Source organism: Corythoichthys intestinalis, chromosome 9, assembly GCF_030265065.1.
Source record: "Corythoichthys intestinalis isolate RoL2023-P3 chromosome 9, ASM3026506v1, whole genome shotgun sequence".
NCBI classification, from domain to species: Eukaryota; Metazoa; Chordata; class Actinopteri; order Syngnathiformes; family Syngnathidae; genus Corythoichthys; species Corythoichthys intestinalis.
In genome coordinates this window covers 7,035,494-7,107,582 of record NC_080403.1, presented here as the reverse complement: position 1 = coordinate 7,107,582, position 72,089 = coordinate 7,035,494, and the positions used below count along the sequence as shown (strand labels likewise).

Genomic DNA, 72,089 nt, shown 5'->3' with positions numbered 1-72,089 from the left:
AGATTTATTACGAGATCTTTATACCGTATTGGCCGGAATATAAGATGGCCCTGATTATAAGACGACCCCCTCTTTTTCAAGACTCAAGTTTGAAAAAAGACTTTTTGAACACCAAATTAATTTTTATGCAGAAAATAATTACAGTACATCTGAAAAAAAAAATGTATTATAACAATATGGTAAAACATGGTATTCTGCCTCATTCAAATCTTAATATCTGAACATTTAAATATGTAAACTAAAGTGCAATCACATTCGTAAATGAATGGCTTCTGATTTTTGAAATGTAAATAAACCAATCTATTGTGATAAAACAACAAAATTGCAATAACTGCATTAACCATCAAAGTGAAGTCTAAATGTAACTGTAGTCTTGAAACAAATCTGAATACGGAAAAACATTGCAATAAAATAATGCAAACTGGTTAAACTTGTTAAACTTGAGAGTAGCTGAGATCTGTCATGAAAGAACATCGCTTCAATGATATCTGGCGCCATCTAGCGTCGTGAATGGGTATAATGTCTAGACCGCGAATATAAGATGACCCCCACTTTTTCAGTCTTATTTCAATGCAAAAAAAACCCACTGTCTTATATTTGAGCCAATACGATACTCATCTGTTTTTGCAATTACTGATAATTATATCACAGTATGACTGGGGAAAATACGGCTCAGGGAGAAATCACGATGCTAGACATAGGCCTACCACTCTTTCTTTTTGTGAAGTGTCGAGCTGCCAAGCAGTGTCATCACCAACGTCTGTTTTGCCGAGTAAATCATCGTCATCTGACGCCTCAGGTTGAAACATGTAGGGATTAATTGTAGATAATCTTACCTGAGAGCCTTTGCTATCGTTAGCGTCACAAAGGAGCGATCCTGAATGGTTACTTCCTTTGGAAATATCACTGATATCGTTGCTGGCGCTATGCTCGCTGCGGATAGTCTTCTGTTGCGTTCGGGAAATTACGTCACACTTCCGGATTTGGGAATGTAGTATTGACAGAGTGCTACAAAACCTAAAAAATGCAAATTATCCTCGCAGTTACGAGTTAGAAATGACATGGTAGTTTCGTCGAACTTGTCCAAGGTTTATATTCAGAAAATTGCAGCAAAAGCCGGAAAGCTCTTCACCTGCCCTTTAAGCTTATACAAAAAGTTGTGAGTGGTAAGAAATGTGAAAGTGTTTTAAGAATATTTATCATCAATTTGCAAGTTGTTTTGACACCAGCATTATACCCTAGTGTACACCTTTGCAAAACTAACCAAGTGTTGGTTAAAGTGTTACAAAACAAAAACTTACTTACTTACTGATGCATTCTACCCTTGTTGTAGAAAATGAATTAAAAGGTCTAAAACAGTTTTGCCCACACAACAAACCAAAGTGAAGTCCGTGAGTGGTATGTTTTTTTTTGTTTGTTTGTTTGTTTGTTTGTTTGTTTGTTTGTTTGTTTGTTTGTTTTGCTACGACAACAAAAGCACATGAGCAGAACGTACTCACAATTAGCATTTAACAAGTAAGCATCGTCTTTCCTAGAGCATGTGAAAAGCAGCATAATGCATTGCATTCCTTCTGGTGTGTGCGCCTTGGGCACCAGGGGGCAGCATTAGACACACATACAGGCAGGAGCTGATCACAATATCTCTGTTAGCTACAGTAATAATTATTTTTCTTAGTAGATAAAGAATAAATGCCAGTGGGTTTTGCTATATTGTAGATTTAAGTTTATTTATGCCTTTTGTTCAAAAAGTTGTTGCTTGAGTGGTTATCAATGATGCTACAACATTCAAATAGAGCATCATTGTGTAGAACAGTGGTTCTTAACCATAAGACCCCGTTTTTAGCCGTGTCATATAGGAGTAATAGTAATTTCTGTTTTGCATATGTGGGCATCAAGGGCCAGTAAGGCCGCATATGCTATCAACTCAAGCTGAAAGTGCACGGTAGTACTCAGGGTGTCAAAATCACCATTGGTAGACGTTTTGCCGGTGTATGATATTGTGCTACAACAACGGTATTAACAAGCAACATTCGTAGTGAACAAAATTCTAAACGACAAGATTTTTTTGTGTAAAAACAATGTGAGCATTGAACTGCTCAAAAGAAAGGAACCCTTTATAGGGGGAACAACTTTACAAAGTTCAGCTGCAGTTACAGTATTTTGTTATCCAGAGGCGATGAGGGTTCTCAAAAAATGTTTTCAAAATCGACGTACCAGCTGCTCACCTCATTCTTTTATGTTTTGCTCTGTCCACGTGACATTCTACGGCTGCTTTTCCCGTGCTGATCACATCCTCGTCACACTGGCAAAGCGTGCAGAAACTGTGGAACGAGTCTAGGCTGCTTTTGGCATGGAAAACGTGCTCTTTCGTCCATTCAATGTAAACAGATGTCCGCCGTATTGGCATGTTTGCTAGCACCGTTGTAAAATCTCGGCAAGGAAATGATGTCATCATATAGCAACATGTGAAGCTTTGTTTACATTTTATTGAACCAATGATTTAGGATGTTATTAAAGGTGATATTCAGAATTTTTGACATTAGGCTTAACATTCGAGTTCAATTACTTGTTGGAGTTAATTTCAACAAATTCCGCGTAGTTTGTTAATTATTTGTTAGTTACAGGGTTCCGGAGTGGCTAAACGAGTGCGAGTCAATGGTCCAGTCTTAGCATGCCAATAAAAAAAAACATATGTACGCATGAAAATCACTGAAGACCCATGCAGTCAATAGTGTTTGCTATGTTTTCAGGATAAAGTTATTAAAACTAGGGCTGTCAAACGATTAAAAATTTTAATCGAGTTAATTACAGCTTAAAAATTAATTAATCGTAATTAATCGCAATTAATCGCAATTCAAACCATCTATAAAATATGCCATATTTTTCTGTAAATTATATATATATTCTGTAAAATAAATTGTTGGAATGGAAAGATAAGACACAAGATGGATATATACATTCAACATACGGTACATAAAGACTGTAGTGGGCATTTCACTCTACTGTCATTTAAATCTTCTTCCTTTTTCATCTGATTTATTAATAAAATGGCCTCAAACCATTGTCCTCTTTGGACCGTCGTAAAACTACAAAAAGTACACAAGCATTGCATTAGCACCAACGTTAGCTTAGCACGCTATACAGGTTCACTAAACATAAAAAAAAAAGCGTCTCATACAAAAAATATAACATTTCGCTTACTAACATAATATGTACATTCTTTACAACAACCATACTTATGGACAAATCTTGTCCAAGGATCATATAAGCACAACATTATCAGCCCGAGACGTCGTGCAGCCATAATGAACTGGCAAGAAAACAATAAACCATGTCGCAAAGCGACCACAAGAGTTCGCAGTTGGACAGCATAAAAACCCTTGCTGTAAAACTTACCAAAAGGCAGAATACTTTCTGAGCGGGACGTGCGTTAATTGCGTCAAATATTTTAACGTGATTAATTAAAAAAATGAATTACCGCGCGTTAATGCGATAATTTTGACAGCCCTAATTAAAACATATCATTGCACGTCAATAACTGCAGTTTGAACAGCAACATTTGTAATCCAGCAGCTCTGCAGGGAACAGGCAGCAGAGCGGAGTGAAATTTTTCTTCCACCGTTGTGTTTATGTCAATGCCAGCAGCAAGTAACCAGTTTATATTGTTCCTCATTTTTCATGGGGAATTTGTGGAAACCTTCATTTGCCGATTTCTTCTGTCCATTTCCACAGCCTCTAAATGCACATTTCACCATGTTGCCGTTCTTCAGTCAAGGCTCAGTCGATTGATGCTGCATTCTTGGAAGGTGGGAAGTCGGAGTTACAGACCAGGAAAAAAGAAAAAGAAAAAAAAAGTACCCCGACTTCACTAGTTGCTTCAATCTGACGCCACTCGACAAAATGACGCTGCCCGTCAAAAAGCAGACTGTCAATAGTAAAACTAAAGAAGGCCGTTTACAGTGTGTGTCATTTACCTTAGCCGTCGTTTTTCCTCCACTATTTGATCGCTTACGAGAAGGCAGGTTTGCTGATCAAAATAATTTTTGATGGCCAAAATAAAAAAATAAAAAACAATTTGTCGCGATCAGCCATTTTGCTGTTTATATTCGCTTGGAATGCTTTGAGGGTTCAAATGGTACCATCTGAGTAGCATAAGTCCGACTTCCCACCTTCCTCGAATGTAGCATGAGCACAAGAGGCTGAAGCCCTCCTCTCTATTGTGGTCTCATTACACACCTAAAAAAAAATAGTCCCATAGAATTAAATGAATTATGTCAGCTTGATGTGAGATTGTTTTGGCCGCATAGGAATTTTGAACAATGATCTGCATTCTGAATTTATTTGACTATGTTAGATCTGTTACTATCGTTTGTTTATCGGGATGCTAAAACAGGACCATTGACTCTCTGTAGCTTTACCACTCCGGAGCCTTGAAACTAATAAATAACTCACAAACTAAACGGAATTTGTTGAAACCAACTCCACCGAATAATTGAACCCCCGCTAACTCGAAGATTAAGCCTCATGTCAAAACATCTGCTTTAACTGAAGCCATTATTGGCCTATCAGAGACCAGTTGTGACAGCCGTGGGGCTGTGTTGCGTCACATAAACTGAACCGTGGCTCATTTTCTTAAAAAGCCCGACAAATAGCGACAGGCTAATGGGTTGTGCCGGACTGCGGACACATATCTGAAAAGGCTCAGTGTCCGTCCTGAAACCGGACAGGTGGTCACCCTTGCTCAGCCTAAGTTAAATGTCATAACGGTTTGTGTGAAACTTTTGCTTACGATCGAGATTAAACAGTTCAGGTTCCCAGCGAAACGAGAAGAGGTCTTTTAAAGGTCCCCATCCTCCTTAGGAAGAGCAAAGACATGGTTTTCTTTCGCAACCAATACTTTGTGTCTATGAATATTTAGCCCTAGAATATAAAGCCTGGCGCTTTTACCCTTACTCTGAAATGCTGGTGTTGGCAATTCCAAATTTGTTCGCACTGGTAAGCGGGGCCCCATCTTTCCATCTTGCCGCAGGACCCTTTCACACTAGGCAACCGCCAGTTTGCAAAGGCCTTCAGACTAGTGGCAACTGAAGCAGGAATGGCTGCGAGGAACATTGGCAGTGATGCAAAGTGACGCTTGAATTCTTTTTTTATTATTAGATGATGTCCAATAATTACATTGCAGTTAACAGTTTTTAAAAGAATAGATACATTCAATGGGAAAAATTTTGTCTGTGGATTAATAAAGTATATTTTAGAACTTACAGTATTTTAAAATTGAAGTCTCCGTTTTTTGCTATTTTGATAGCATACAGTAAGAGTGCACGCACGCACACAAACACATACACACAATGCATAGACAAGGAAGATTTATTTGATTTCTTGCTCTCTGTGGGTACAAATCATTGTATTGTCATACATCTTGTTCAATAACCATGATGCATTGCATCCATATGTTTGTAGATCAAAACAGCTTTACAAAAAAAAGATATACAATATATACTTATATTTATATGTATTTATATGTAATATACAAGTGCTTCTTTTTATGGATTTTGGACGTGGTTGGATGGATAAAACAAGCATCAACAACATATTTAATAGTATATTTATCAAAGTGGTGATATGATGGCTATTTGACATTGAATGAAGCCCTTCACAGACAGTTTGCATATTTTCCACAAGTTGTAGAAATACAGAGTGATTGTTTTCTTTCCTTTTTTACTGCACTCTATGTTTAGACTGTTTTAAACATGGGTCAACACAAAACAAAACACGAGACTCTATCCGGCCAAATGTGATGACTGTGTGAGTCAGACTCATTTCACCATCCACGAGATGTCTTCCTCCTCTTTTTCTGACTGAAGACAACATATTTTTCTCAAATGATAATAGAAAGTGCACTCAATCTTTCCTACTTCATGAGTATGGCTTTGGGACCGCAGTCCAAGTGATTTTTCCCTTATACCCCTATTTCTTTCAAAACATTTGTTTTAATAGTCGGCACTTATGTCCAATCAGGATATGTACGATATTAAAATACATGTTAAGAGACTCTGAGATGAATAAGACAAGGACAAAAGTATGGAGACACATCTTAATTAGGAGTACACATATAGTTCAAATGAACCTGAACCTCAACCCAATAGAAAATGTGAGTCATGACACACAAACTTTACATTACCCAGAAATCCTTTAAAAAAGCCAAAGATTTGTAAGCCGTTCCAGAAGGATGGTCCCTGTATCCTCTATCAAACTGCTTGTAAATAGACATAACCCTCACGTTTTTCTGGATTTTGGAGTGACATCAGATTCATAAAAGGTTTGATAAATGTCAAGGATTGCCAGCATGTGGGATGGAGGTGTGAAATTTCACACAAGCTGGTAACTTGTCCCAACCTGTTGTGTGGAATTGATGCTGTCTGAAAACATTTATCCATGGCATTGTCAACACAATGGCAATACAGTGGTGCCTTGAGATACAGTTGTGTGTATATACAATATTCACAATAAAGTGATATCACAATATTAAATCGCCATTATTGCCGTGGCCGTGTCTTGATAATGTCTTGGCTCAATTTTAAATGATAAATAAGGCTAGGGTCATACCACAGGTCTCAAAGCACAAATCAGATTTTTTCGTGTTTTTCCGACTCGAGTGAGGCATTAACTTGACGGTATGAACATGACAAGTAACATAGAATAAGACAATTTCAAATACGATCCGATCATTCTAAGCAGGCACCATTGACTCGTGTTAACGTAACTACTCCGGAGGCCTGAAACTAACAAATAACTGACAAACTGCACTGAATTTGTTGAAATCAACTCCACCAACTAATTAAACCCCACTAACTCGAACATTAAGCCTAATGTCAAAAATTCTGAACTTCCCCTTTAAAATAAAGTCCTAGCCTTTAAAATGTTGTATATAAAAGCTTTAAAGCAATAAAACAAACAACAAAAATGAATGAAATAAACATGAATCCTACAATGTATTTCATAATGGGTCAAATTTATTTTTCGAACAGAAAATGTGATTAGAGAGCCAAAAAATATCAAACTCTGCCTATGACAAAAATGTTTTGTGGAGGGATGTGAATGTAAACATAATTTATCCTCCTGACTACCAGTAGTTCAAATTTGTCCTCTGTACAGGACATTTATAAACCTAAATATCTCCTACCCACTGCATCCAATTTAATTAATATTTTATAAATATTAACCCTTTTGTGCTCTATAGAGGACATTCAGAGCTTTCCAAAGATACCAAATGTGTAGGGGTGGGGGTTTGTAAACCTTTACTTTACCATGGAAGAAAATGGCTTCCGTCAATGCAAGCACATTTTATGGGAAGAGGAAAAGTAAGTGTTTAATAGTTTTTATCATGCACATTTTGTCTTGAAATGCTGTTGCCATTTTGTCTATAAGACTCTTAAGAACACATTTAAGTGTTGTTTGAGTTATTTAAAGTGTATTTTAGCTCAGTATTCAAGTGTTTAAAAAATGTCCTCTGTATCGGACATTTGAAGTTATTTTGTCCATTTTGCTCTTTCGCAAATGACAAGAAAGGTCCCTCTCAGAAGCAGAGAGAATTTTACTGCGGATTGTTGATGGAAACTCAGACATTGAGTTATCTGATGAAGATGATCAAGATTCACTATTTGAGGCAGAAATAGAGATGATGATTCAGGGAGCTCTGAGGAGGAAATTCAAGCAGGGCAGACCAGAAATCGGTTTTACAAATTGAGAAACTCCATCAAGCTTGTCAACAACCTTGATGTTTCAGATGAAGAAAAAATACAGTGATCTCTTGTGGAGAATCAGGGCCCTCTTGACCAAAGTAAGGCAAGGATGTCTGAGTCTGCCAAGAACAAGAAAATTGTGACAAGCAAATTGTTCCTTTCACTGATTAATGCCCAGTGTGCCAGTATGTACCGGGCAAACCAAACCCAAGTAGACTTAAGGTAAATATTTGTCTTGGGTGCACCAACTGGTCTAGTTTTGGATTTTGTGGTCTACCAAGGAAACCCAACCTTCACAGTTACAGGAGGAAAGAGCATTGGGGAACAAGCTGTTCTTCAATTGACATAGTCTGTTCCCCAAGGCACCCACCTGTTCTTTGACAGGTACTTCATAACAATCCGCCTCCTTGACACACTGATGACAAAAGGACTGACAGTGACTCATGAATAACAGGGTTCCAAAAGACAAAGATCAGAGGGGATGAGCTCTTCAAAATAAAGAAAGAGGGTGACCAGAGATGGTTGTGAGACAAAGCACACCTGAACTTGCTGTCATCAAATGGTTGGACAAGCCAGCTTTCATGGCATCATCTGCTTATGGGATTGAACCTCCAGGACACATACAGAAGATGGTCCAAGAAATAGAAAAGGTTTGTCCAAGCGTCAAGGCCACTGGCAATTGCCGAGTACAACACCAACATGGATGGTGTGGACTTGGTCAATCGAATGTTCGAATGTTGAGTTTTTACAAGATTGCCTCTCGCACTAGTAATTGGACAGAGCGTGCCATTTTCCACTTTTTTGACCTGGCAATCAGTAACTCATGGCTTCAGTATAAGAGTGACTGCCAGTGTCTGGGGAAGAAACCACAGAAGTTCCTTGACTTCAAACTGCTCTTTGGTGAAGAATTAATTGCTCGAGCCCAAGCAGGACGTGCAGCAAGTGACAGTGAAGATGACTACACTCCCCCATGTCAAAAATGAAAACCACAGACAAATGCAGCTCTGAGACACTATGGTGCTGTTCATCTTCCAGAGATGGTGGATGAAATACATGCATCAAGGTGTCGCCAATCCGGCTGCAACAGTAAAACATAGAGTATGTTATGTGCTCCAAGTGCAAGATTTTCCTTTGTGTTACCAAGAAAGGGAATTGCTTTTGAAGTATCCTACCAAATAAACACAATAGAAGCAAAATTGAAACAAAAGAAAATACATGATGGACACTTATGATTATGTTGAACCCTGTCAAATTATTTTGATATTTTCTTTTCTGTTGGACTGTTTGACAAGGAAGTTCTGTTTCCCCTGTATTGTGTTCCGATGTCCACTGTAGAGGACACATAATGCTTAAAAGCAAACTAAAAAAATTCAAAAAAAATTTTTTTTGCAGTATTCCAATTACTTCCCATAGATGGGGGAATTTCAAAATTAATGTGATTGGACAACATTTTTTCCCTGGTAGTCAGGAGGATGAATGGTGATAATTCCCCATTACGTATGTTGATTCATCGTTTATATTCAAATATCAGTTGCTGAAAGCTTTGCAAACCAGTGACAGACTACTCTTGTTCGCATTTACGAAGAGACTTTTAAGATAAAGTTATGTATTGTTTTCAATAAACAGGAGTTAATAATATTTGCAATCCTCTTTTGGTATTTATTTTGATGGTAAATTTCAACTGGACATGTAAATACACTCTTTTTTTCAGGAATTTCTTTTTTAAGGAGTTTACTATCTGTCAAACTGCTCATTTCAGTGGAGTGAGTTGAGCTCACTCTAGCTCAAATGCTTGCAAGTGACAGCAAAAGAATATTCGGCAACTATCTCTGGAAACACCACTGTATTCCATTTCATTTAGTTCTGTGTACAATGCTTAGGCAGCTAAATCTTCTCAGAGCTGAGATGCAGGATTTTTGAAGGATCTCTGAGTTAGGAGGACGGTTAAAGCGCAAATGGGAGCCAATTCCACATTTTCTTCCGTTTTCGCTTCTTGAAGGTGTAATGTCTAGCTTTTTCTACGTTTGTCCATTCAGCAGTTCACATATAAAAACACACACAAACAATGAGAATTTGCAAGAAATGTCTAACAATACGTCCATTGCGCTGTTTTTGTACTTTGTCGACATTAATTTTGGTGTTCATCACTTCACATTATATAGTTAATAAATTACAGCAGTACATCATTGTCAATACAACAGAGTAGTAATAATATTAATAATGATAATAATAATAATCATAGTCGTCTTCATGAAGTGTGTGTATAATTAATCATCATTTATGTAAACATATTTTACCAGGTCATGCAAACAGTAGACCGACTTCCACTAGAGGATGCACAGCACAGAGCAGGCAGAGGAGTGCTCACACCGAGATCCCGGATAGTACTGGTTAACTATCTTCCTGTATTGGGGCCATTTATGGTTTTGGAACGTTGATGTAATGACTTTATAAAAAGGATATGAATCATTTTTTTGTGATATATGATGAGTATTTGTGGGTTAAATGTTTTTGGTGAGAATAACTCATGATGTAAACTGTCACTCGCCTGACTTCTGTGGGTTCAGTTCTTACCAGAGGTGGGGAGAGTAGCCAAAAATTTTACTCAAGTAAGAGTAGCATTAGTTCAAAATAATATTACTCGAGTAAAAGTAAAATTAGTCATCCAAGAAATTTATTCAATGATATATGATGAGTATTTGTGGGTTAAATGTTTTTGGTGAGAATAACTCATGATGTAAACTGTCACTCGCCTGACTTCTGTGGGTTCAGTTCTTAGCAGAGGTGGGTAGAGTAGCCAAAAATTTTACTCAAGTAAGAGCAGCATTACTTTTAAATAATATTACTCGAGTAAAAGTAAAATTAGTCATCCAAGAAATTTATTCAAGCATTACTTCAAAATAATATTACTCGAGTAAAAGTAAAATTAGTCATCCAAGAAATTTATTCAAGTACAAGTAAAAAAAGTATTTGGTGAAACAAATACCCTGTACTCAAGTAGTGAGTAACATCGTGAGTAAGTGCTTGAGATGTTTTTTTTTTAAACTGGTATTTTTTTTCTCAACACAAAGTTATCTATATGAACTGTTATTATTAGACTGTAATATCACATATTATGTAACCACATTAAATCAAAGAAATAGAAAAAAATAATAATTATACAGTTGAATCAGGTGGAAGAGAGAGAAATCTACAGAAATAAAGCATAATTCGTCCAAACCAGTCGTCCATGAGTGCCCTCTAGTGGAGAAAACATATTTCCTATTATGAAACTAAAAGGATCATATATCCGGTTTTCCGTGGTCAATTGGTGCCAGAAAAAACTGGGAGCAAGAAAAAAATATGTACTTTGATGTTGACGGCAGCGCTCTACTTCAAATACAACATTCTTTACGGTGCTTCAAAGACGCCATGTGATTGAACAAGCTTGAGTCTGATTGTTATAGTGGAGTCATGTGATTATTGTTGCAACGTCTCATTGGTGAAACTGGTAGAGCCACTGTTGGCGTCTCTGGCGAAAAAAAATTAATAAAATCTAATATGGAGATTAAAGAGGAAAAATGCAACGACTAGTGTAGCCCAAGGTAACAGAGTAAAAGTAGTGCTCCATGTTCAATACTTCATTTTTTACGGTGCTTTAAAACTGTCACGTGATTGAATCATAGAACGGCAAGCTTGCATCTGATTGGTATAATGGAGTCATGTGATTATTGTTGCGAGGTCTCATTGGTGAAATTGGTAGCGCTACTCTTAGCATTGCTGGCAAAAAAAGTAAATTAATCCAATATGAAGAATAAAGAGGAAAAATGTAACGACTCTTGTGTAGCCCAAAGTAGTAGAGTAAGAGTAGCGTTTTTTTTTTTTTTTTCTTCTTCTTCACAAATCTACTCAAGTAAAAAGTATGGCTTACTAAAACTACTCCTAGAAGTACATTTTTCTCAAAAAGATACTCAAGTAAATGTATCGGATTAAATGTTAAGTGTTACTACCCACCACTGGTTCTTATTTATGTTGTCGATGAACGAGTGCCTATTGTCTAAAATCTGATGAGATGGCTGAATCTGACCCTGAGCACAATGAGCATGAATGTGGAGGGATGAATTATTTGGGTCTTTTCCACCTGTGCTACTTGGGGATCTTAGTGTGAGCCTCTAATAATAGAACAGCCATAAAACAAACCCTCGAAAAATAGAATCTCCATAGCTTTTCAGGTAGTCCCTCCCCCGACATGCAGACACTTCATGTTAGAACCACTTATCACATGGCCAGTCTGAGCCAGAACACAGTTTTGAACAATCCTGATCACACTCAGGCCAGTTATTCTAACCCTATTGTGTCTTGTGGGATCATTAGGTATGCTGCAGGAAATTATCCAATTTAACTTAATTGATTGGAAAACAGTCATTATTTCCTGCATATGCGTGTACATTTGTTATTTCTCTATACTGTAAAGTATAAAATTTTAGTCACATTTTTACTTGGTGACGCTCAATGGTTTTTCTGTAATGTGGACAATTTCCTTTTTATGTAATTTCTATGAAACAGCTGCTCCTATACAAGGAGCTAAACGGTTAATTTCATAATGGGTGAAAAATCCCTGAAACAAAAAGTCAAACTTTAAAGTGCGATTTAGAATCCTACAATTGACTTGACTCAATAAAGCTTGGGAGAACTTGGGCTTGAAAGAGGAGCAATCCACACAAATCCATCTACTCTACTTATTTTATAAGTAGATGGCCTTTAATGTAACTTTTAAAGCTTAACCTGGTGTTTTAAACCAGCTAATTGAACTATCGCAAAACCACGCCCCCGAATCACAAAAGTCTGACTCCTAGCCATAGAGTTGCATTGGTATACTGTCTGGTTGTGACTTATCTTTTTTCTAGCTTTAAAATGGCAAAAACCAGATGGTTTAAAGCGGTGTGTGGGGTACCTAAAATTCTGACACCAGGTACCCGAAAAGATTGGGGGGAGGAATTTTTGTGCCTTTTTCAAGGCCTAATAGAAAACTTACCGGATGCAAGCTATAGTCATCTACCACATAAACAACTAATTGTCAAGACATTCACCCAAGGACACTTATGCTTGCTCAAAGGAAAGTTAATAACCGATTTATAAAAAAATAAATAAAAATAAATAAATAAATAATAATAATAATAATAATATTTGATAGCATGTAGTAAAAACATAGATTTAACTATTGCTAACTTTTGACTGCCTACTTGTTTACTAGCCTGTCACGACACAAACTGAATGAAATATAACTAATCTAAGCTGTCAAGACCCCAGCACTGAAAGTCCAAAGTAAACACCACAAACTTTCTATAAAAAAAAAAAAAAAAGAAAAATGTACTTGTCATGAATGCACAAGAATGAAAGTTCTCCTCACGCTCACACCTACTGTAGCATTTGGCTACAGTCAACTAGAATGCACGCGACTCTCAGAATGTTGAGCATTTATTTACGTCGTATTCATGTTGCACATGTACTGTATGCTTATGATGTACAGTATCACAAAAGTGAGTACCCCCTTCGCATTTCTGCAGATATTTAAGTATATCTTTTTATGGGACAACACTGACAAAATTACTCCTTGACACAATGAAAAGTAGTCTGTGTGCAGCTTACAGTATATAATAGAGTTTATTTATTTTCGCCTCAAAGTAACTCAAAATATAGCCATTAATATCTAAACCTCTTGCAACAAAAGTGAGTACACCCCTTAGAAACTACATACATCTCTAAATGTCCAAATTGAGTACTGCTTGTCATTTTCTCTCCAAAATGTCATGTGACTCGTTACAGGAGTGCTGTCAGCATTGCTGCAAAGATTGAAGAGGTGGGGGGTCAGCCTGTTAGTGCTCAGACCATACGCCGCACTCTACATCAAATTTGTGTGCATGGCCGTCACCCCAGGAGGAAGCCTCTTCTGAAGAAGGTACAAAAGAAAGCCCGCAAACAGTTTGCTGAAGACATGTCAACAAAGCACATGGATTACTGGAACCATGTCCTATGGTCTGATGAGACAAAGATTAATTCGTTTGGTTCCGATGGTCTCAAGCATTTGTGGCGGCGACCAGATGAGGAGTACAAAGATAAGTGTGTCATGCCTACAGTCAAGCATGGTGGTGGGAATGACCCCCCCCACCCCCCCCCCCCCCACACACACACACCTCTTTAATCTCTGCAGCAATGCTGACAGCACTCCTGTAACGAGTCACGTGACATTTTGGAGGGAAAATGACAAGCAGTACTCAATTTGGACATTTAGAGGTGTACGTAGTTTCTAAGGGGTGTACTCACTTTTGTTGCCAGGGGTTTAGATATTAATGGCTATATTTTGAGGGGAAAATAAATGAACTCAATTATAAGCTGCACACTACTACTGACTATTTTTAATTGTGTCAAAAAGTCATTTTGTCAGTGTTGTCCCATAAAAACATATACTTAAATATCTGCAGAAATGCGATGGGTGTATTCACTTTTGTGATACACTGTAAGTTGTTTATTTAGCACCTCTGGATAATATTGACAATCCAACTGAATGTAAAAAACTGCTTATTCATCGCCACAAAAGCTTCAGGAGAAAAATCTGACAGGACACGTGACATATCATTACTAAGTAGCTAACGTTATACTGTAGATATTAGGCCTGTGGGCTTTCTCATTTTAAGTTGTAGCATTTAATCTCGATTACAATAATGGTGTCCTTGCTGTAAAGTTTAATACCAAGTACATACGTACCGCTCCACTGCCTACTGCAACCCTCTGTGTCTGCTTCTAGATGAAATTCATTATTTAAGAAAAAAAAAGAACATTATATTTTAAAATAAAACAGGTGGGTGGTAGTGCAAATTCAGAAATTTTGAACTCCCCCTATCATCCATACATCGTTTCTTCACTCAATCACTGTCACAGAGAATTTGACGGAGCCTTGGTTTGACCGAGTTTTACAAGGGGGCGGGGCTTTGCGATAGGTCCATTGCAACGTGAGGTAAATGTGACAACTAATTTAAGGACACACATGACATTGTCATTTGTGGACTATTTCAGGACAATTCTTAAAATGGTAGTAGACACTGTCAGCTGATCCCTACTCTGCATTTCTGGCCAGACTGGGTGGACAGTTGCTCTTTGTGTGCTTCAGAGGCTCATGAAGTAATCATTTAGAGGAAACAAATGAATTAAAAAAATAATAATAATCTGTGAGGTTGTGCTCAGATGCGACTGGCTGGCCTGCAGCAGTAAGTACAGCTCCTCAGGCTGTCCCGGTCCGTGCTGCCCTCAGCGCTTCCGCGGCGGTCATCACTGAAGTGGGACACTGTATGTGACAGAAAATATTTAGTTTTCAAAGTGATAAACCACCGTATATTGGTTTTAGCAAATAATCATAAAGTTAGAATTTTGTGGCTGCAACATATTCCAAAAGAGCTAGGAGAATCCCGGAGGTAAACAAGACTAATTGGGAACTAAAGGAGCTTTCCTAAATGGCTGAATAAGTCAAAAGCAAAGATGGGTGGAGATTCACCTCTTTGTGAACAAGTGCATGAGAAATTAGCCAAACTGTTAAAGGACAATGTTCCTGAACATACTGTACAATTGCAAGGAGTTTAAGGATTTCATCATCTACAGTTCACAATACGATGGAAAGGTTCAGAAAATCCAGATAAATTACTGCATGTAAGCGGCAAGGTTGAAAACCAACGTCGAATGCCCATGACCTTTGATTCCACAGCTGGCTCTGCTTCGAAACCTGACATCACTGTGTAAAGGATAACACCACAGGGGCTCTAGAACAGTTCAGAAAACCAATGTCACCAAATAAAATTTGGTGTTACATCCTTAAAGGGCAGATAAAGAGTTCAATTCTCCACCATTTTACTCGGTTAAATTGTATTGAATGCATAACTCGCTGTGTCAAAACTCATATTAGAATTTTTTTTTTTTTTGACTTGATCGTGTAGTTTTTTTAGTTACTGCCATAGCAACACCTTAGCAACGAGGGACGCACTTCGCTGCCGGCCGCTACCTGATGACGTACTTTAAAAAGACCTCGCCACCTCTCTATTATGGAAGTGTAGCACTATGCTATCCTCGCCATATATCGCAAAGATTTTTAAGGTTTTACTCACGAGATTTATCACGCCATCTTAATGTGGAGCGATGAATTGCTCCCATGAAGGCTCCAGACTACCAGTGGACCGAAATACCTTCTTCTGCAAGGATTTGGACGTTTTGTGAGCGTCAAGCTCAAGAACTTCTCCCTGGCTTCCCGAGTGCTTCTTTGTTTTCAACATTTCAGCGACGACAGCTTTGAAAGCCTAGGAGAATACAACCTTGATTTTTCAAAGACATAAGTAGATCTTTACTGGCTTTTCTCATTCTAAAATTTAATGCAATTTCTGTTGATACAGGAGGGCAAATCCTATTGCCTGTTCGTTGAAGTGTGACTTTTTTTTCTTTTTTTTTTTTATGTTCTTGCTGGCCTGTCATCAGTAGATAGGACAGCTGACAGGTCGTCTTTTCATGCGAATTTGATACATTTATTACTAGATCTATATAACTACTTGTCTGTTTTTGCAATTACTGATAATTATAAAACAGAATGACTTGGGGAAGAGTGGCTCAGAGAGAAAGACAAAGAAAAACGATGCTAGACATGGGTTTACCACTCGTCATTTCGTGAAGTGTCCAGCCGCCAATCGGCGTCATCATCACCGTCGGCTGTGTCGAGTAAATCCTCATCAATCTGACGCTTCAGGTTCAAACTTGTAAGGATTAATTGTAGATAATCTTTCCTGGGAACCCTCATCATCGCTGACGTCACGAAAAAGTGATCCTGAACGGGTACTTTCGCTGGAAATATCACTATCACTGGTGCTGCTATGGATAAAGTTAGTAAATGACGTCACATTTCCGGGTTTGGGAAGGCAGTATTGACGGTGCGCTAAAAAAAAAAAAAAAAAAAAAAAAAAAACGCAAATTCTTTTCACAGTTACGCATTAGAAATTACCTAGTCCTTTCAACGAACTCGTCCAAAGTTAAAATCCGTTTAATTACACTGAAATCTGACAAACTCTTTATCTGCCATGTTAGGGCCTCCGCTTCTCCTTCCTGAGCCCTGCCTCAGGTGAGAGGAGTTTGCCTGATTACAGGTCGAACGTCCGACGGGTGGAGCGGCCAGCTGTGAGCAATCATCATCTGCCAGCTTAAAAGCCCAGCGGACGCACCACCACATCGCCCGATCAACCTGTCTGGTTTCCTCGTCAGTTGTTCTCACACTCCTACTATATACCTTGATTTTGACACCTGGCTTCTGACATTTTTTCTCGCCTCCAGGACTTGATCAGCGCACCCCTCCTCGGATACCTCCGCTTACCAGTGAATCGCCAACCCACCTCTTGCTATCCACGTTGGCGTCTACGGTGCCTCCCCCGTAATCAATCCTGCTCAATAAACTTGGCAACTCTCATCTCTGTTTCCCTGTTGTCTGCGTGAGATCCCCCCCACCGGTTCCGCGATCCTAACATGGCCTTTAAAAGTGCAAATTAAAACTCTTTAATGCAAAGCAAAAGCCATTTATCAACAACACCCAGAATTGCCGACGACTTCTCGGGGGGCTGACTCATCTAAGATGGACTGATACAAATCGAGGACATCGTGTCCTCTGAACCAAAGAAGAAAAGAACTATTCGGACTTTTATGGATGCAAAGTTCAAAAAAAGTTCAAAGTTCTGTCATGGCATGGGGGACAGGCATGTTAGTGACTAGGGCACGGCTAAGGCCAGATTTATGCTTGTGCGTTCCATTGACAGCGGAGGCGTAGACTACTTTGTCATCAAGCATTCAAAGTTCTGCGTCAGGAGAACGCGTTGCTTTGTAATTCACTGCCAAGACACTGGAGGGGTGTGGCTTTGTCTTTTTACGGTTTTGGGTGACTCTCGTCAAATTCCATTAGTTTTCCTGCAGTCATAGACAGCAATGGCAACGAAGATGGAACTTGTGTATTTGCAGCTGCAGCTAATCAATAATGAATAACAAATGCTGTCAATACCAATGTTGAAGAAAAGATGTTTGCAAATGTTTGAAAACAGCGGTGTTGTTGTGCTGAACCGGAAACAATGTTCTGAGCAGACCAATCACAGTCCTTTGACGTTCACGTTACGACGTGTTGATGTGACACATAGCCAGGATTTTTGGGAAGCGCACGTCAGGCTATGGTGTTGGGTTGGAAATCGGGTCTGCATTCACAGCGTAGGTCCGCCGTCACTGCAACTCAGAAGCATAATTAACCTATATCGGTGCATACCGTTGAAGGCACAATAAATGGGGAACGTTACACACAGGTTTCCGAGATAACATGCCACCATCCAATCAACGTCTTTGTCATGCTTACTTCTGCACGACAAAGCCAAACAGTTTACAACAGCGGGGCTTCGTAGTAGAAGAGTGCAAGTAGTAGACTGCAGTCCATACCTGTCTCCCCCTGTAAATGTATCGCAAATTATGAAGTGTAAAATACGACAACAGAGACCCCAGACTTTTGGACAACAGATGTTGTACATCAAGCAAGAATGGGAAAGAATTCCACCTAAAAACAATTAGCGTCTTCAGTTCCCAAACATTTATTGAATACTTTTAAAGGATCCTCTATTTTTAAGACAAGTAATTCTTAAAAGATAATTGTTAGTATGAGTTATAATAATTTGATATTGAAACCCCTCTTAATGTTTTTGTTTTAATAAAGTTTGTAAAATTATTTTAAGTGATAGGTTGCCATTCTTGTTATGTCGCAGTGCGTGACGTCACTGGTCCCGTTGCCTAAATTCCAGCGCATCACTCGTTAGCTTTCCCAACAGGTCGTCAGTTCTACCCTTCCTATTTGAACCAGATCTGAAAAGTGAAGAGCAGGACAGCACTGTCGGTCGTTCACAAGACGAGCTTCAGGGGAAAATGCGTGCAGCAAATACCTGATAAGACAAAAGTTGGGCAAAACTGGTGATGCGAGAGAGTCCTGTTGGGAACTCCGGTTGGGAGCGAGAGTGCATGCTGTTGGGATTCGGGAACTCCGGTTTTATTAGCAGATATTCAAGGTAAGCACATTGCGTTTTCAAACTTATCCCAATATAATTATGTAGATTATTAGCATCCAGAGCTCTCGTGTGCTTTACATACAGTACAGGCCAAAGAGCACACCTTGTGTAATCCAGGTCTTGTACATTGTAACGCGTGGTAGCTAGGATACGTGTATAAAAGTACCAGAAACAGGAGAGGTTTCCACTTATGCACATTTATTCACAAAAAATAATATTTCCACCTTGACCACTCTTCACTCGGGAGCTCAGCAGTACGCAAATACGCATTCCCTGATGAACTCCAACATTGTTGTAAGGTCCACGTCAGAGTCACTGTCGTCACTGTAGCGTGCCATAGTGCTTTAATTATTTAGTATGATTTGGGGAAAACTCCCACAAAGAATAGTCAACAAAAAAGACAGCAATACTAATCCAAATCTGCGTTTTTTTACTCACTCGAAGATCCAGGAATTAAACCGATCCCATGGCAATATCGCAGCCGCGATCAGGCCGTCGATTCCACAAAATAGACTGATCCGAAAAGCAAGGGGACCAACGAATTAAAAAAATGGACAGATCCAAAACCATTATTGCAGATGCGATGGAACCATCGGATCCAAAAAATAGACCGATCCCTTACTTGACTGATGATCCAGGAAAAATGTTCGGGCGCCAGTTGTAACACGTGGTGGGTAGGATATGTGCATACAGGGACCAAAAAGGGGGAGAAGCTTCCACTTATGCACATTTATTTACTAAAAATAATAATTCCACCTTGACCACTCACTTCACTCCCCTCGTTTCCATTTGACTGGAAATTGCATCCAAAAGCAGCACATCGTGGCATTTTACTTCGCGAGTTTAGGCAGCAATAAGCAATTGTTGAACACGCTACACATTTTGAAAGATACCAATTACGTCATCACTGCGAGCCCGCAAACCATGGCGCCAACTAACGGTCAAAATATGGACTGAATATTATAAAATATTGCCATTGATTTATCATTTTATGTGTTTCTAACAACATATTTTAGTACAAGAGATCAATTGTGGTTTATTAGAGCCTACAAGTATTTAAGTTAGAGGATCACTTTAAAAGAAATGTGATTTAACACAGTAGTAAGCATGGCCCTGTGCCAGATCTTTTGGAAGATGTCGCAGCAGAGTTAATGATTATTTGCTTAAAACAATTGAGTTGATCAGTTTAAACATTAAATATATCTTTGTAGTGTATTTGTTTTTAAATAGGTTTAACATGATTTGCAATTATTGTAGTCGTTTTTTTTGTTTTTGTTTTGTTTTGTTTTGTTTTTTTAATATTTAACACAAAGTCCCAACTTGGAATTCAGGGTAAATGTCCACTTACAACATAAAAAGTGATATTTAGGCATTAAATTTAACATAAACCTCCTAATAGTCTGTTCTCTTTATTTCAAATAGTGTTTCCGTTGGTTTCATTGCCTTGAGTATGCATACTCAATATTCATATCCAAATATACAGTATATATTTGGATATTTTATTATAGTTTTTGAGTCCAGTCAGATTTCAGCCTCCCTCGGCCCTTCAGAATCAGTGTTGCTGGCTGATTACCTTAATTAATTAATCAGATGTCAAAAAAAGCAATACAGCAATTTTCTGTTCTTGATTCTGTTGTTGATTAGTTGGTCAAAGAAAGCCTAGTTTGACCAGCAAAACTATAGAAATCTGAACACATGAATACATTATATAATCAGCCCCTAAGTAAATGTAAATGCTTCAGTCATGTAACATAGACTTCATAATGATATTAACGGGTAAGGTTCGACCTTCACTGCGCCACGCCATCAAGTAGGGGGCCATCCCAAAATCCGCTTCAGTTATTCGCAATTGGTTGCAGCGACATGCAGCGATCCAACACCGGATTTATGTTGAAAAAGTATGAAAGCTGTATCGCATACAAACAGGAAGGATTGTCTCAGGAGTTGTTTGTTCGAGGATTCAAGGTAATTATTATATTTTTTTTGTTTTTTCACAAGAATTTTCAACGTAAAAAGCTCTTTGTTGTAAAGCTGCCACCACAGTGACTGACAGACTAGCATCATTCTTCGACATATTTAAGTAAAATAAATGCTAACTGCACAGGTTTTTTTTTTTTTTTTTTTGCTTTTAACCAAGAATTGAGACTGTTTAAGTTAATATCTATAAAGAATTCAGGGATTTAAGCATTTATTCACAATAATTTTCAACGAAAAAAGCTCTTTATCTGTTATTCCACTCGCTCTGCTTTGACGGCCAGGCCAACAATGCAGGCATTGTTCATTATGAAGTATGCATGTAATTAGAAAAACATTGATTTTCAACAGTTTCAGTGGATGTCTGTGGTACAATTGTGAACTGTTAGGTCATTATTATTATTTGTTTTTTGTTTGTTTTTTGCACTTGTATGGCACATGGAAGTGTTAAACTATAGTTAAAATATTGCTAATAAAGTATTTGAAGGTGTGGAATGAATTCATTTACTTAACATTATTTCCGATGAGGAGGAAAAAATGCTTTTTCAGAACAGATTGCGTTTGACTGTAGAGGTGCTGCTGTATTTATTAATCCATTGAGGACAATTGAGCATGGTAAACAGAATAAAGTACATAATTATAAAATAGATTACACGTTAATAACCCTTGATCCGTTACATCCCATCAGCTTTGAATTATTGACTTGTTTCGGATTTAGAATGAGAATATTGTGAACTGACAGCTTGTAGCCCCGCGTTCATACGTTTTATTTTTATTGCAGTAAGTAATGGCTTTTCTCCCACATTTAATGGAGCGTTCTACAACTACAAAGAGTCAAGTCAGGTTTTCAAATTTAGTGTCATTCAAGATGACTTGATCATCTTATTTTCACATTAGATCACATAAAAATTTATAGTGGGAGGAAAAAGTTCTTACACCATTATAATGCAGCTTTAATGGGTCAAATTAGGGTCATATTGATCCTTATCCAAATCATAAGAATAAACAAAAGGGTACACTCAGATTAATACAAAAGAAAGTGGTTTTTTTTGTTTTTGTTTTTTTGTATTTTCTTTGAAAAGAACACTTTAGCATTCACATGACACGCAAGAAAAAAGTAGGGGAACCCTTGGATTGAATAATTAGTCTTTTGGCAGCAATGACTTTACACATAGTTGCAGATCAGAGGCAGATTTATATGCTGAACTGGTCGCCAGCCAATCGCAGGACACAAATAGACCTATGAACATTCCCACTCACATTCACACCCGTGGACAACATAAAGTATTCAATCAACCAACTACAGTTGTGTTCAAAACCTTTCAACCCCCACAGTGGATAAGTGTTTTTGCAAGTTTGGCATTCATTTTTCATCTTGTCTATAATCACATCAAATAATGACATGTCAAATAGACGAATACAACTGAAATAACAAAAATATTTTTGGGACAATTCCAATTAATGTGATTACCTCTTTGACAAAATAATTCAACCCTCCAAGTCCACCACTCTTAAGACCAAAGGTTTCCATCAGGTGTTGTCGAACAGCTGATGAAAACATCTGTAGATGTGAACGGAACCCTAATGAGCAGCAACTAAGCAGATTTAAAAGGACTGTGATACATGGCTTTTCTTGACAGTTAATGACATCTTCACATACAACATAGTGAAGTCCAAGCAATGGTCAAAAAAGTTCAGAGAAGAGATCATTTCACTTCATAAGCAAGAATTTGGATACAAACCGATAGCAAAAGGACTAAAAATATCAAGAGACACAATTGGGAGCATAGTCCGCAAGCTTAAAGCGAAAGGCACAGTGGAAATGCTACCTGGGCGTGGTAGAAAGAGTTTACTGTCTGCAACTACTGTGCGACACCTGAAGTGAAATGTGGAGAAAAATCCCCGGATGACAGCTGAGGAACTACGACAGAACATGTCATAGGAAGGTATTTAAGTTTTATCCTAAACAATATGACGCAGAGTGTGAAATGATGGCTTTCATGCAAGAACTCCCAGGTGAATCCCCCTGATGACTCCAAAGCACAAGAAATATGCCAAAAACCATGTGGACAAAGCACAAAGGTTCTGGAATACTGTTCTCTGGAGTGATGAGACCAAACTGGAAGTTTTTGGGCCATTGTATCAATGGTACGTTTGGAGGAGAAATAATGATGCCTATAAAGAAAAGAACACCCTATGTACTGTGAAGCACGGTTGGGAGGTCAGTCATGCTTTGGGGTAGTTTTGCTTCTTCAGGTACAGGGAATCTTCAACATGTGCAAGGAAATATTAATTTAGTTCAATACCAGGAGTCTTGGATGCAAATGTCATGCAGTCATTGACAAAGCTGAGGCTTGGGTGAGGTTGGACCTTTCAACAGGACAATGTTTCTAATCATACCTCAACATCTCCCAAATCTTGGTTGCGAAAGAAGTGCTGGAAGATTCTGGAGTGGCCATCGCTATCGCCAGACTTAAATCCCATTGAAAATCTCTGGTGGTACTTGAAGAAGGCAGTTGGGGCACGCAAGCCCAAAAATGTTAATGAACTGGAGGCCTTTGCCCATGAGTACTGGGCAAAGATACCTGTGGATCACTGGAAGAAACTCGTGTCATGCTATGCTTCAAGTCTAAAGGATGTTATTGCTGCAAAGGATGTTGTACTAAGTACTAAAGTTATCCATACCTAAGGGGTTGAATAATTTTGTCAATGAAGTAATCACAGAAAGGTCATAAATTGGAATACTCAAAAGAATATTTTTGTTATTTCAGTTGTATTTGTCAATTTGACATGTCATTAATGTGATTATAAACAAGATGAACATTTTTTGCAAAAAAAATAATGCAAATTTTGATTGTCCATCCATCCATCCATTATCTTCCGCTTGTTCCGGGGTCGGGTCGCGGGGGCAGCAGCTTTAACAGGGAAGCCCAGACTTCCCTCTCCCCAGCCACTTCAACCAGCTCCTCCGGCGGGATCCCAAGGCGTTCCCAGGCCAGCCGAGAGACATAGTCTCTCCAGCGTGTCCTGGGTCGTCCCAGGGGCCTCCCGCCGGTGGGACATGCCCAGAACACCTCTCCAGGGAGGCGTCCGGGAGGCATCCGAACCAGATGCTTGTGTTGAGTAAAATTAGGATGATTCCGCATGCTTTCCTCAAGTATTAGGTTTCTGATGTGAAAATTGAGTGATTTATTAGCTGCTGAAAACACTAAATTAAAAAAAATAAGTTGCAATTTTGGGAAAAAACTTGTATATGTTAAATATTGCTATTGATCCTGAAAATATAGGTGATTATCTCTGCATTTGGTGATGTTTGTGCATCTAGCGTAAAAATTGAGATTTTTAGACCCATTTTAATTTTTGTTATACAGTGGTACCTCTACATACAAAGTTAATTCGTTCCAGGACCTTGTTTTTAAGTCGAAATGGTCATATGTCGAGCAGGAATTTCCCATAAGAATACATTATAATTCCATTCATTCATTCCACAGCCCGAAAAACTACACTAAATTCTTAATAAATACTGATGGTACTATTGCAAATATCAATTACAAATAGCAATACAAGTAAATTATGAATATAGTTCAGAATAAAAATATAATAATAGCAATAATAATAATAATACTTGTAATAATGTAACAAACCGGGCTCTAATTTGGCTAATGTGTTTGCGTGGTGTACCTGAAAGCATCACGCGGCTGGTTTCACTGCTTTTCACTTTCACTTTTGTTTACTTGCTGCGGGGCACACTAGGCATGTTGTGTTGCACAAGTTGATGGAATAAATGATTAGACCTGACGAAGCTGGCGATTTCTTTGGCGATGTTACCACAATAATAATTTCCACCTTAACTTATAAAGACTGGCAAATGGAGGAGGACCGTCATAGACAGCAACGGCTGTATTGTTGAGCGAGCCATATAACTGATGCGCACCCCATGTTCATATTTTCCTATCATATCTATCTTCAACTCAATGGTATTGGTAACGGTATGCACCTTTGTCGTTTTTTTTTTTCACCACCTGCACTAACATTGTTGGAACCCATGTTGATTTCTCTCACAAGAAAATCTGCCATGCGTCCACCTTGCAGGAAAAGAAAGAACCTGCGGTGCTGTCATAGATCGTCCTATTTAGAGCATGTCGTCGGATGTAGAAACAAATGGTGAGTGAAATTTTACGTCGGATGTCAAACAGATCGTGTGTCAAAGCGATGGTATGTCGAGAGACCGGTGCACTTCTATTGAAAAAAAGTAATCGGGAACAACGTTGAATTGTTTTATGTTGCTGCTTATAGAGACTTTTATATGCCTAAGGGAGGTGCCTTTTTTGGTTTCAGGTCGCTAGGGGCTTTCGGTTTTGAAAATATTTGAAGTTTTTGAAAATACATACCTGTCAAGTTGTACGGTTTTGGCGTAATTTGTACAAGTGAGCACTGATTTTTTTAATCTGTATGCCGTACGGTCAAAATCTGTACGTTTTTCGTGCATTACGTTTTTTTTTTCTCCGTTTGGATTTTGTCACCGTTTCGGCAACGAGACAATGTGCGTTACTATTCATTACTACGTTGGTTGAATGACGTGAGAAAAGTCAGAGACATGGAGAGAGAAGAGTGTTTGTTGTGACGCTGTAGCAAACGCGACGCTAGGCAAGATGGCTCCAATATTTCCTGCCTGTAGCCGACAGCCTACAATCTGTGCCTAGATATCACATGCATATAGAACTACATGCGAAATGACAGGCTCGGCAGCATTTGTAAACAGCCGCCATCTTAAAGCAGTAGACTTCTCAGAAAGGCTCTGTTGTAGTGAACCTTCCTAGCGAACCTAATAATTTTCTATTTAAAATACTCTTAAATCGGCAAAATTTTGACTTGAATCTATCTTTAAATGATGAAACAGTTTTAAAACTTTCACATGTTGAAAGTAGACAGAAAGGAAGTAATGCAAAAACGGAAGCAATTTTAACAACTAACAGTTGATTCACAACATTAAATGATTTCCAAACATAGCAAAGGTTACTATGTTTTTGTTTGTTTTTTGTTTTATGTTTTTTTAATGGGGGGAAAAAACATGAAAGGTAACACCAGTTATTTTACCAAGTAACTAATTACTCTTACATTCAGGTAACTGAGTTACTAACTCGATTACTTTTTGAGGGAGATAATTTGTAACTGTAATTAATTACTTTTTAAAAGTACGATTAACAACACTGGTCATGGAGTAAAGTCTGCAGAATGAAAAGTGACAAAAGCGGAGATTTTATTCCAGTGGTTCCCAAAGTGGGGCCATGGACCCCCAGGGGGTGAAAAACGTCTTTCCAGGGGTCCGCGCTATGATGTCTGAGACAAAGTAAGAATAAAATATTTTTCTGAAGATGCTCAACCTTTCGCTGCAAGGCCCAAGTCTCAACATTATCTGGGGGAAGGAGAAACGTTCAGCTTTTCTGGAGAAGTTGGCTTTATGGGAGAAACAAGTGGGAAATGATAACTTTGAAAATTTCCCAGCGCTTGACAGCCTCGATCTGAGAGAAGCTGATATCAAAGAAGAAATCCAGCAGCATTTGAGAATACTGCGGGGAAGTTTTCACCACTATTTTACACCTGAGGATTTGTCTGGAAAAGAAGAATCATGGGTTCAAGATCCTTTTGGCTTCAATCTTGACACGATGCACGATGACGACAACAGAAAGGAAGAACTCATCGAACTCCGTCATTCAGAAGCCATCCGTCAGCAATATGAGAACAAGTCAAACGGCACCTTTTGGTGCGAGGGGTTGGAACTGTTCCCAAAACTCGCCAAATCAGCCGTGGAATACTTTGTTCCCTTCGTTACTACGTACAAGTGTGAAGCGGGGTTTTCAACTCTATTAGATGTGAAGACGAAAAAACGAAATCGTCTGGAAGCTAATCATGATGTGAGAATTTCCCTTTCCAGTGTTGAACCACGTTTTGATTTATTGTGCAAAAATAAAAAGCAAGAGCACGTGAGCCACCAAAATTGAGTATTTCTATGTACCAGAATGGCATAGCTGTGTTCAGCACTACATTATTGGTGAAAGTTGAGGTTGGGGGTCCGGGAGCTTTTTGAACGACTCACTGGGGGTCCGGGCCCAGGTTGACTTTGGGAACCACTGTTTTATTCTGCCAATTTGTTGCCGAACACAATTTGCCCGCAACTATTGCTGAGAATTAGCAAAAGAAATGTTCCCTGACTCAAAGATTGCATCGGTAAGTTAATATCTATTGACCTTTTTAATTTATAATTGGACACACTAACGAACTACCTTCAAGTCAAACTAAATTGCAAGCTGAAGTGCCATGAAGTGCAGCCATCAAGACATGATAGAAATTGCCAAAAGTGCTACATACAATTCAAACAAAAGTCACTGTTAAATTTTAGTATGCATGATGTAGCTGAAGATATTGATTGTTCTTTGATTGCACCAGGTTATATGTTACAATATTACCAATAAATTCATACTATTTTAAAAAGTGAGTTTTATTTTTGTTTCATATTGCACACTATATACAACGTTGTAAGATTAGTCACCAATTTGTAAGGGCATACGTCACTATTTGTAAGATTGCCAACGACCTCGGGTTGACAGGTATGAAAATAGGCCTCCTACGGATCGGCCCCAAGCCCCGTGCCTCGTCAACTGATAGTGAAGTCTATGACTCTCTATTCCAAAGATAGCAGATCAGGGGATGTCAATGTGTTTTAATCCACCATTGAAAGCGAGCAGGACAAGGAACGCACAGTGTCGTTATCAATGAAAATCTGACCAATGTCCTGACCATAATTCCATTTTTATACTGCCACATGACCTTAAGAGAGCTATTTACACAAGATATAATCACCAGAGATATTGCTGACGTGCAGTCATTTTGTAAAGAAAAACAGAAAAAAAATCACCCTAATGGTTGCGTGTGATCAGCAGCTACAAGAAACCTTTGCACGAGGCTTACACAGGAACAGATTCACCCTACCCTGTGATAGCTTGCCTGGTATTTTCAAAAGGATATAAAAATTTAAAACATTTTTTAAAATTATTATTTTAAGTGGACCCTGCTTATGATTTTGATGTTCACATAGCATTTTTATACAGGTGTATTTTTTCTCTTTTATGCAGAAAATTAAAGGATTCATAATTTTTCCTCCCTTTCCAAACGAAGATATCTGAAATGTTTCGCAAACTCACAGCTCTCATTCTCGCCATTTCCTAACTCATCTTCCTCCTCCTCCTCAGGCAGCAGGAGTCCATGGCAGGGGCTGGTAGGGGTGATTTGGCTGGGTCCCTCCACGCTGGTCCCCAGTTGCAACCTACGCATGTGGCGCACCACCGCCGTGGCATTAAACGCTTGCTGCATTTGACAAACAGTACAAATTAAAGGAAACAAATAAACTCTTATCTTGCCACTTTTTCCTTTTACCAAATCACCAACCTTCCACTTGCTTTTGGCAAAGTTCTTCTTGATTTGAGCACTGACAGATTCATGGATGTTCTTGTCAAGAGCGGTGTCTCCACAAATCCTGGAAAAGCAACATGTCAATTTTAAGGATTCAATATTTTTCTGCAGGATTTTACAAAGATACCTAGCCTATTTACTTATGTTGCAGAGTAAAGGTGTGTGAAATTTCCGATTCTTAGATTATTCGCGATTCGGCCATGGAAGATTCGAGAACCATTCACAAACAACCATATTCCCATTATTTAAATATGCCAAGTAAAGCGGAACTAAAACACAGTCAGCGCTGTCTTTGGGACGCAATGAGGAATGGACCACCGAGAGTACACACCCACAACTCATGCCGCTAGACACAAAATAGCAACAAGCATGGCTGACCTAACCAACCAACGTCTCTGTGAGATCAGACCTGCTCACATAAATTTAAAAGCAGACCTGTGGAATTATTTTGGATACTACTAGCAAATCGGCTTCAAGAAAATAGGGGATTTCGAAGAATGTTAAAAGCAATAGAGCCAAGGTACGTCATCCCATCCTGACGCCATTTCACTGACACGGCAGTCCCGGTGTTCTGCCAAATTTTGCACCCTTAATAATATTTCGCTCCCAAAGCTGTTGTAGCGGTGAGTAAACCCTCTTGTTCATTCAGTTGGACTCTCAATGTTATCCAAATGTGCTAAATAAACAATTTACATTGGAAACATAGATGTTCAACACGAATATGGCGTATATTAATGCTTAATGACACGGCAAAGACGTAAACAGTGAGAGAGCGGTGTGCAGTTGTGTGCCACTAACAAGGCAGGATGTGTCTGAGGAGAACTTTTCTACATGTCCGTCCATGATCAAACGTAAGTAAATATTCCTTTATTTAAAGAAAGTATGTAGTGTTTACTTTGTAACCGCTGTATTCACAGCCATTTTTAATATGCACGTGCGCAGAATCGCAAAGTTGCATTTCTGATGGAGTGCAAAATTTGACAGGACACCGGCTCTCTACAAGCAGACGAAAGTAGAAATCCTGTCATCGCTGTTACATGTGATGCATGGACATCTGTAGCCCCCGAATTATTAATTAATTAATTATTACTAATTAATTTTTAATTATTATTTGTTACAGTAACTGCTCATTTCATAACCGATGAGTGGGAGCTGAAAGCACACGTACTTCAAAAAAGAGCGATGAACAAGGTTGCTAATATGGTTGAGCTGCTAAGCTGTGCTGTAATATTGTTGAGGTTCCGATGCAAAAGAGATTGATTTTTTTTTTTTTTAATTATTTGTACCTCGGGGAAATCCGTTAATGTTTACATGTTCATATTTACACAACTTAAAGCAGAAAAGCACTTTTTTGAGCCATTTTTGTTGAAGTAGTAGTACACAATGTCATTTATACCTGTGCTCACTTTTAGTTGGATACATTTCTGCAAAATTTATTCTGTTCAAGGTTGAATGTAGTCTAAAACTGCTGATACAGAATGGGGATTTAAGTATTTTATTTACTGTTTTGAACTGTTAAATTGGTACTGAAATAGTAGTTTATTCAAGCCTGAAAGGAGTTTTGTACTATTTTTTTTTAATTAATGTACGAAACATTTAAAGTAGCTAATAGCTGGGGAGGGGGCATCAAAAATCGATTTATAATCCAATCGTAGCCTCTTAATCGTAATTGAATTGTAAGGTGCCCCAAGATTCCCACCTCTACTGCAGAGTAGGCGTGGGAACCTCTAGGTAGCTAACAATACAATTTGCTATACAAGGGTCACGATAACAATTATCTCACGATTTGGCGACACAACAATCATCAATACTAGGGTCAGGGAATACAGGAAAAACAACTAACAAACAGGAAAACCCAGCTATTTTCATCCTTCTGCTGTGAATTGGAATGAATTTATGATGAGTAGATGTCCAATCCATTAGAGGGCGGCAGTGAACTTTATGTTCATTTGCTGCCATCCCTCCCACTTTAACTGGATTGGACGTCTATGGCTGTTAGTGGCAGCCAATGCCAGGCAATGAGTTAATTTTGGGGCATTTTGCACCATTTCCTTTTGATTTTCACTTACTGTTGATTTTGAGGCATTTACAGGTCACTTCCTGTTGATTTTGGGCTATTGAAATGAAAGTGACTCAGTAATGTCCCCATATTAATAGGAAGTGACTCAAAATCAGCAGGAAGTAACCTGTAAATGCCCTAAAATAAAGAGGAAGTGGCCTGTAAAGGCCCACAGAAAACTGGCTGTGAATGCTCTGGTATTAGTGCCATTGACGGCGCTCGACGTCCAATCCAGTCAAAATGAATTGGATGTCTTGCGCCGTGAAGAAAAATAGTCGTGTAAAAACTGTCAAAGACGATTTCTCTTTTCTCAGGTTCTTTTATTCTCGTGGAAAAAACAGGAAGTGAACGGCACACAATTCTAGAGTTAACAGAAAATGTTCAAATACATTTATTGAGGAAATACTGACCGGCCAGGACATTTCACGGATACGGGCTCCGTGAAAAGTGTCTCACCCCCCTTCTTGTCCCGTATATATTTGTGTTAACAGATGTGGTCAGAGCCAATAGGCAGCCTAGTCCTGCCTTATGGCCAAGTCAGAATACAAACTTAACCTTATTTGGAAATAGGTAATGTGAAGCTGGCTGTTGGGGGCTGTTGAATTCTGTGACCAGCACACAGAGATAATTAAGTCCAGATGGTATGTGATAGAACAAAGAACACTGTGTTTTAGGATATAAGAGAAAGAATATATTCTAGTTATTAACTATATGAGTAAATATGCATACAAGAGTATAATAATAGGTAAATATATATGTGTATCCTTTCAGCCGTCATTGGCAGCCAGTGAGCTACCGTACATACTATTCTAATGGTAGATTTTGGTAGCAACTTATTGCTTTTTTTTTTAAACAGTGACACCTTTTTAGAATGATCTTTTGATTTATAGTGGGAGCGTATAGATAACATTGTAGGCTAAAAAGTGGCAATATATAATACAGATAGTCCCCGGGTTATGAACAAGTTCCGTTCCTACGCTGGCGACGTAACCTGAATTTCCGCATAAATCGGAATGAACCCTTTAGGTACCCCTAATAACCTCCTAAATCTCAAAATAACTATTCAAAAACATGGATTATATGTCATATTAATAAAATAAAGTAAGAAATAAAATACTGTGAGGTACGTTGTGTTAAATGCTGTTTCATTCAATGAATATTTGTACTTTACTCGCGAATGAGTCTTTTTGCTGCGAGAAAAGGGCGGTGTAGATAGAGTAAGGAGGCCAGAGAGGGGGAATATCATGGCCGCTCAGGTTGCCACTCTCAACATGAGCCTGCCGTCCAAACTAAAAAAAAAACAGATTTGGACTCGCAAGAGGAGTTGGCGTCAGGGAACAAGCAGCAGCCTGAGAACAAGGAAGCTGGGCCCGTCAGCAGATCTCCTGCCCGAAAGGCATTGCCAGACAGCGGCGACGCTACTGGGGGAGGAAGAGATCCTGACTGAAAGAACGGCAACGGGAACTAGGTACCGTTTACGTGACATGACAGTAGACAAGATGGCGGACAAGACTCCGGCGTCATAAAGTAGAAGTCACGTAAGTCAGGTATCACACACCTTCTCCAGAGTTTAATTTAAGGTGTTGGATGGAGGATGTGACAGTGTGTGAAGCCATTAAAAGGTCAATGTAATTGATTAATTGATGTCGAATCAAGTGTTGTCACCTTAACGTACCGTTTATTACTTTGTAACAATTAAATAAACGAGATTTGTGTAAGATGAAAGTACGATATAGAGCTAAATTCTTAATCTATGAATTACCTGACTCTTAAATATTCTTGTTGCCAGGATAATTTATGTTTTACAAAGAGCATTTTGGAGCCAGAGCCTTAAATAACAAAAGTGGAAAAGTTTGTCTAAAGAATGATCTTCCCCGAGGGGTAATGTCCATATAGCGTACAGTCTGTGAGGTGGATCTTTTTCAAATATTCTATTTATCTACCTTTCCAGTGAGCAACTGAATATGTGTATTATGATCAAATGTTCCTACCATGGGTGCTGTAGGGCCTGTTCACACGTGTATCTTTTGGAAGGATCTTTCTCCATCATGTGGCAGATGAAGTCTTTGGCTACAAATGAAAGTTACATTCACGATAATGATGTGTCGAAGGATTTTGTGTGCAGCAGACATTAACTCAAGAGGTACCTGAATCAGAGATATCGTCCCAGTATGGAGAGTCAAATTCATACTCCGCTTTCAGGATCTGTTCAAACAACTTGGCGTCATTCTCGTCATAGAATGGAGGATACCCGCAAAGTCTGAAAGTATATTCGGAAAAAAATAAAGACTACAACAACAAATTAGGTAAACCTGGACTAGAAAGCAACTGACTCAGAGAAAATTATGCATGCCCAAATTTGATTAAGGCAGTCCAAAATAATGTATTTCAAACATTTTGCTCTTCTGTATGCATTTTCTTCATAATTATATCTTTTTTAGACACATTTTGTCCAACGAAAACACACACTTTTTAAACAAGTCAATTAGTTTCATAATGAAAATTGGGACTGAAATATTCATAAATTACACATCGAAATCATGAATTGAGAAATCACAATTTTGAAATGGAAAAGGACACAACTTTTATCATGTGTGCTTGACTGATCTATAATCTCTTGTGCTAACTAATAAATGTGCTAATTTTCACGCATTTTAACAAGAAATATTTATATTTCACATTTTAATAACACACTCAGAAATAGATATATCGTTATTGTGAAGGGATTCAATCTATCTCATGATATAAATATTATGCCATATCGCTCTGCAGTCAGTCTCTGTTTGATGCAGTTAGACAACAACCCAATTTATAATATATATATTAGTGCAGATCATGATTAAGTACACCTCAATTGATATTTCAGAAAACCTGTTTTCTTTTCAAAAACAACATTTTGGATGGCAAACTATACTGCAAAATAATCCTGCAAATGTAGGACATTCATTTACAGAAATATTATCAAAATAGATGTGTGTCTTTATTATTCAATATAAAAAAAAGCTTCAATCAAAATATATATTATCAATCCCCAAAAAACTTTTAAATTGAAGAAAAAAATTTGAACTCAAACATATTTGAGACTCAAAAAACATTTTTTTTTAAATTGAAAATGATTTGTTTAATCTTTTGTGGCTTGGAAATATTATAGGTAGGACATTTATGTCTAAATTATTAAATATCAAACAAAATATTTTAAAGGAGGAAAAAACTCAGGAAAGGAAAAAGGAAAAAACTGAAATGCAAAATTCACCCCCCCCCCCCCCCCCCCCCATAAGAAAAAAAAAACATTCTAAGTGCATAACTGAAAATTCGGCGCAGTAAACTTTTGGCCAAAAAATATAAAAAATGCATTTTCGGTTTGTTAAAATGCCGAATGTTTACCACCGAATTGTGTGAAGAACATAGTCCACTTGTGATGACGCAATCAAAACACTGCAAGAAGCAACACTACTGGCTTGTAGCCAACATGTTTGCGGTTTCATCGCTGCTACATGCTCATTCTGAAGTTGCTTTCCATTGATGTCCCGTGTCACATCGAGCACAGTACATTTGAGTCTGTGTGTGAGTAGTTTGGAGTTTAATTAAGGACGTAATATAGAAATATAGTTGTATTTAAATGCATACATATGCAATTTAGTACAATCAGAGACCACTTCCTCTTTTTGTCACATTTTTTCCGCGACCTCCACACATCCCCTGCCACAAATCGTTCAATCCGGCTGGGAGCAAATTGCTCGGCTTCGTCGCAGCTAAAACTCTGCCCACTCGCCTGGCTCTTGATTGATTCAACTTGCTGCACATTAAAACAGCGAACCTTATTTTAAGGTGTGCGAGAGATTGTAATTGACTTGTAAAGAGTTTTACTGGTTTCTGCGAGAACGGAATAGTTTTTTGTTGTTGGAACTATAAAAACTACACAAACATACATCGAGATCTCATTTAGCTTAGCAACTGGAGGCGTGAGATCCATTTTTCGAGTGTCCTAAACTTCCAAGAAAGTGCATTTATCAAGGTTTCATCGGTCGTGACGTCCAACGAACTGAATGCTACGACGACGCCGGCCGCACCTCTGCTGTAGGACGTGTTCAGAGTTTGCCACAAAATGCTCGCTGCTGCTGCCGAGAACACACCCTCCCAAGGGGTTTCAGAATTTACACCTTTCAAACAAAATTTCTCAAGCCTCAGGGATCGTAGAACATTTTGGAAGAATGAAATAAAATGGAAAAAATTAATGAATAAATGAAATAAAAAAAAAACAAGAATTGTATACATGTGTATTATTCGGCCTTTCGGCTTTCGGGTTTCCAATGTTCGGTTTTCAGTTTCGGCCAAGAATTTTGCTTTCAGTATATCCCTTTTATATATATATATATATATATATATATATATATATACAGTGCCTTGCAAAAGTATTCGGCCCCTTTGAACCTTGCAACCTTTCGCCACATTTCAGGCTTCAAACATAAAGATATAAAATTTTTATTTTTTGTCAAGAATCAACAACAAGTGGGACACAATCGTGAAGTGGAACAAAATTTATTGGATAATTTAAACTTTTTTAACAAATAAAAAACTGAAAAGTGGGGCGTGCAATATTATTCGGCCCCCTTGCGTTAATACTTTGTAGCGCCACCTTTTGCTCCAATTACAGCTGCAAGTCGCTTGGGGTATGTTTCTATCAGTTTTGCACATCGAGAGACTGACATTCTTGCCCATTCTTCCTTGCAAAACAGCTCGAGCTCAGTGAGGTTGGATGGAGAGTGTTTGTGAACAGCAGTCTTCAGCTCTTTCCACAGATTCTCGATTGGATTCAGGTCTGAACTTTGACTTGGCCATTCTAACACCTGGATACGTTTATTTCTGAACCATTCCATTGTCGATTTGGCTTTATGTTTTGGATCATTGTCCTGTTGGAAGATAAATCTCCGTCCCAGTCTCAGGTCTTGTGCAGATACCAACAGGTTTTCTTCCAGAATGTTCCTGTATTTGGCTGCATCCATCTTCCCGTCAATTTTAACCATCTTCCCTGTCCATGCTGAAGAAAAGCAGGCCCAAACCATGATGCTGCCACCACCATGTTTGACAGTGGGGATGGTGTGTTCAGGGTGATGAGCTGTGTTGCTTTTACGCCAAACATATCGTTTTGCATTGTGGCCAAAAAGTTCAATTTTGGTTTCATCTGACCAGAGCACCTTCTTCCACATGTTTGGTGTGTCTCCCAGGTGGCTTGTGGCAAACTTTAAACGAGACTTTTTATGGATATCTTTGAGAAATGGCTTTCTTTTTGCCACTCTTCCATAAAGGCCAGATTTGTGCAGTGTACGACTGATTGTTGTCCTATGGACAGACTCTCCCACCTCTGCAGTACATCCAGAGTGATCATGGGCCTCTTGGCTGCATCTCTGATCAGTTTTCTCCTTGTTTGAGAAGATAGTTTGGAAGGACGGCCGGGTCTTGGTAGATTTGCAGTGGTCTGATGCTCCTTCCATTTCAATATGATGGCTTGCACAGTGCTCTTTGAGATGTTTAAAGCTTGGGAAATCTTTTTGTATCCAAATCCGGCTTTAAACTTCTCCACAACAGTATCTCGGACCTGCCTGGTGTGTTCCTTGGTTTTCATAATGCTCTCTGCACTTTAAACAGAACCCTGAGACTATCACAGAGCAGGTGCATTTATACGGAGACTTGATTACACACAGGTGTGTATTTATCATCATCGGTCATTTAGGACAACATTGGATCATTCAGAGATCCTCACTGAACTTCTGGAGTGAGTTTGCTGCACTGAAAGTAAAGGGGCAGAATAATATTGCACGCCCCACTTTTCAGTTTTTTATTTGTTAAAAAAGTTTAAATTATCCAATAAATGTTGTTCCACTTCACGATTGTGTCCCACTTGTTGTTGATTCTTGACAAAAAAATTACATTTCATATCTTTATGTTTGAAGCCTGAAATGTGGCGAAAGGTTGCAAGATTCAAGGGGGCCGAATACTTTTGCAAGGCACTGTATATACATATATATACCCTATATATATATATATATATATATATATATATATATATATATATATATATATATATATATATATATACACACATATATATATATATACACACATATATATATATATATATAGAGAGAGAGAGAGAGAGAGAGAGAGCTGTCAAACGATTACAATTTTTAATCGAGTTAATTAAAATTCAAAATTAATTAATCGTAATTAATCGCAATTAATCGCAATACAAACCATCTCTAAAATATGCCATATTTTTATGTAAATTATTGTTGGAATGGAAAGATAAGACACACGATGGATATATACATACAACATATTGTATATCAGTACTGTATTTGTTTATTGTAACAATAAATCCACAAATGGCATTATTAACATTCTTTCTGTTAAAGTGATCCATGGATAGAAAGACTTGTAGTTCTTAAACGATAAATGTTATAGTTACAAGTTATAGTAATTTTATATTAAAACCCCTCTTCATGTTTTCGTTTTAATAAAATTTGTTAAATTTTCAATCAAAAGTTGAGTTAATATAATAATAAGAATAAAAATAACAATTATAAAAATAGAGTGAAAAGTTTTATGTGTATTTTGCATAGCTATTTTGATATAGAATGCCAGTTCATTTTGCATTGTTGTTTAACTGTGTGTCAGAATAGGGCATTATTACTATAGACCAGTGCTTCTCAATTATTTTCTGTTATGCCCCCCCAAGGAAGACGTAAATGTTTCGCGCCCTCCCCCCAAACTCTCTGCCGCCACTATAAATAGTACTGTCTATAAAAGTACTATTATAAGTATGCCTCTGCCTAACGTTGTGTCCTTTTTTTCTATTAAAGAAAAAAAGTGACATAGATCAACTTATAATAATGTATAACTTTATTAACATTGTTTTGTTTGTACCAGAAAAGACTTAACGTGCATCAATTTGCCTGAATTGAAAAAAAAAAGTCGCATCCAAACTGTAATAATACACTAAAGGTACATTTTTAACCATTTGATACTGAAAAATAAAATGTAATAGAATCAGTAAATAATAACATTCAAATCGATTAGAAACAATAACTCATGAGGACAATATGCAAAAAAATTTGACCGAAAAAAAAAATGAATAAAAGAAAAAAAAAGAGTGTCTTTAGACCAGGGGTGGGCAAACCGGTCCTCGAGGGCCGCAGTGGGTCCTGGTCTTTGTTCCAACTGATTCAGCACAGACGGTTAAAACCAATGAGGTTTGAGCAGAAACAAGAAGCACCTGATTGCAATCAATTGATTGCATTTGTAAGACACCAGATTGGTGAAAGGCTAGTCTCATGATGGGTTGGAACAAAATCCCGCACCCACTGCGGCCCTTTGTGGAATAGTTTGCCCACCCCTGCTTTAGACGGAAGGACAGTTTTTATCTTTGCTGCTCACAGAATCAGCCTTTGCAATGATGTGGGGTTATTTTTCACTGAGCATGCTAACAGTGCTCACTGGTTTACTGATATAACACTGACAAAGCGGGACAATTGTTGTCAATATTCGGCACATTTTCACTGAAAAACAAATCACACGGCTTATCAATGAGATTGGGGTCTAATGTCTTTAAGTGACGTCTCAACTGATTTAGCTTCTGGCTGTCCGCTGTAATCATTTTTAGACACAGTAAACAGTGGTCTTTCCTCATCTCCCACTGCATTAAAATTCAAAGGCAAACGGCCCGGAAAAAGGGCATTGTCAGCGGCCGAGGGAGAACCGTAGGTGAGGGCGGTCGTCGTGACGATCCCAAGCCGAAAATGACATTTCTCGGGCGGACACGTGAGAACCGGAGAAGACAGTGGGTTGCTGCCGTGAGTCCGGCCGGAAAAAGGCTTTCGAAAATGGTGCACAGCTCTTCATCTCTTTTCTGTGTGCTCTTGCTTAGTTGAAAAATACTGCGCGCACTCTGAAAATGACAGCGCCACTGCCAACCCCCTGAGTGGATGTGCAAGTACACTTTATTCTAGGACGGCAAAAAAAAAAAATAAAAAATAAAAAAAAAAAAAAAAAAGCATGTTCCCCGAGGTCACATGCGCCACCCCTGGCATCGCTCTGTGGCCCCCTGGGGGGGCGCGCCCCACTATTTGAGAAGTACTGCTATAGACTGAAGTGCTTTTCTTTTTGTGAACATTTTTTTTTTTTTTTGAGAGAGAGATAGGAATATTGTTTTTGTTGTGCTTTCACTAAACGATAATTATGTTTGTTGCAGAGGTTGTGCTAGACTTTTTCGTTGTCTGTCATTTTGACTGACAGGGTCATAAAAATCCTGTCATAATCTATTTTTACCCGTCACTTAAATTTTTAAAATGATGATAATGACATTGTGATGACCCTTTGTTTGGCATAATTGACCTTCCGTACTTGTGTGTCCATTTGGCCGAGCGCGTTAGCGGCTACGACACAGTCACGTCACAGAGACACTTAAGAGCCGCGCGCGTTCCGGCTTGAACAGAGAGTTCACAGAGAGCAGCAGAGCTACAGCGGCTGGACACAGAAATTCAAGCTAACAAGACTCTTAACATTGCATACCGCTTCAACATATTCAATAGTATTTAGTTTTCATTCATTTTAAATTAATATTCTGTCCGAACAAGCTTTACAGAGAATCCACACCGTGCCATCACATATCAAGCAGATGAATATGTAACTTTTTCTCCGCAGTGACAAAAACAGCTGACTGTGGCCCCAGTAGGTAGGCTACATTATGGAACAATGAAATTAACAGTTCACCTGCTGTGGCCTGAACGGAGTCTTACACCTTCCTCCTGGTGCGCATGGACTTGCGTGCCCGCTTGTGCAGTCCCTGTTTTTTCACCTCTTTTATCAACATCATCGTTTTGGGGCTTTTTGAAGAAACTTTGGACACTCAGTTGCCTTGACATTTTTCAGAGTAAGGCCAACGACGTCACGCATCAAGAGAGACAATAGCTAATTAATATGCTCACTCGCCACCCTGTGGTCTGGGGTGTGAATTGCAACCTGTCAAAATGACAGGTGGACTTCAGTTTTTTCCGTCACCGTTTTAAAAAATCGGTCAACGACGGAAAATATTCGGTTAACGCGACCCCTGTTTTGTTGTGAAGGAGAAGCTTATGCCAATAAACGGCGCGGTCCAAAGAAAGCCTGTGTCCACTCGCCTTTACTGAATAACATATACTGTATCTGTACATATCTTACCCAAAATAAAACAAGAGACACATAATTGCCACTAAAAGAAAGAAAACTTACCGAAATATGTGTGGAGCACAAATAGCAATTTGCTGCATTGTGAATACAGCATAAACGTCTCACAACTACTAATTCTCCCACGTTTAGAAGACATAACATGAGTAAGGAACGGCGCTGCCCCCAAGCGGCCGGTGGCATTCTCTTCACTCTTAATGTCCATAAACGGCCTCATTGTAATGTTTGAGGCAATATGCCGGCGGGTCATTCATTGCATGCGTTAACTGCGTCAAATATTTTAACGTGATTAATTTAAAAAATTAACGCTCGTTAACGCGATAATTTTGACACCCCTAACATATATATATATACACACATACATATACATACATATATATATATATACATACATATACATATACACATACATATACATGTATACACATACATATACATACATATATATACACGTACATATACATATACACACGTACATATACATATATATACATACATATACATATACACACATATATATATACATATACACATATATACATATATATATATACATATATACACACATATATACATATATATATACACATACATATATATATCCATATACATATATATATACATATACATACTAGGGCTGTCAAAATTATCGCGTTAACGGGCGGTAATTAATTTTTTAAATTCATCACGTTAAAATATTTGACGCAATTAACGCACATGTCCCGCTCAGACAGTATTCTGCCTTTTGGTAAGTTTTACAGCAAGGCTTTTTGTGCTGTGTAACAGCGAACTCTTGTGGTCGCTTTGCGACATTGTTTATTGTTTTCTTGCCAGTTCAATATGGCTGCATGACGTCTCGGGCTGACGCCTACGTTGTAATGTTGTGCTTATATGATCCTTGGACAAGATTTGTTCATAAGTATGGTTGTTGTAAAGAATGTACATATTATGTTAGTAAGCGAAATGTTATATTTTTTGTATGAGACGCTTTTTGTTTATGTTTAGTGAACCTGTATAGCGTGCTAAGCTAACGTTGTTGCTAATGCAATGCTTGTGTACTTTTTTTTTGTAGTTTTACGACGGTCTAAAGAGGACAATGGTTTGAGGCCATTTTATTAATAAATCAGATGAAAAAGGAAGAAGTCTGATTATTAAGGCGTCGTTCACTAGCTGTCTAGCTTTGGAAAAAGTAGACGCTTCGGAGTGAGGACAGCATAGACAGATTTAAATGACAGTAGAGTGAAATGCCCACTACAGTCCTTATGTACCGTATGTTGAATGTATATTTCCATCTTGTGTCTTATCTTTCCATTCCAACAATTTTTGCCAATGGGCAAACCCATTGACAGTGTATCAAATACTTGTTCTCCCCACTGTATAATTTACAGAAAAATAAGGCATATTTTATAGATGGTTTGAATTGCGATTAATCGCGATTAATTAATTTTTAAGCTGTAATTAACTCAATTAAAAATTTTAATCGTTTGACAGCCCTAATACATACATACATATACATATACATACATACATATACATATACATATACATATATATATATATATATATATATATATAGTCCATGTTGCCCAACGACAGCCCCATTACTGCTCTAGAGGAGACCTGCATGGAGGAATGGGCCAAAATACCAGCAACAGTGTGTGAACAGCTTGTGAAGAGTTACAGAAAACGTTTGGCCTCCGTTACTGCCAACAAAGGGTACATAACAAAGTATTGAGATGGAGTTTTGGTATAGACCAAATACTTATTTTCCACCAAGATTTGCAAATAAATTCTTTAAAAATCAAACAATGTGATTTTCTGTTTTTTTTTTTTTTTTCCACATTCTGTCTCTCATGGTTGAGGTTTACCCATTTTGACAATTACAGGGCTCTCTAATATTTTCAAGTGGGAGAACTTGCACAATTAATGGTTGACTAAATACTTATTTGCCCTTCTGTATGTCTACACCAACTGTGTCTTTCTGAAAAACAAGTCATGGTCGCGATTCACCAGCCAAGCAAGCTTGGGAGCAGTGGTGAACTAATTTAGCATGCCTCATGTTTAATCAAAATATTAAACAGAGTAGGCTAATAACATGGCACCAATCGTTTCAATTCTATTTTATCTACTTAGCAATAAATCAACTAACTAAAGTTGTTTGTAATATTGTGGCCTTTTTTTCTTTTTTAATAAACACTTTACCCATATGAAAGCAGATTTTATTATTATGAAGTGAACAAATTCAAACTCACAAAATATAAGAAATGACTCCTATGGACCAGCAATCGACTGCTTTGCTGTATGGCTTCTGGGCGAGCACCTCGGGAGCTGTGCAACACACGCAAATGCAGAGCATTGGTGAGGGTTGTATCCAAAGTCATCTTGACCTTCATGAGCTTCCGGGTCACGTTAAACAGAGTGGAGAGTACTTATGGATCGCTTGCACTTCACGCAGTAGTAGATGAGAGAGGCACTCACAAGGGTATGTGTACAAGTGGATGTCAGCTGAGCCAGCGACTGCTGAGCTTACAAAAGAGAAGGGTGGCTCACCCGGTAAATATATGCCTCACCCACATATCCGGGAGTCCCACAGGCAGTGGACATAACGCTGCCTGCTCCCTCGATCTTGGACAGGCCGAAATCACTGATCATGATCTTCGAGTCTTCATCCATGCTATAATACAGCAAATTCTCTGGCTGCAAATACAGGTATTATCAGAGCAGATACAAAGAATGCAGACAGTTTCGCTTCAGTTTTCTCCCTTTCTACCTTCAGGTCTCTGTGCACAATCCCCATATCATGGAGATATTTGACGGCATCTAAGATCTGGTGGATGAGCTGGCTGGCATCTCTTTCCGTGTAGAATCCTTTCTCCACAATCCTGTCAAACAGCTCACCCCCTGATACACTGCACAATAAAAGTAACGCTGATTTTAATCCTAAGTGAGTGACAGGCTGTTGTTGGTATTGATGCTGAAGGCAAAAATGACAAGCTGACATGTTGAACGCAAATGGCTCTTGAATAGCCTTGAGGAAATTCATCTCACTGTAAAGTATAATTGGTTAAGCAGCTACAAACGGCATCAACAAAAGGATGTGTTGATATAAAAAATGTCTCGAGCAGTGTTGTTTTCGTCAACGATGACGACAACAAAAATATTTTGTCAACGAACACTTTTTTCATGACGATGACGAGATGACAAGAAGCTAAAAACGCCTTTTGGGAGCCTAAAACATAACAAGACGAACGCTAGTTTTCGTCTGACGGAATGAGAACGGGACGAAAATGCGCAATAGTTTCTGTCACATGTTCACAATGTGTGATATTTTATGTGTAGTTAGCCTACACCGTAGCAGTGTCTAGTTGTCTCACTCAAGACGGGCTGCCCCCCGCCTTTCCGACTTAGCAGTGTGTCGTCTCCAGGCTCCATGTAGGCTTGCACACACGGTAAGATTTGTTTTCTTGGCCAAAATATAACAATAAGGAAGTACTGCAAACAGTACAGTACTGTAATATGTTTGGAACTTTTTTATGACTAAAAAAAAAAAAAAAAAATTCAGTATCGGGTCGAGATTCGGTATTGGCAGATTCTCAAAATAAGGTGACTCGGACTCTGGTGCAAAAATATGTGATTGGGACATCCCTTGTTATAATAATAGGCAGAGTTTTATCAAAAAGCAAAAACATGACAGATAAATGAAATGACATATAGTTCTCTTAAACACCACCCCCTCCCCAGTTCCAAATCCACATCAGCAGCTTTTGAAATTTAAAGGAAAACTCACAGCTGCATGACGAGGTACAGATGAGACGTGCTTTCGAAGATGTCCTCCAGCGAAACGATGTTGGCGTGCTTGATTCTGAAAATGTTGTAAAAGGAATATTAACATACTTTATATAACATCCCTCCAGTGTTAGCAGTAAAGTGGTCACCAGATGGCATTATGGTTTGGCTATGTCAAACCTCAAGTGTAAGACAAGGCAAGGACATAATGGTGTTGGTCTGACGAATATGCTACTGGGAGTAGATTTTTAAACGACAGGAAGCGTGAAATATGCAGTGTGAAGCATTCAGCGTAGCATCTCTTGTCAGCATGTGAAAATATGTCACTTAACACTGTGGCAGATGATGGAGGATATTGCAGGGTGAGCAACTGCGCTCTTTTCCAGATTGTTGGTTTCCCACGTAATGCCCTTTTATTGGCTGAACGGTGACTTCAAATTTCAGTCCATAACCCCCCAACCCCCCTTGCTTCTTCTCCACCCGTTATGTCTCCTTCTTTTCAATACATTGCTGCAGGGAACTCCACACCATCACCGCCTCTGTGTGCTGTTGCCCTGGCAACAGGGACACTAAAAATAGGTCTATCTTCTTTACTCCTGACATTTCCGGTGCACAATCCTACTGTTTCTACAGACCCCGTGCATTTGCTTGCCAGTTCACGTGACCTCTCGCATATAATCTGCCTCAGTTTAAGCCATGTGCTTGACACGTCGCTTCAACTGGACAATGGGAGGGACCTACTGGGGGTGGGGTCCGCTCACCTGTGCAGTACTGCAATCTCATTCTCTACATTGTTCTCTTTGCCTTCCAGAGCTTTCTTGGGTATGCATTTGATGGCCACCAGCCTCTGGGTCCTCCTTTCCTCAGCGAGAAGCACCTCAGAGAAAGCTCCCCTGGGACGAAAAAAAATCAAGCAGTGGGCACAAAAAAGGCGGGAAACATGTAAGAATAGGGAAGAGAAGATGGGGAAGCTGAAGAGAGATCAAAGATAATACTGCATGACATCGCAAACACTTGCCTCATACCATAAATGTTGGCTATGAAATTGCGTACCCTTTTGTAAGTTGTAACTAGGGTGTAGTTGTGTTCAAAATTAACAGATTTGGAATAATTTCTTCTACTTTGTTTGGCTGAATGACCCATGTACAGCAGCATGTCACTAGACTAGGTTGCAAGTACTCTCTCCTATTTTGGGATACTCCTCATCTGCTCATGTTAGCAGACCTCAATGTACCATAAAACTTGACCCTCAGTCAAAGCCTTTCTCCTAGGGTTCTGGACTCCAACTACTCCCCCAGATGAACAAATCCAGGATCCTCCCCGCTCTGATCAAAGGGAAAAAAACGGTAACTTATTGACTTTTAAGATGGCAATTGAGCGGCATCATATAACATCAGAAAAACTGAAAAATCAATGTGGACAGTACTTCTACCATGTAAGTGAGAAAGTGAGTACACGCCTCGCATTTCTGCAGATATTAAGGTATATTTTTTCATGGGCCAACACTGACAAAATGATACTTTGACACAATGAAAAGTAGTCTGTGTGCAGCTTATATAATAGAGTCACAATTCCGCGTGAAAATGATGTAGCATTCATGCCAAGCCCGAGGGGGCAGTGCAGTTTTACAAGATGACAGCCAATAATGCACTTCCTTGGCTGGCAACAACCTCCTCAGCCCGGAAGCCAATAGACCCTACTCACCTACGTCACAAAATGACGTGTCGCTGTATCCGGCCGCCATATTGTCCGTATTTTTTAGACTTATTCTCATTGTTTTCAATTAGTCGTGCAAGTTATAGAGCAATTCGTGGAAGCCCTGGTGTTATCTGACGCTGTAAACTCATTGGATGCGTTGCATAAAAGGCGTTATGTGGAAACGCTTCAGTTTATCCATTCGCCAGATCCATATTTGATGCCTAAATCGATGTTTTTCGACCCACTGTCTTCGCCGTCTTTGCCTGACATCTGCTAGCTACCCTGATATTTACAACTATCTTGTCCACACAAAATCAGCCTATTCTCACGAAAGTTTGAAAAACTTTAAGAGCTTGGAAGCTTATAAATACTTCGTTGCTGGTTGGGTGAAACAGGTCCTCGTCCACGAAAATTCGGCAGGAATCTATCGTGTGCTCGGGAAGGTGAGTTACGAAATTTTCGATTCAAAATCTTTTGTTCTTGCTAACATCCACTGTCAAGTCTAATGTATTTCATGTCATTTGTCAATGGAGCTAAGGCTTTTAATGTTTATATGGTTTAGCGATAGCACTCTCACTACATACATATATAATATGTAATAAATATGAAGTGCGATAGCACTACTCCAGATTGTCCCTAGTTGAATTTATTTTTTGTCTTTTGACCTCAATAGTGAAATTGTAAATTAATTGTATGACAACTGTCTGATTATCCCCTTATAATTATATATTTTCAGGTAGTTCATTCACAACGTCTGAGTGTATGTTGTCGGCGATTAGCCTAGCAATGATCTTAATTGTGGTTGTCAGCCCAAAACCCTCTAAATATATATCAAATGCATCTTACCAGATATAAAATGACTACTACATAATCTGTGGTAGTCGTTTGGAGCCCAGTTTTCTCGTCGAATTGCAGCAGTCAATCTCGGTCTCCTCTCCGGGTCTCTCGGAATACGGTAAAACTTCAAGTCTCTCCGTCTATCTTCTCTGTTTTTGCAACCGACCGCCACACACGACTTCACCATTTTGATTATTAATGTTAACGAGCAGAAAAACACGCCATAATAGGAGGAATTTACGAAGCGCTAATGCATTAACATGACGAGTACACGGACAACATGGCGCGGGGGCGTGGCTGTGACGTCACGTGAGTAGGGTCTATATACCCGTCCACTCGAAGCAATGGCATCCTTGGGGATTTTTCTTTTGCTCCAAAAAGCACAAAAATGCGAACACTAAATATATTTAAATTACAAATATCATAAAAACAGTCAATAAAAGCCGACGTTCCGCCATGTTTGCTGTTTTGAATGTTTAGCAGCAGCAATTGTGCATGCCCAAAGTGACGTGTTCGAGTGCTGAGGTCATCGGGTCGAGAGGGTTCCATTTATATGCTTGCGAAGCAATCCCCGCAATCGAATCCTTCCACTTTGCAGGCAGGAATCAAACGTTTGCGTCTTCGTCTTCCGTTCCGTGAGGCCATTCCACATCACAATTGTTGCGTCTTAAATAGGCTACGTCTACACTAGGACAGATAATGGCCTTAAACGTGTAATTAGTTGGACTATACGGCATGTCGGCCACACTAGTATGCCTATTATCCAGATTAGTTGCCAGACGGATAACGTAGGCGGGTAATGTTACCCGCCGCCTAATATGGACTGCTGTCTCCGTACAACGTTGGGATATTCAGGAAGGGACGTCATGCCGTCGCTGTTTTTAGTACGGCATTACAGCATGTAAAAAATGGAGGTGGACGATCACGACGTGGCATTCCTTCTCTTTTTCTTGAACCTTCAAACTACGTCTCAATAATATGCTACAATTCAGTCCCCATTTGGGGTCCTCCTATCGCGGATGAGGTGGAGATGAGCATTTTTTACAGAGCTTTTGTCCCGAGTTGTCTCACATCAGCCAGCTGCGGGGCTGGCCCCTCCCATCTCCATGCCGACCGAACATAAGTACTGTACATAAAAATGCATAGAGGAAAATTAAACCCCGAAAAGTGACCTGCGTGGTACCCCCAGTCAAAGAAGCGCGCGATCAGTTTTTTTTTTTTTTCCAAGACAGCCTGTCAAAACTGTTGCCACTTACAGGATCTCCACTTATATGCACAAGCAGCCTGGTTGCAGCTTCCAGGAAATATACCCAGCGCCCCAAAATATGCTTCAATTTGTTATTTTCCAAGTGGTGAGAGCGTAACTGAGCATCGATTGTAACATCCCAAGTAATGATGTCAGGCTTTCGTTGTTTTAAAAAGATTTATTTCAATCACAACTCTGTTCCTGCTCATAAAAGCCGAGCGTGCTCTCCCTTCCACTTTCGCTCCTGCATGACGCGTTCGATTGCGATCACGGAAAAAACAGTGATCACAAAATAATGACAGTCTAGAAGGTGTAGTAATTTCGAAATTTGCCACGGGCCAGGAATGAGTTTCCGGTTCAAAGGTCATCCGCGCGGGCGATGACGTAACACATGAGGCTTCTCCTTTTTACGCATGCGTAGTTTGCGCAAATGCAGGCGTACCTTGCAGAAGCGGGGAGGTCCTTAAACGCACCTTAAACAAAGTGTGGACAGGTATAAAAATAATCGGCAAAATACCCTGGAGAAAATTATCCGTCCTAGTGTAGTCATTGGTGTGGCGGCGTTACCATGTAAACGGCACAATTGAGAGGCCTTTTATTTTGGTCATTCTAAGGTACACCTGTGCAATAATTAAGCTGTCTAATCAGCTAGTTGATATGACATACCTGTGAGGTACAATGGATGATCCCAACAAAGGAAAAGTGCTCACTATGACAGATTTACACAGATTTGTGCACAATATTTGAGAGAAATTTTAATTTTGTGTAAGTAGAAAATGTTTGAGATATGAGTTCATTTCATAAATGGGAGCAATAACAAAAGTATCGCATTCATTTTTTTGTTTGGTGTATGTGACAATGTATCGCTTAACACAGACATGTCATATCAAGTGATATGACGAATCATTTTGGCAATATGCCGTGAGCTGAAATTAATTAAATTTCAGGCGAGTGATGTGATGATTCAACAAATAAACAGCACTCTTTACTCATAATCTAGATGTACTTTTTTTGTATGTGGCTTGCGTGGTAGTTATTGGATGAATAATTCGAAGTGGCTACATTACTGAGAAAGGGATGGGATGGAAGGGTCTAAGAAAAGCTCAAAAGATTGAGCCCACAGTCGTGCAGTCATTTTACCGGAAGAGTGGCTAACTGTGTTCAGAAAAACGAAAGAAAGAAAAAAAAATAAAAGAAGAAACTATCTTTAACCTGTTCAATAATAGATACAGCAAATGTAGCATGGCTGTTTACCGAAAGAGACTAGTCTGCATTATGCATTATGTCGAGGGGGAGAATGGCATGTATTTACACAGGAGCGTGTGGGGAGCACAGGAGGAGGCCATGAACATTGTCAGCAACCGCAGGGAGGCCGTGAGACGGGAAAGGGGCCGAGTGGCCATCGGGTGTATCTGAACGTCTCACAGGTGCACACTCAGATTACAGGAACATCCCAGAATGAATGCTCTCTCACACAAAACCCAATATTTGTCAGTGACTCTCACAAATGGGAGCCTTGAGAGCATGTGCACAGTCACATGTTGCTACTGTTGCTGTGAGACACGTGTAATTAAACATCAACTTGCTCATTCCTCCTTAGAGACTTCGCTCTCTGCGGGTTTGCCTCTGAGCACTACATACTGTTATTTGGCTTGCCTGAGATTTATTTAAGAGCCTAGCACAGATCTTATGAAAGCATGGCTAAAAAGCATTTCAAATAATGTTATCTGTCTGTCTACACTCAAGTAGTATGATCCTGAACAACAACAACTACACTGTAAAAAGCATTTGTACTCTTTTTGCTTATTTTATGGTATACTAGCGTGGCCATTTCCAAAACACCAAAAAGGAGGACACTCTCTGGCATTTAGTATGGCAAAAACAATCTTAAAGTGCCCATGACAGCAAAAAGCATGTTTATTTCATATTTCACGCGGTATTTTATGCTCCTGAATGAAATGGACTGCTTGGATGTGTGTTGAAGCGATTGATTTATATATTAAATTTTTTGAATCCCGCTCTATAAAAATGAGAGACTTCCTGGATTGAGGAGGAATGCGAATGTGATGTCACCTGGGTCAGCATCTCACTATACAGCATTGCTTTATAGCATGCAGATGGACTGCAGATTCGGCTGATTTTGCGGATTAATTCGTTTATTTTTCGCATCACGCCAGCCAAATGTGCTGCAGGTTTCTGTTGTTGCACCAGGGAGAGGCGTGTGAGCCGGTTTGGGTTTCAAAATGTCCCCGTTCACCATGGAGATTGGCCAAAACAAGTCAGACAACTGTGGAACCATTGGACTCACGAGGAAGTGAGTAAACATCGTATTTTGTATGATTTCAAATACTGGGATCATGGCACACGTTATAATAAGGAGGTAGCTCACATTTTCTGGCTGACAATGCTCCTTGTCCACCGAGAATAACACTCGGCCGATGACCGCTAGCTTGTCGCACAACCCCCTCTGTCCGCTTTGCATGCCCGCTGGGAGAGCATTATACTCGGCTTATGCTCGTGCAGTTCTCCATATCGTCCAGACTTCCAGCCCCCTCTGCCCTCTTCGTGTGCCTTGCAATAGACCACTATCCTCAGGATTGGGGGACCGGGCAGCTACACGCTCCTCCGACGTCGGCCGGTTTGTCCGGCGGTCATTCTACAGCTGCGTCACTGGCAACGTGCATTCCTGCCCGCAGCAGGGGAACGACGAGTTGCAACTTGCTCGCCCGTTGGGGGTGCGGTTGCCGATCGGTGAAGACAATCGACAACCCCGCCGCCGTGTGATATCATCCAAGATAGTTTTGTATGATTTTTTTTTTGCTTCGAAAGGCGAGAATAAGACTTGAAAACGCCACTCGGCTCGGGCTAGCATGTCGGCTAATTGTCACGCCTCCTGGTTTGTTTACGCTCTCTGAAGCCAGGGCAGGGGAATGATAAAAGCCGGACTAACTCTGGAGGCATAAAATATAATTCGGGAGGCGCAAGATGTCGACAGGTTTGACCATTATGGAGTAATTTTGCCATTTCGTACTGAATAAATGAATTTTTCATTTTTCATTTAGCACAAGACTGTTATTTGTCATGACCATACCATTTATTTAGCAATTGGGGAAAAATACTTAGATAAAAAGAATATCCTGTAAAAATATTGGAGTAGAGAGATTTAAACAATGACATTTTGCGGCTCTCTTTGTCGCATTTTCCTCGTTCTGAATAATTCCCCCTCAATGGGCTGAATTCTAAATTAGATGAAATTGTGCCGACGTCATGCTCCAGCTGTGGATGCGAGAGCGCTGTAATGACATGCGGGGCAGATTAAAAGACTAATTTCTCGTCATCTGCGCGCTGCCAAATTGTTGTATATAGTCGAATCGTCGCAAAATATGATTCACATAATGATGCTATGGAGGATTTTTTTAAGCTGTCAAAGGCACTTTAAGACCCAACTAAAAAGTACTCCTAAAACAAATCTATTTTCTACATGATAACAATCCTATAACAATGCAGCAATTCTAAAATACTTTGTTCATCACAAAACAATTTATGTGATACGGTATCATGATGTGCTTTGTAGGTCTAAGTGTAACAGAAAAAATATTACGGGAAGGCAAAATACATTTGTTAGGACTATTTTCATTTTGTTAGTGCATCCTTCTCGCAAAATGCAGTGAAATAAAGCAGAATATTTAAGATTTAAAATGTGCATTTTGTTTTTGTCTTATAAAGAAATGCAAAAATTCAAATTCTTGTTCTTAATAATAGGACCTCTGACACTGATGATGACTAGGGATGGGAATTGATACGATTTTTACGATTCCGATTCCATTATCGATATTGATTAACGATTCGATTCTTTATCGATTCTCTTATCGATTCTAATTTCGGGAAAAAGAAGAACAAACATTTTGATTGTCATCGAGTTTGTTTAATCAGAAGTCACAACCTTACAAACTCACAACGAGGTCAAAAGAGGCCCAAAGCCTCAATCTTAACTGTGGCAATAAGTGGCAAATGCACAAGAATGTGTAACATTTTACTGAAACATTTTTCTCATAGAAATAAAAAATATTGGTATATATTGGCATATAGGTCGTTGTTCTGCCTTTGGCAATATGTGTTAAAGCAGAGGTCCCCAAACTTTTTCCTGTGAGGGCCACATAACTTTTCCCTTCTCTGATGAGAAGCCGGGGTCAGTTTGTAACAGAAAAAGTGTGACGATTGCAGGAGTGCGTAAATGTAAAAAAAATATTGTTTTTCAGAAAGCCACAATCAAATAACCCTCTGTGGATTCTTCACGGAACAAAAGTAAATAAAATAATAATATAATATAATATAATATAATATAATATAATATAATAATAATAAATAATAATAGCACTATAAATTAAATAGATAATAACCAAATAACCCTCTCTGAGTTATTCACTGAAAAAGGCCAGGAAATAAATAACACCACTGAGGGAGAAAAAAAACAAAAAAAATTCAAAATGCTCTCTGGAATTGTTCAGGGGGCCGGACCAAATATGGAGCCGCGGGCCGTAGTTTGGGGACCCCTGTTTTTATTTACCAGTATATTGAAATGCATGCCTTTTAGTTTTTATGGTGCTTGCACGCTCAAGTGGTGGCGCCCTTGCGCTTCCTCACGCGAAGAAGAACGCGGTCACGTGAAGAAGAGCGCGCTTACACGCGAAGAGAAGAAATGCCGCTTCCGAGCGAGTTAGTGAGAAAGGTAAACACTGCCACGAGCCTACGTTCTTTGTTAATGTTTGTAAAATATCTACAGAGGCAACGCCTGCATGTATCATCTTCTGTGTTGTTGTTGTGTGTTTCCACTCGCGATCGGACACTTAAATCCAGTTGTGTAGTGGTTTAAACGAGGTGCTAATGCTAGCGAACGCATGCTAACTGTTTGTTATTTCTGTGTTAGCAGCTAATCATCGCTGATTTACGTTGATGCAAACCTGTTTGTTATTGGGGAAGAAATTGATTTGTTTCATTTCTATTTTTAATTTCAAGTGATGGTTGAATAAAGTCAGCAAATTATACCAACGTCTTCTGCATCGTCATTTGGGAGTTTAGCTAGCTGTATAGCCAGGACTGAGCCTTAGCGTCTCGGTGAGGACAGTGCAGTCTATTCCCTCCCGATGCAGTTATCTCCACCTTGCAATGACTGCAAGTCACTTTGTTGTAATTTTACCTCGTGAAGTGAAGACACACTTTCGAGCGTTCGAACCAACGTGCTGTCATTGTTATGTTTACGGCGGCAATGCTCGTGCTAAACTATCGTAACCTTTCATTTTCACCCTTTTTTCCTGGTGAAGTGTAGCCAAACTTTGGAGCGAGTGGTTCTTGGCGCCATGCTAGTTTGATGCGTCTGGACAACAAGACACGTCACGGCGCAATATGCGTCTTTAGGGATCGTTAAAGGGATCGTTAAGGCTTTTTCGTTGTGATGTCGAGGCCTCGAAACACTCGGAACTGGTTCGGAATTGGAATCGGATTTCGATTCCCATCCCCTAACACTAATAGCCTATCATTTTTTTAAAATAAAGGTTTTATTTTCATATATACAGTGAGATGCACCTAATTACAAGGGCATTACTCCATCAATGTATTGCATTTGTCGTTTTTTTTTTTTCCCCCTGCAATTATTGTTTAAGTTTTTAATTTATTTATTATTTGTTCTTATTTATGAATTAGAGCACTTTACTGGAGCAGTATAATACAGTTGTGCTCAATCAAAATTGCTTTGAGTTCATGAAACATAACCAGAATTCATGCATAAGCCGCAGTAAAAAGTGTACGATTTGACAGGTTGGGACCGAATCTTCTCGAAGGCATCATAGTGCACTCCAGAAACTAGGTCCAGGCCTACCTGCTTTTAATTATTTATTCATGACTAAATGTATTTAGCTTCGGTGATTATCTGTTACTGCTGCGTTTTGTGTTGTCATCTCTTGTGCATTTAAGAGGATTGAATAACCTGTTAAAAAGACAAAACTAACTTTTTTTATTCTTCACGGTACATTCAAATTAATAAAAATTTAAAAGACTGCAAACGATTGTACTGCATTTTGTTATTTGCTTTTTACACAACTTACTAGAAAATGTAGCTGCAACATTCTATTCTACAAAAGGTCTGCCTAATTTACTTTGCTAAGGAATTGACCAAACTAATAATGGAAATTGATCAGCTAACTAACCGACTAAATCACCAACAGAACAAATTGTACAAATTGACAAGCTATTAACAACCTGTCTTTAACTGTTGTAAATGATACACTATGCGAGGAGTGGACTTAGCCATAGCCAACTATCAACTAACTAATGGAATGGGTCCCTCAATTTTACGTATTGAACTAACCACAATGTATCTGCAACGATGGTTCAACGGGCTTCAAGCCAAATGAGACGCGAGCACTGGATCAACACTTATGATATGCATTGTGTCTTTTACTGCAGTGTGTGTTTGTGTCACGAAGAACACACGACACAAGCACCCTCCTGTCTATTCCGCTTGAATGAGGACGTGTCGACCTGACACCGACTGAGCTTCAAACTGTGAGGATTAGCCAGAATTGAATATAATATTTCAACATAAATCAATTAACCTCACGCTCTGAATTCCTGTAAAAGCTTCTCTGTAATCTTCTCTCCAAGCCCGTAAGGAGCTTTTCATAGACGCGTTTGTGCCAGGTCCAGCAATATTGACAATATGACTCCAAATCCAATCTATATTATATGACCTAGAAAATGGTACCATAACATTACAAAGTTTAAAGTTTGTGAGAACTGAAAGTTACAATGCAACAGGAAGCATATATCATTAAATAAGTTAGAATAGCAAACAGTAGGCACAAGATGTCATGTATAGACAGCCTAAATTGCTTGCTAGTTAACTACTTAGTTAACTCACCACCTTACAGTGCTTACTAAATGAGTGACGAAGCTACCAAGTGCCTGTGAATATTTTCATTCATCCAGTTGACCTCATTTAATGGGCATTGTATCAGTTGCAACTGGACTGTTCTGGTTGTCATAAAAGTGCCTGTGACACCATAACAGAAATCTCACATAGCATTCTTATTGGAAGCAAAATCATATTTTGAGATGTTTCAACAATTTGGCAAAGCGCAGATGACGAGAAATGAGTCTTTTAATCTGCCGTTTAGCCCTGCCTGTCATTATAGTGCTCTGGCACCTCCATGGCAAACTTTTTCTACAGTTTGGCCTATCATCCACATGCACATTTACACAAGTGTTTTTAAAAACTGCGTCCAGAGTAAAGGTGTGCGAATTCTGCGTTTGTGGCGCCATCATGTGGACACTGATAGCCGAAGATTTAACTGTGGTAGCGTCATTGACTACGACAAACTTTGTCCCTACGTTACACATGAGACCAATGTTTTACATTTGGAGTAAATTAGATAGGTACTTTTTTGCTTCTTTTTATTTAAAAATTATTGCAGTGCTTCATATTGAAGAATACATGCGGAGGATGAGGTATTATGGACAATTATTTTTCGCGCATTGTTATGAATTTACTTAAAATTGAATGAATGCGGTTAGCTGTGGAAGCTTTTTTTTTTTTTTTACAAAAGTGCTGGTGAGGACATAATTAATTTTTCCTGATGTATTAGGGCAGGATCTTCGGTTTAAAAAATTAAAAAAAACTGCTAGGTGTAGACATGGCCTTAGATCAGTACTTCTCAAATAGTGGGGCGCGCCCCCCTGGGGAGCGCAGAGCAATGCCAGGGGGGGCGCATGTGACCTCGGGGAACATGTTTTATGTGTTTTTTTTTTTTTGCCGTACTGGAATAAAGTGTACTTGCACATCCACTCAGTAGGTGGCAGTGGCGCTCTCATTTTCAGAGTGCGCGCAGTATTTTTGAACTAAGGAAAAGCACTCAGCACACACAGACAACAGATATGAAGAGCAGTGTGCCACCGCCGTTTTCGAAAGCCGTTTTCCGACCGGACTCACTCACGCAGCGACCCACTGTCTTGTCCGGTTCTCACGTCGCCGCCCGAGAAGTGCCATTTTCGGCTTGGGATCGTCACGACGACTGCCCTCACCTACGGTTCTACCTCGGCCGCCGTGAATGCGCTTTTTTTCGTGCCGTTTGCCTTTTAGCTTTGACTTTTAATACAGTGGGTGATGATGAAAGACCACTGTTTACTGTGTCTAAAAATAATTATAGCAGATAGCAAGAAGCCAAATCAATCATTGTTAAGCCGCTTGATTTTTTCAGTGAAAACGTGCCGTATATTGCCAACAATCGTCCTGCTTTGTCAGTGTTATATCAGTAAGCCAGTGAGCATTGTTAGCATGCTAATTGAAAAATAACTCCACATCATTGCAAAGGAGGTAAATACTGTGAGCAGCAAAAATAAAAACTGTCCTGTCCAAGGACACTCCCCCCCCCCCTTTTATTCAGATTTGTTTTTTCGGTCAAATTTTTTGGCACATTGTCCTCATGAGTGAATGTTTCTAATCAATTTTAATTTGGTATTATTTACTGATTTTATTACATTTTATTTTTCTGTATCAAATGGTCAAAAATGTACCTTGAGTGTATTTTTTTAGTTTGGATGTGATTTTTTTTTTTAAATTCAGGCAAATTGATGCACATCAAATCTTCTCTGTTACAAACAAAACAATGTTTATAATAAAGTTACACTTTATTATAAGTTGATCTATGTTACTTTTTTTCTTTATTAGAAAAAAAGGACACAATGTTAGGCAGATGCGTATTTATAATAGTAATTTTATAGACAAATGATACTATATACAGTGGCGGCAGAGAGTTTGGGGGGGGCGCGAAACATTTACGTCTTCCTTGGGGGGGGCGTGACAGAAAATAATTGAGAAGCACTGCCTTAGATGGTCTGCAGAGAGGCCTGTGTCATCCCAACCAAGCTAAATAGCAAGCTAACTAACATTACAGTCAAACAATTACCTGCTAAATAATTGACTGTAATTCTATGCCAAATGTCGAACAGATTGACTCAAATACATCACAGCAATCACTTTACTCACAAAATTTGCCAGCATCAGCTAAGGAGGAGGAGTCAATATCAAAACCAAGTAGGCTACATCACTAGACATGTTTTAAGCAACAACACACTTTGGAGGCTTTCCAACTTACGTCCCGAGCACTTCTTTGAAGTCATAATGTTCTTTAATGTCGGATGTCTTCTTCTTCCACCCATTGCCGTCCTCTCCTAGAGGCATCCTGTCGCACTGATGGGATTCGCCACACTACAGCTGCAAAGAGAAAAGACAAGCAGTGTGCACAATTCATTTGTTAGCACTCTCCAAAACAAAGCACTGACTGAAATGCTGACTTTTTGTCATATGCAACTAAGCAAAAGCATCATGGTACAGGTTGGACTAAGAATGGGGTTTCTACTTGATTGGTGCTGTGGCATTCAATGTGCATACCGTAATTACATTTGGACTGCGGAGAGGATGTTGTAGGTAGTCTGTAAAAATAGATTCATGACTTGACTTATTCTGATATGATTAATGCTAAGTGCAACTCAGGTTTGACTCCACTGAATGACAGTCATAAAACAACATCAATCTAAAGATGCCCAGCTAATCTGTGGTCATTTACAGACACACTGACATTAATACCTAGGAACAATTTTAATCTTCAATTAGCATAAAATGTATGTCTTTAGAATTTAGGAAGAAGTTTGGAGAGAGCACAAGCTTGCAAACTCATCAAAGGACAGTATGATGTTATATTATATACAGTATATATATATATCTCATTTCATATACTGTATACTGTAATTTTTGCACTCTAAGGCGCACCTGACTATAATATAACCTGCCACACACCAAATTTGACACAAAGACTTAGTTATTCATAGATAAGATGCATTGGACTATAAGCCACAGCTGTCCTCACTGTAATATGGAATATTTACACCAAAAGATATTCACTGGTAACATTTTATTTGACAGCAGCATCATACGACTGCCCGAATTTCCCCTATCCTGAATTTCCCCTATGACGGATTAATAAAGTCTTATCTTATCTTATAAGACCAAATGAACCACTATGAATCTTTGAACCAATTGGTTGCAAAGCTTCATTGCGTCAAGAAGCTTGATTTGGCCATCACTGTTGCCTTGGGGGAGACAATCAACCTCCGGTGCCACCTGCTGTCAAAACTGTTGTTGTCCAACATGCCTCCTAGTATGCATTGCAGCGCTGCAGATGTCGATAACAATCAAAAGTCATGTTCTGTGCTAATTATTTCTTCAGTTACTCTTCCAGTTGTTTCATTAATTCCTACACCATAAGACTGTCTTTAGACAATCATATTTATGACATGACACTGTCCTGAACATTAATGAATGCTTTTGACAGATATGATTTTGTGTCATCGGGCAAATTATCTCACTTTTGAATGGATTTAAAACATCCGAGCTGGACATAAATGGAGTTAGTGACATAATTTGCCGGATGACACGTAATGACATCTGTCATATGCATTCATTAATGCCTATGATAGTGTCACGTCATGTGTTACCTATTAACCCAAATGCATAAACATATAAGCCCCACTGGACTAAAAACTGCAGGAGTCAAAATGAAGCAAAAAAGTAGCGGCTTATAGTCTGAATGAATATATATATGTATATATACAGTTGTGGTCAAAAGTTTACATACACTTGTGAAGAACATAATCTCTTGAGTTTCCAGTTATTTCTACAACTCTGATTTTTCTCCGATACAGTGATTGGAACAGATACTTCTTTGTCACAAAAAACATTCATGAAGTTTGGTTCTTTTATGACTTTATTATGGGTTAACAGAAAAAGTGATCAAATCTGCTGGGTCAAAAATATACATACAGCAACACGAATTAGCAATTTCTTGTGAGTGATTATTGACTTGAACAATCATTGACTTGAACAAGTCAGGAAAGTCACTTGGAGCCATTTCAAAGCAGCTGCAGGTCCCAAGAGCAACAGTGCAAACAATTGTTTGTAAGTATAAAGTGCATGGCACTGTTTTGTCACTGCCACGATCAGGAAGAAAACGCAAGCTATCACCTGCTGCTGAGAGATAATTGGTCAGGAGGGTGAAGATTCAACCGAGAATCACCAAAAAGCAGATCTGCCAAGAATTAGAAGCTGCTGGAACACAGGTGTCAGTGTCCACAGTCAAGCATGTTTTGCATCTCCATGGACTGAGAGGCTGCCGTGCAAGAAGGAAGCCCTTGCTCCAAAAGTGGCACCTTGAGGCTCGACTGAAGTTTGCCTCTGATCCCATGGACAAAGATAAGACCTTTTGGAGGAAAGTTCTCAAAGTCAAAGTCAAAGTTTGCTTTATTGTCAATTCTACCACATGTGCAAGGACAGACAGAGAATTGAAATTGCGTGACTCTCTAACCTCAGTGGCAGTAAAAATGAAATAAAAGAAATATATATAAAAATAGACAACTGTACAATCTGACAATGTGAAACACACGAAATAAAAACAGGTACTGGAAAAGTAGCAGACTGCAATAGTGCAAATGTTTTGTCCTATACACACACACGCGCGCACACACACACACGTATACATACATACATACATACCAACATGTATGATTGTGCAAAAAGGGTTATATAAAGTGACTAGATGACTATTTCTGTGGTCAGACGAAACAAAAATCGAGCTGGTTGGCCACAATGCCCAGCAATATGTTTGGAGGAGAAAAGGTGAGGCCTTTAACCCCAAGTACACCATGCCTACCGTCAAGCACAGTGGTGGTAGTATTATGCTGTGGGGCTGTTTTGCTGCCAATGGAACTGGTGCTTTACAGAGAGTAAATGGGATAATGAAGAAGGAGGATTACCTTCAAATTCTTCAAGATAACCTAACGTCATCAGCCCGAAGATTGGGTCTTGGGCACAGTTGGGTGTTCCAACAGGACAATGACCCCAGACACACATCAAAAGTGGTAATGGAATGGCTAAATCAGGCTAGAATTAAGGTTTTCGAATGGCCTTCCCAAAGTCCTGACTTAAACCCCATTGAAAACTTGTGGACAATGCTGAAGAAACAAGTCCATGTCAGAAAGCCATCAAATTTAACTGAACTGCACCAATTCTGTCAAGAGGAGTGGTCAAAGATTCAACCAGAAGCTTACCAGAAGCTTGTGGATGGCTACCAAAAGCGCCTAATTGAAGTGAAAATGGCCAAGGGACATGGTACCAAATATTAGCGCCGCTGTATATATATTTTTGACCCAGCAGATTTGATCACTTTTTTCTGTTCACCCATAATAAAGTCATAAAAGAACCAAACTTCATGAATGTTTTTTGTGACAAAGACGTATCTGTTCCAATCACTCTATCAGACAAAAATCAGAGTTGTAGAAATAACTGGAAACTCAAGAGAGCCATGACATTATGTTCTTCACAAGTGTATGTAAACTTTTGACCACAACTGTATATATATATATATATATATATATATATATATATATATATATATATATATATACATATGGTGGAAAACACAGACAAGGGTGAAAAAGCAGTTTCTGCTCTGCACCCCTCTTTGAAATAAACTGCTGTATTTTAAGCCAAAAGAACTGTTGGGTTTGATAGAAAAATATGTCTATATGCTGCCATAGCAGATTCATGGCGCAATTTGCCCCCAAACTATTTTAATTGTCCGTTTTACACTGGAAACCCCCGTTCATGGACATCGCGCAACCACTTTTGTTTCAACCTAGCTGTAAAAAGAAGGTAAGTAATCGTATTTATTATTCGAAATGTCTGTCATTTTTAGCTTAGAATCATTAATTAATGTCTAATATTTAGTTTAAAAAAATAAACAACTTTTTAAAAAATTATTCACTCGCATAATTTAAACTTTTACACAAATTACATCACAATGAAAAAATTTGCGTCTGCAAATAAGTCACGGATATCTACCTCATAGCTATCGCTTAATTGTATTTTTTTCCGTTCCTGTCGCATTTTCCCCAATATTTTAGATGATAAATAACCGATCCAAACAAAGAAAAATAAAAATATATATAAATAAATGTTTAAAAGGGTAAATATATGAAAATGAAAATCTCGACCACTCCTTCATGTCTGCGATTTCTGCACCGCGACCCTTGTTATATTACCATGTTACACCTATGCAGGATCTACCCCAGACTGTTTGCCTGTCAACCAGAGAGAACATGCTGATTATTGTCAACCGTCTATTCAGATTCACATTCAAACCAATGGCCAAATTAGTTTTTAATGACCCTAACTTGCATACTTTAGCAATGTGGGTGGAAGCTAGAGTATACCAAGAGAAAACCCACACAAGCACAGGAAGAACATGCAAAAGCAATGAAAATAATGTTTTAGTTCAGTTCAGTATGCTTTAGTGTTCCGAATAGAAATGTCTTGTTTATCCATTTATGGGATGTTTTTGTTGTTAGTTTTTTTCTTTCTTTTTTTTTTTAAACATACAGTACATGTTCACTCAGACACACAGAATTGCTAAAATTATTATTTTTAGGCAGATAACCCCAAGTGAGCTATTTGTTTCCTAATTTGTGCTAAAACACTATAAGGTAATTTCATAACCACGATTCTTAAATCACCTTTCAAGGGACCCAAGGACGCGTGACAATACTTTAAGCCTTCTGGACCTAACTGTACCTCATAAGGGGGAAAATAACGCACAACCATGCACATCTTTTGCTGACAGGCAGCTATAATGGCAGAAAGGGACCAACATGACAGCTGGAATTAGGGCAACCAAAGGCCTGTCACAAGAAAGCAAGCATAAATGAAGCGATTAAATATATGTATATATATTTATATACATAGATACAGTGTACTGAAGTCCAGAATGCATTGTCAGTAGAAGAATGGTGACAAATAAGAATCAACTCTGAAGTCGATGCAACATTTTTGTTTAAACTGCAATGCATTTATAAAGCTGTGCAATAAAAATAAGGATGGAACCAAAATGCATAATTTAGGTAAAACTAAATTTTGCTCGTGAGCGTGTAGAAAGCTAAAAACCACTGTGGGTGTACAGTACTGCACCACTCAAGGATGTGACACGCTAAGCAAGAACGCATCATTAGGTTCACATACGGATGTCACGCGCGTTCACTTTGTATTTTTGCGTTGATGAAAGACGTGGGAATCAATGCGCAGTGGTATAAAAACGTACCTAAATGGTTATCTGTGCCCGGGGTTGTGCGCTCCTTGCCTCCGAGAGAGATGAGCTGCTGCTGGCCGGGCTTGTGCGCAGCGCCGCTCCGCTCCGCTTGTACTCCAACTGACGTCAAAGACGAACGCACGTCTGTGGACGTAGTACGGCATTAAATCCCTTTGGATGGAGAAAAGGATAAAATGCAGTCTCATTTCACTCAAAAATTAGCATTATAAAATCAATGAAACAGACCCAGGCATTTCCAGGCACAAAAAAACACGTGCAAAAATGAATGAAAAATAACTTAAGCCATTATCTAATTCAAGTTATTTTTTGCTAAAAAATGTTAGTTTCTACTCGAGTTTTTTGTTGTTGTTGTTGTTGTTGTTGTTGTTGTTGTTGCTGTTGCTATTGGTTGCAGTACAGTTCCAATTCAGCAGAGGGAACCACCGTCCTGCTATGGGACCTTTTCTTTGTGCCACCATACAAACAACAGGATCTCAATTTCCAGTTTTTACGCTTGCTTTGAACCACAACAAACCATGTCTACATGCCTTAATTCATTGGATTTTTGCCATGCGATTGGTCGAATAAAAATCTATCCATCCATTTTCTGTACCGCCAATCCTCACAAGAGTCACGGGGGAGCTTGAGCCTATTCCAGCTAACTATGGGCAGAAGCTGAATCGGTTAACTCAATATATTTGAAATATGAAATAGAAGTTTCTTCTCTTGCACCCCTCTTTAAGATAAACTGCTGTATTTTAAGCCAAAAGAACTGTTGTGTTTGATTGAACAATATGTCTAAGTAGCATTACACTTATATGTTTTTTGTATTTTTTTAAATATAAAAACTAACAAAATAATCAAGAAACACAATTGCATTGCCAAAAGAAAAAATATATACACTTTTAATCCTCTGCAACAGAAAAAGAGGAAATGCAGTAGAGTAACATGTTTGGAACTTTTGTTTAGAATGTTTTTTTTTTTTCTTTTTTTTTTTTTCTCAGTATCACATCAGGACACTTTTATTGGCAGATTCTCCAAATCGGGTCACTCGGTGCAAAAACATGCGATCCGGACATCCCTATTTTAAATAATTTAAAGTGGGCCGGTTTGAGGCATGAAATTCCCGGGCTGAAAATGAGTCCCACTCTGGCCCTGGTCTTAGTCATATTTTTGTCGTTTCAAAATGTGTTCGTCTTCGTCTAGTTTTAGTCAACGATAACTCAGACAAATTTTGTCTAGTTTTAGTCGAATTCTCCAATTCCCAAAATGTTTTCATCTATAAACTTCAAAAGTTTTAGTCTATGAATAAATAAAAGGGTTCCAACAATTTTGAAAGATGAACATGACAGACGAGCACATAACCGTCTACTCGGACATTACCATTTTCATGATGGTAATACACACTCAGCAGGAAAAGCCCATTATTTGCAATTAATTAACCTCAACTGGACACCACAAACTGCATGTAAAATGTTTTCCAAGAGTTTAAAAGACACCGAGTCACCGTGCTAAATGCTAACGCGAATGCTATGCTCACTCCATGCTAATGCCACAACTTAGTTTAGTGTGTGATGATCACTCAGCACAGACCCTCACATGAGTGACACGACCAAACGCTACTAAATGTGTTCTAACTTCATCTCGTTTTCGTGTCGTCAGACGACAACTGGCATCCATCTCGTTGTTTAGTCTCCGAAGACACGTTTTCAGCGCGTCATCGTGACGTCATCGTCATGAAAAAAATTGTTTAATGACGAAATATTCGTTATTGTCATCGTTGACGAAGACAACACTGCGTTGCTGATTATGATTATATGGAAGTAGATTTGTGTCTTTATCGTTCAATTAAAAAAAAAAAGTTGCTTCAATCAGAAAAAACATCTCAATCAAGAAAAATGGCACACTTTTGAATTTATTAAAGAGATAAGGCATCTTTGAGTAAACTTTGAGTAAAATTTATGTATCTCGAGGGTGTCCTGTTTTTTGGAAACCCACCCTAGACTATATGCTACCATAGCAGTTTCATGCCGTGATATGCCCCGGACTATTTTTAATTTGTCCATTTTACCCAGGAGACCCCCATTTACATACACTGCGCAACCGCTTTTGTTTCAACCTAACCATAAAAAGAAGGTAAGTAATTATATTTATTATTTGAAACGTCATTTTTAGCTTTGAATAATTAATTGATGTCTAATAGGTCACGGATGTCTACCTCATAATTATCACTTATTTGTGTTTTTTTTTTTTTTTTTTTTTTTTTTTTTTTTTTTTTGTTACTGTCGCATTTCCCCCGATATTTTAGATGATAAATAATCGATCCAAACAAATGAAAATTGGAAGAAAAAAAAAACGTTTAAAAGTGTGTCCTCTTCTTTGGAAATCAAAATATGGTCACAGATTGTGTGTTTGCTTTATTTGGGTGCCTACTTTCATGAAAGGGTAGACAGGAATGAGTGTGTTGAAATATGTGTTAAACATGCTGTAAAACTGAACTTATCCGGAGTATATTATTTAGTAAGATTGACTACAAAATAATAATTCAAATGAAAATACAGGATAAAAGCTAAGAAAACAACACACAACACTCATTTGACCCATACAGCAGAGCAAAATCATTTGCTTGGATATTGGCCAGCTCCAGTTTTTGTGACGCAGAGGAACCATTGAGAGACCCGCAGTCGGGCAAACTAAGAATGCTTATTGGCATGTATGTATAATATGTATAAAAACACACAGTGCGTATAATAAGTATTCACCCTTTTGGGTGATTTTCCCATTTATTGCATTCATAAATCAATTATGGCCCAAATAAATTTGTTTTTTTTCTTAACATAAAAATATTGGGAAAAAAATGTTTTAAATTCAAAGTGAAAACAGTTTTCTACAGAGTAATTTCAACGAAATAAAAATATATGAATTAAATTATTTGTTTGCTTAATTATTCATCCCCTACAAGTCACTCTTTCGTAGATGCACTTTTGGCTACAGTCACAGCAGTGTATGTGTGGATAAGTCTCGGTCAGTGTTGTACATCTGCCCACTGCAAATTTAGCTCCATTCATTTTAGCAAAACTGTTGAAGCTCTGTCATTTTGCACAGGTATCGGGATTTAACAGCCCTCTTCAAGTCCAGTGACAATTCTTTATAGGACTGAGGTTTGGGCTTTGACTCAGACCTTCCAGAACATTAACCTGTTTTTTTGTTTTGTTTTGGTTTGTTTTTCCATTCCTGTGTAGCCTTTGCAGTATACTTTGGATCATTGTCTTGTTGGAAAACAAATCTTCTCCCAAGCCGTAGTTCTCTTGCAGATTGTAGAAGATTGGCTCTGAAGATTTCGGGCTATTTTGCAGCATTAATTCTGCTGTCTATCTTTGCGAGCCTTCCAGGTTCGGCTGTTGAGATACATCCCCACAGCATGATGCTGCTAACACCATGCTTAACAATGGGGATGGTCTGTTTTTGGTGATGTAGTGTTTGGAGCTGTGTCACTGTTGAAGTCATTCTAGATCTTTAATAGAGTTTGCTAAAAAAAATTTTTTTTTTAAAAAGCATGTGGAAGACTGGTCTGATGAAACCAAAGTTGAGCTTTTTGGCCAATACACAAGACATTATGTGTGGCGGAAACCAAACACTGCACATCATATGCGCCATGTGGTGTCTGATTTGAAAGGGTGCACAGTGTACTTGGACTACTTGCTTGTCTTTTCAGATTCCTGAGAGGAGCATGTCCAGAAAGTTGAAGCCTTGTTCAAAACACTGGAATCAGCCAGGTTGACCTTAAATTTGGCAGTGTACGTTTGCCAAAGATATAGTCACTTACCTTGCTAAGGTTGTTGGTTAGGGTGATAAATTTCAATGAATAAATACTAGTACTTTATTTTGGGCATATGCTAGAAGAAAGAAAATCAAGAATAAAACAAAAATCAATAAAAAAAAAACAAAAACAGCAAAAACCAATGAGACACCTAACAACAACAATAGTCAATACAGTGATATTTACTGAAGAATAATGATTGTAGTGAACCAAATATACACGAGGACACTGGTGTTTCAACTTAGGTGAAAATTCAATTTAATAAAAGTCACAAAAGAAAACCAATATCACAAAATCGCTTGGGCCCAACATAAGTGAGGCCTCATAACAAAAGGCTTCAACCAAACTGACCTCCAGACCCATCTCTAGGGCTGCTTAAATAAGGACAGACTACTAATGACCACCTGAGGGAGGTACAACAACCAATTAACCAAACATTGTTAACCTAATTAAACAACAAAAGATGGAAAATTTACATTCATCAACTTAAAACAAAAATCAACTAATGTGCATTTAAACAAACTGTGAAAAATTTACCCCAAACCATATTTAAATCAACTTAAATATCCCCCCTCCAGAATGGTAGGTGCCAGATCTTAAACAGCTGTGGCCCTTATCTTAAATTAGAAAAGAAAATCCAGTAAACATTGACAAATATTAACTAAAGTGTGCACCCATTAGAAAATACATGTCCAAAAAAATATCACATAACTAATTAACTAAATCTTGAAACACTAAATTGTGGTGGTCGTGGTAGCCACCACAATGATAATAATTACAGAACTTATATGCCTGAAAAGGAGTAGCATGAAGCATTTGCTTATTAAAACCCACCCCCCTTTTATATTTCTCAATTATCAGTCTGTCCTATTACTAGTCATCATATTAACAAAAGAAATAAAGTAAATCACCTTATATATGGTGACAGGGGAAGATGCTGGCCAGACCTGGCAGGCCCAAACGTATTGTGAGGGTCCGCTGGGAACGTCTGGCAGAATCCCCCTGTCAGAAAGAATTTCAACACCCACCTCCGGCCGTGGAACAGTTCTACACCCTCGGCAGAATCCTTGAGGGTGCATAGGAGTTCGCCCAACCAGTCTACATGTGTTTTGTGGATCTGGAGAAGGCGTTCGACCGTGTGCCTCGGGGAGTCCTGTGGGGGGTGCTCTGGGAGTACGGGGTACCGAGCCCCTTGGTAAGGGCTGTTCGGTCCCTGTACGACCGGTGTCAGAGTTTGGTCCACATTGCCAGCAGTAAGTCGAATTTGTTCCCAATGTGGGTTAGACTCCGCCAAGGCTGCCCTTTGGCACTGATTCTGTTCATATAATTTTTATGGACAGAATTTCTAGGCGCAGCCGAAGCGTTGAAGGGTTCCGGTTTGGTGACCTCAGCATTGCATCTCTGCTTTTTGCAGATGATGTGGTGCTTTTGGCTTCATCAGGCCGTGACCTCTAACTCTCACTGGAGCAGTTCGCAGCTGAGTGTGAAGCGGTTGGGATGCAGATCAGCAACTCCAAATCCGAGACCATGGTCCTCAGCCGGAAAAGGGTGGAGTGCCCCCTCCGGGTCAGGGATGAGATCCTGCCCCAAGTGGAGGAGTTCAAGTACCTTGGGTTCTTGTTCACGAGCGAGGGTAGGAGGGAGCGGGAGATCGACAGGCGGATCGGTGCAGCGTCTGCAGTAATGTGGACTCTGCACCGGTCCGTAGTGATGAAGAGGGAGCTGAGCCAAAAGGCGAAGCTCTCGATTTACCAGTCGATCTATGTTCCTACCCCCACCTATGGTCACGAGCTGTGGGTTGTGACCAAAAGAACAAGATCCCGGATACAAGCGGCCGAAATGAGTTTTCTCGGCAGGGTGTCCGGACTCTCCCTTAGAGATAGGGTGAGAAGCTCGGTCATTGTCAGGATTTGCAAACGCGAAAACAAGGTTGGACTCACAACAGACAACCAACGACTGAGGGAATCGTGCAAGGGTTTATTAAATACAAACCAAAACACACGCGATCGCGGTAAAAGGGGGAAATAACAAAACGGGTCCGTGACAGGAGGTCGACGGGGATCAGTATGCAAACACGAAGGTAAACCAAGGTAGTAGGCAGAGAGCCAAGAAAACAACTTAAATACACTCACGTACCTGCACAAGGTAGAGGAATACAAAACTAAAGCGACAGGCGACCAAAACCCACGGCAGGGGCGTAATTACAAAAATAACAAGCTACTCGAACGACTAGGATGGCGAATGGCGACCAGCAAGGAAAAATATCTCGGCGTCCTTCCAGTGGGTCGCCTGCGTCTTTATACTGTTGTTGATGAGCTGCAGGTGCGACGTCGGGAACGCCCCCACAGCCGGCTCTGCAACAACACAAAATCTGACCAGGAGCAGAACGTGACAGTCATCCATGAGGGACTCAGCGTCGAGCCGCTACTGCTCCGCATTGAGAGGAGCCAGCTGAGGTGGCTCGGGCGTCTGGTTAGAATGCCTCCTGGACACCTCCCTGGAGAGGTATTCCGGGCATATCCCACAGGCGGGAGGCCCGGGGGAAGACCCAGGACACGCTGGAGAGACTGTCTCTCGGCTGGCCTGGGAACGCCTTGGGATCCCGCCGGAGGAGCTGGTTGAAGTGGCTGGGGAGAGGGAAGTCTAGGCTTCCCTGCTAAAACTGCTGCCCCGCGAGCTGACCTCGGAGCAAGCGGAAGATGATGGTATGGTACCTTATACATAAGATGAAAAATCAACACAAAATAAAAAGCACTCAGCCAATAACAGATTCGTGAAAACACCCGATAAACTCCTTCCTTTTCCCTATATTGTGTGAGAACCATGTGCTTATACTGCTTCCTAAACTGGGTCATGCTTGGACATTGCTTGAGCCCCCCATCTAATTTGTTCCATAGCCTCTCCCCTCAAACAGAAACACAAAAACTTTTTGATGTAGTCCATACTTTTTGATGCTACAAGTCAAACTGGATTTGCCCTTCTCTGTTAAAAAACAAATTCTGTATATTGCCAGGAAGTGATTTGTATCTTGCCTTATATACAAGGACTGAGTGAGTTTTGATGATCTGGATTTTGAAAATAATATATTTGTATTATGAACTATTCTTATGGCTCTTTTCTGTAATATGGATAGTGAATTTATCGAACATTAATAAGTGATATCCCAGAACTCCGAACAGTGGTAAAATACGACAGGATTAAAGATCAGCAAAGAATGTGGAATGATTTATTCTCAAGAATATGGATGGATTGTAATGTTTTTAGATAATTTACTTTGTACATGTTTTATATGAGCCTTCCAGTTAACCTCATCATTAATAACCACCCTAAGAAACCTGTTTTCATAAATCCTTTCATTATCCACCCCAAATATCTGTATTTGTGCTTGTATATATTTATTGTATTTGCTAAATAACATGAATTTGGGTTTACTTAAGTTTAATGAAAATTTATTTCTGTCAAACCATGTTTTTAGTTTAAAAATTTCATCAGAGACCCTCCCCAGTAGCTCATGTAAATCCACCCCAAAGCAAAAAAATACTCGTGTCATTTGCAAATAAAACTAACATTAGCACTGTATATGTCATTTATATAAACAATAACATTTTGGACCTAACAATGAACCAACAAGCCACAAACAATGTCCCTGCATGATGATGAATAGTCAAGAAACTTGACAAATTGCTTTCTGTTACTTAAATAACTTCTCACCCAGTGTAGTACTAGCCCCCTGATCCCATACTTTTCAAGTTTATTGATTAAAATTCTACGACTGATAGTGTCAAGTGCTTTCTTAACATCTATGAATATTCCAACTGAATGTAATTTGTGACCAATAGCATAAGTGATCTCCTCAACTGATTCCATTAAACCTGGTGATGTTGAACTCTATGCTTTTAAATCATACTGACTGTCATACAGTAAGTTTCATTTATTTATGAACTTCTCTAATTTACTGAAGAATAATTTTACCAGAATTTTGGAAGTAGAGAAACAAGCCTGTAATTTGTGAGTTGGTGTCTATTCCCAGTCTTATATAATGTCATGACCTCAGCTATTATCATTTTGTTTGGAAATCTGCCAGTTGAAAATGATAAGTTCCAGATGTACTATATGTTAACTGTTTTGAAAGCCCCTCAATGAGCTTTTTCCACAACTGTCATATCAATTTCATCTGAATCAGTGTTTTGCATTTACATTTATTTACAATTCATATATACAATTATTTCTTGTATGGAATATTGAGCTGGGGCTTCTTTTGGGTATCTTTACACTCTTCAGATAAACATGCATCTGAATTTTTTTTTTTTTGCCGGATTTGGTCCAACATTTACAAAGAAAGTGTTGCAGCTGTTAACAATGTATCCAATGTATCCTGTTATCCATGTTCATATCATTTTCAAAAAAGTATTGAGGAAAGCGCTGTTGTTTAGCACAACGTTAATAAGACCATTTAATATACCGTAATTTCCCGAATATAAGGCGCACCCATGTATAATGCGCACCCCAAATTTACTTGTAAAATCTAGGGGAAATTATTGTACCCGTTTATAACGCACACCCTAATTTTAGCACCAATAAATAGAATAATACAAGAAAACAGAGCTCGTGTACAGATACAGAAATGTCATTTTACTGACTGGTGAAACACAGCACAAGCATAGCACATTGGTAGTTCAAAACATTACCATAAACTGACAATATTTATGGTAATAATATGATTTGACAACTTTTCCAACTTACCTGAATCTAGGAGAAAACAAAACAGATGTGACTTTTCTTTTAAAGGCTGCTGTATAACTTGCTCGTTTCATCATGATGAATAAATGTTTCTTCCATGGATTGATACGGTAAAATGAAAGTGAGAACACAAGTCAGAAATCCGTGAGTGCTCATCGCTGTCGAGACGACAGTAACAATAGGAACTATTGTTATTTGGGTTTGAGTTTCCCGAGGGACAGATATAGTTGACGGACACAGGAAGTCTGTGTGCTTACGTTTGTTATGGTCCGAGTTGCGGAGCTGCAATAAATGTTGACTCAAATGAGTCCAAGAAACTAAATTCTGTGCTTTATGAAGAGTGAAAAAAGCAGAATTTAACACAGACGAAATCATTCGGCTGATTAGAGTGAAGTATTACCAAAACAAAATGGTGACGTCACGTACCGTAATGATCGGCAACGGGTCGCCACATACGTTTCTTCAACACAACGTGGCCGTGTCAATAAAAAAAAAAAAAATTGGTTTACATTAGGGCTGTCAAAATTATCGCGTTAACAGGGGTTAATTAATTGTTTTAACTAATCACGTTAAAATATTTGACGCAATTAACGCAGATGCGCCGCTCAGAGAGATTTAAATGACAAGACAGTGAAACGCTCACTTGTGTTTTATGGAGTTTTTCCGCCCTCTGCTGGTGCTTGGGTGCGACTGCTTTTATAGGCTTCAGCACGCATGAGCATTGTGTAAGTAATTATTGACATCAACAATGGCGGGCTACTAGTTTATTTTTTGATTGAAAATTTTACAAATTTTATTAAAACGAAAACATTAAGAGGGGTTTTAATATAAAATTTCTATAACTTGTACTAAAATTTTTCTTTTAAGAACTACAAGTCTTTCTATCCATGGATCGCTTTAACAGAATGTTAATAATGTTAATGCCATCTTGTTGATTTATTGTAATTATAAACAAACACAGTCCTTATGTACCGTATGTTGAATGTATATATCCATCTTGTGTCTTATCTTGCCATTCCAAAAATAATTTACAGAAAAATATGGCATATATTATAGATGGTTTGAATTGCAATTAATTGCGATTAATTATGACTAATTAATTTTTAAGCTGTAATTAACTCGATTAAAAATTTTAATCGTTTGACAGCCCTAGTTTACATATATATATAACATATATACTGTACGTATATTTCTGTCTCCATCCATGTACCCGTTTATAATGCGGACCATGATTTTACAAGTTGATTTTGGGGAAAAAAAGTGCGCGTTATATTCAGTAAATTACGGTATGTCATATTCCTTTAATATTGTTTTGTAATATGATTTTACTGTTGTATTCTTTAATTCCTACAAACCATTGTAATATTGGTTAGCTTATTTTTATATTTTTCTGCCTCTGTAGTTCTTTGTGTTATGAACTCTCAATAGTGTATTTTTCTTTTTACAAGCGTTTTGTAATCTCTTCATGAACCATGGTAAATATTTGTACTTTTGTTTTTTTTTCTGCTGGACTGCTTTATTGGACAGTTTTTATCATATAATGATGCAAATATATATAAACACTCAAGCTGTGAAGCAGTTTCATCTGCATGTATGAAGAAGTCGTGTGCTTTCTTGGAATGGTGTGGTATTATAATTGTTTTTGCAATAACTCTCCATGGTAGTGTCCCAGCTGACATACTTGTTCAAAGTCAAGGCTGAGTTTGACTGGTCCGCCTAATGTCAAGAGACCTTTGATTAAGTTAATGGTCTGCTGTGTTGAGCTCCGGTGTTGGCAGCACCATATTTTTCAAATTATACGTGGAGGCTCTGATTGGGGTAGGTGCTGTATAGCTACAAGTCAACGATGTCCATGTTGAGTGTCCTGTAAAGCTTCTCCCGGAAATAACAATCAGTTGAATAATTCTGTAATTGAGAAGGAGGCTTTGGTCCTCGTTAGGACTAAGTCTGTTCCTTCCATATTGGAAACATTGATTGTATGCACAGATCATAATTCACTCACCATTCTGAAGTCTGCAGAATCCTAACTTTGTTCTCCAATGGTAAGAAGAATATTATTATATTTTTGTATGCGCTTTCCTGAGAATGTAGGAACACCTTACATGAACAGGTATCATTTTTTTAATTTTTTTATTTATTTTGACTCTTTGAACTGGCCACATTTAAGATGTGGTGTGGGTACCCTCGTTTTAAGGAAGGGGAGTGTCACGGCC

At 38.8% G+C, this 72,089-nt stretch overlaps 1 protein-coding gene and 1 long non-coding RNA gene across 2 annotated transcripts; one reads left to right on the top strand and one right to left on the bottom strand.

The window, feature by feature from the left end:
- Nucleotides 1-14,143: 14,143 nt before the first annotated feature.
- camk1a (calcium/calmodulin-dependent protein kinase Ia) lies at nucleotides 14,144-61,486 on the bottom strand. Its single transcript, XM_057846142.1, has 12 exons — nucleotides 61,329-61,486; nucleotides 56,277-56,395; nucleotides 44,108-44,239; nucleotides 43,348-43,422; nucleotides 42,331-42,469; nucleotides 42,131-42,257; nucleotides 41,813-41,888; nucleotides 32,486-32,598; nucleotides 32,330-32,408; nucleotides 28,256-28,343; nucleotides 28,012-28,174; nucleotides 14,144-15,063 (listed from the first exon to the last, which is right to left on the bottom strand). The coding sequence occupies exons 2-12, from the start codon at nucleotides 56,360-56,362 to the stop codon at nucleotides 14,960-14,962; spliced, it is 1,182 nt and encodes a 393-aa protein (XP_057702125.1). The 5' UTR covers nucleotides 56,363-56,395; nucleotides 61,329-61,486; the 3' UTR covers nucleotides 14,144-14,959.
- Nucleotides 15,248-17,214, top strand: LOC130921838 (uncharacterized). Its single transcript, XR_009064403.1, has 2 exons — nucleotides 15,248-17,007; nucleotides 17,082-17,214. It is a non-coding gene; the product is annotated as an uncharacterized LOC130921838 (long non-coding RNA).
- Nucleotides 61,487-72,089: the final 10,603 nt, after the last annotated feature.

Excerpts from the sequence above, each read along its gene's own strand:
- camk1a (XM_057846142.1), bottom strand. The coding sequence starts at position 56,362 with ATGCCTCTAGGAGAGGACGGCAATGGGTGGAAGAAGAAGACATCCGAC. Across the intron at positions 43,423-44,107 it reads GAGATTGCAGTACTGCACAG|AATCAAGCACGCCAACATCG; the intron begins GTGAGCGGACCC and ends CAACATTTTCAG. Across the intron at positions 41,889-42,130 it reads TGGGACTCCCGGATATGTGG|CTCCCGAGGTGCTCGCCCAG; the intron begins GTGAGGCATATA and ends TGTGTTGCACAG.